The 72,089-nt window shown below is 41.0% G+C and overlaps 1 protein-coding gene across 1 annotated transcript; it reads right to left on the reverse strand.

The window, feature by feature from the left end:
• Nucleotides 1–8,287: 8,287 nt before the first annotated feature.
• CXADR (CXADR cell adhesion molecule) lies at nt 8,288–32,560 on the reverse strand. Its single transcript, XM_054654916.2, has 7 exons — nt 32,153–32,560; nt 16,055–16,224; nt 15,172–15,376; nt 14,678–14,833; nt 13,554–13,676; nt 13,129–13,267; nt 8,288–12,781 (listed from the first exon to the last, which is right to left on the reverse strand). The coding sequence occupies exons 1-7, from the start codon at nt 32,205–32,207 to the stop codon at nt 12,514–12,516; spliced, it is 1,116 nt and encodes a 371-aa protein (XP_054510891.1). The 5' UTR covers nt 32,208–32,560; the 3' UTR covers nt 8,288–12,513.
• Nucleotides 32,561–72,089: the final 39,529 nt, after the last annotated feature.

Genomic DNA, 72,089 nt, shown 5'->3' on the forward strand with positions numbered 1-72,089 from the left:
AAGAAAAAAATTTGGTACTTACAAAACTGAATACAGCCTACTTAAAAATCTTGAATCTAAAGTGAGATCAAGTAAAAAAAACAACCAGCACTTCATTTCATAATGTACTTCAGTTTCACCATACTGGAAAGTCATGCAAAAACTGATGCCTGTTTCTTCATGTTTATACCACTGTTATGTCACCAATCTTGTGTGCGATGTCATACTACAAAAAGAAAGAATATCATTAATCTATAGCAGCAAGAGGCTAGGTACTGTAACATTCAGTAATTAAATGCACTTTTATACCAGTTTATACCAGTGTCTGATAGCAAAAAGGTGAAGTGGAGCAGCAAATTAAAACTTCATTTATTAGTGGACTACAAATAACTGTATATTTAACCTGGAAATTTTCAGTATCTCATGGATTTCCCAGTGCATACCTACTGCATTGCACTTTTAAAGTACCTGTCAAAATCCACTAAATGCCTCTTGCCTAAGTTTCATACCAGTAACTTGCATTGTCAAAGAACCACACAGTTCTGTTGTTTACTGCTGTGAACACTCAGTTTTCTCAAAGTGCCTCATCCCTACCTGCACACCTGCTCATTTCACCATTTCTTTAGAAATCACTTCTAGTTCCTTGACTGTTATCAACTTTTCTGGGGTTAATGCTTTTGTACATTATTGTACAAAAAATAAATAATTCTTTGTTGCGGTTACAGTTCTCTATCAGCTCTATATTCTTTGAGTTCATATTCTAAGACTGTGGTATTGTAAGAAAAACGATAGCTTATAATTTTTGCCACATCTCCATGCTACAAAATGCACTTTCTACATGCTGCCTTTACCAATCCTGCTGACAGTCACCAATATTAATTTTGCAAACATGTTAATACACCAAAAAACAACTCTTCCTAACTAATAATCCACAAATGTATAAGGATGTATTTTGTTTACTGGAAACATCTCATTTTCTGACCAAATTTCAGCTTATTATAGGCCTTCGTATAATTACACCCATCCTCACAGATTTTTAGGACGTGCCTCAATGACACAATAATTTCTCCATAAGAGCAGTAATTAAAACAACTGACTCAGGCTATTTCTGCAACAGCTCACTTTCTTCCTTGCACACTGTCACACTGCAATTAGAATTACACATCAAATGGAATCTTCCAGTTGCATGTGACAGTAAAAGAAACTGAGTGCCTTCCCAAAACATTGCTTGGAAGAGTAACTCAAAGCAGCACCAAGTTCTGCTTGGCTGGAAATCACGACCTTTGCCTTCTTTCTATTTCAAGCTGTCACCTGGCATGAGAACCTGATGTTCTCTGAACTTCATTCTGACTATTGTTCACATAATTATTGTTGTAGGGAATATTAAGAGACTCATTAATTGGGACTGAACACTGAGGCCAGAAATGTCCTTTCTGTATTCCTGTCTTTGCACCATGGATTGCATAACACTTCTATTTCCTACCTCTTTCATTTATAGTTCTCAAGTTAATAATTAGCAAACATATGCCTTCTACACAAGGTTTAGCTGTTCCACCATAGTTCATCCTATCACATTCTACTGGAAGAGCTGAAGAAACAGTGCTCTTACACTCCAAAACATGTATAAATCCAGCTTTTCTCAGGGATGGTGTGCAAGCAGGGGTTCATGTAATGATGTCTCTCCATCAAACTCCTCTTTGCTCCATTTCATGAACAAATCAAGAGAAAATTAGCATGCCCTGCTTATGGACAAAATTCTGCTACATGGCACACTGAGACAAGCTGGGACAGGGGAATAGTTCTTGATACCCCTGTTGTTTGGAAAAGCAAATGTTTTCTAAATCTGATGCTTAAATGAGCTAAAAAGGCAAACACAATCTGTTCTCCCTTGCTGCACTGCCCTGATACTTTCAGTCTTGATTTTCTTTTCCTTTCCTTCTCATCCAAGCAAATCTCTAGCAATAAAACAAAATTATTAAAATAAAGAAAAATGCAGTCTGGCAAGTGAACCTTAGCATGCAGCTAGAGGCTGTTTGTGCAGCTGTGATAAAGAATAAATAAATAATAATAATAAAAAAATTTGAAAACATCCACCCCCCAGTGTTGTAGCTTATAAACAAGATGTGCTAAGTCCTTTGGATCATGCAAGGAAAACTGTCAGTTAATAAGAAACTACTGTCTGCCCAGGTACTTGCAATCATAACACCATTAAGTTTAAGCTGGAAAACCAGGGGCCAGTTTGAAATCCACTGTATAAATGTAGTTTAAAGTGCCTAATGCCTAAAGCAGAGAGAGACAAGCAAAACTGGCTGGGAACAGAAAATATGATAGAAAGTGACATTAAAAAGAACGACCCTCCACAAAAGCATGATCAAAAGCAACATACCATACTCAGAAAAAAAGAAAAACCTGCCTCAAACTCTGTTCTACTCCAGTAGTGAAATCCATACCACAGACAGGAATAAAAAGGCAGCATGTGACAGAAAGAGGAAGGCCAGGCTGTAGGCAAAGTGCATGAACAAACACCAGGGCGAGTGATGCCAAGGAGCTTTCCACCTCTCTGGTTGTATCTCAGCCTGTCACACACAGGGTTAGGTACCTCCAATGTCAGTAATGGTGAAGGAAGTACTCAAAACAACAAATACATCTGTATTTCCATTATCTCACTCTGAGAATACCTTCCAAGACACCTGCAGTGAGCAGCAGGGGAAAGGTGCTGAGGGAGTATCAAATGGAGCGATGAGGACACTTTCCCGTGCATTGGCAATGGCTTTGGGAGATCTTTCACCCTCAGGAAGCCCCATAATGGGATCTACTCAGCTATTATGTTTTTTACAACTGAAAATACTCAAGGAGTGGCAGAAGTACTGGAAGAGTGACTGCTGTCAGGACAGAATTAAAAAACAGGAAGCAGCAGGGGACAGAGACAACCGCAGATGGTCTCATCAAGATAACGATCTTTAAATATATCTATTTCAAAATTTCCTAAGATTATGAAAGAAATTGAAAGAAAGTACTAGATGGACATCTGGTGAAGACTGAAAAGGATAGCAGAAAGACTTGCCAAGGATAGCTTTAAAAACAAATGACAGTGTGATGGGAAACCCTAGTTCCAAAAGTCACAAAGAGTCAACAGAACGCTCCATTCTAACAGCTATTAGAGATGATGAACAAAGAAGATATGTCAATAGAAAATAAAAAAATAAACTAAAAAAAACGCCTCTCAGCTAAGTCATGACAGAGCCAGGACATCAACCCTGATTCTCCAGCTTGTTAATCAGAGTCCTCTGCCTTTGGATTATTTTGTTATTGTTTTTATTGCCAGTGAGTGAGCCTCTGTCAGCCATGTCAGGCACTAAGGATGTCCTCAGCCTCCTTGCATGTTCAGCAATGTTCCCCCCACGTACAATCCCTAAAGCCAGCAGCAAATGCAATAGCTCATATGGCTGGCCCAGACACGCGATGTTGACAGAATTAAATTCACATGTAGAATGCAACAACCCAATTGTCACTGTCAGTTGAAATCCCAGCTTGCTCAGGTAACACCAGGGGCAGGGAATTTATGTTAATTTCTAATAGGCAACAAAAGGGACTGTTGAGCATAAAGGCAGTAACCCTCCTTCCAGCCCTTTCATCTAGGAATAAAGGACTTTAGTGGGTTGGTTGAGATTCCTGCCTGCCCACCCAGTTCAGATGTGCAAAGATCATACTTAAAATAATAAACCTAAAATATTTCAAGTAGCAACACAACCTTGATTTTAAAAACATAAAATTGCTGTCTACAACTTTGATGCCTTTCACGTATGCAAATCTAGTAAGATCACAGCTGTAGGTTATCTGCACAAGAATCACAATTTTCATTGTGCTGCTGCTAAATGAAAACCAACAGACACATTGATGAGGATTTTTTTTTCCCTAAATGAGCTGCAAATGAAGAACCATCACAGGTGATCTTAACTTCAGTCTGAAAAATATTGACATTTTAATGAGTAGCTCTAAGGTCTGCTTCATACTAGGCAATTGGACAATAGTTGCACCTATTTTTTTGGCAAATAAAAGGGATGTACAAGTATGTACTTCAATTCTAGCAACAGTGTGTATACAGATGATATAAATATAGTGTTTCTTATCACAACTGTTAAAACCTATCAAAAATTGCACTAATAATTCAACTGTACATTTCTAGAGCTTTTTGTTAGAACTTACTAAAAAAAAAAGGTTTAACTGATGCAGACTGCTCAATTATTTTCCTGAGTAAACAATAAGAAAACAACCATCTGGCACCTTAGAATGTTTCTCAGCTTTCTGTTGGAAAACACTCTTGGAAAATCACTGCAGAGCACCAAACAATTGGTCACATTTAGGCACAGAGAGATGGGGAAAGAGGCTGCTAAACCATCAGCCATGGGGGACACTCATAGTTCCCAAACACAACATTTATTACTCTGTTTCCATACAAAGCACTTCTATTTAGCCATATTTTTTCCTAAATGGGCTGGAGACAGTATGGGAATCCACAACATTTTTTTGTTTTCTGAAGTTCTGTGTCTTAAACACAGTGAGTTTTCCCATCTTAAACAGGAATACAAGATCATTAAATTTAAAGAGGTTACCTAAAGAGGTCACCCAAACCACAACTCAAGTCCGAAGCAGAAGGTATTGTAATGCCTAAGCAACTTCATTCTGAATTACGGAGCACAAGGACGAAACCAGGGCAAGACCAAACAGTTCATTTCAAGCTGTGTCCTTTTAGTAATGCTGAATTTTTCTCATGTACCAACAAGAAAGAGGGAAGAATATGTGAAAATAAACTAATTGCAAGCTTTATTTTGTATTTTACAGATGAGATGAACGGTTTCTGCTCTTGACAGCTACAGGATTGGAAGTGACATGGAAGGGCATTTTATTTATGTGGAGAAGAAGTGCAGTGCTAGCAGCCACAACATAAGCTTTTTGACATGTTTCACAATCCACCAGCTGTGCCCCAGAATTGGCATCTTCTTTAGCAGGCAAAACAATTCAGTAGTGTGATGTATTCCCACCGTCGCCTTTATTCCTAGTCTAAGGTATCAGCTTCCCTCCCACCTGAGCTATTGTACTGGGAAACAGAAATCCTAAATTAATTTTATCTTGATCTCCTACAGCTAAGTAAGGCACAGCATAAGTGTTTTGACTCCAGCAAATAGTTTCTTTGAAACACCACCCACTCAGCTGCCTGTGAGTGGCTGGGACTGCCATCAGAGCCCTTAAACACTGGGAACAAATGCTCTGCTGCACAATTTAACTTCCTTGAAATCTGACTAATCCCAACTACTGTCTCACAGGTAAAATATTGCCTAGTGACACAAAATAGGGAGATTCAGATCCCTTGATGGGATAATAGTTTCAATTACAAATCGTTGACCAGGACAAGTCACAAGTTGCAGAGAGGTGTTGTTTCACTTGTACAGCAGTAACTGGCCACAAGAAACAAAAGCTCAAGTTGCTTTCCTACTCACACAGAACCTGACATAATTGGAAGCTATTTACTAATGGCACTAAATGACTTTTAGAGCTCTTTACCATCTGATTCAGTACTCCTTCATAGCAAATTCTAACCCAAGTGACCACCACATCCCTGGAGATGTTTGTGCTCAGAGCACCAAAAAGCTGAGCTGTCACCATTTGCCCTGTTTGGAGGGTTCAGGAGAATCTACTTTCTTCTGCTTCCTTACACAGTACTGATAGTAATAATATAACCAAGTCATCACCTGCAGAAATTATGGATGGTAGTCAGAGTACAAGGCTCTGCAATTTAACCAGTGAAGGTATGCTGGCTACATAAGGAACTCTGAATGCAAAAATGTTTTGCCTTAAGAGCCCTAAGACAGATGTTGCTACAAACCAGAGTAGGGAAAGGTTTCAAGAAGTTAGAAAGTTCATGCATGCTTCCAGAACTCCCATTTCACAGAAACTGATCAGACCCACTGCTTTGCTCTCCCCAGTTTGCAATTAGGAAAAATTCTCTGGGAAGCAGAGTACAATACCCTTCAGGTACAGCACTCAGCTTCTGCCCTGCCTGCAGCTCCCCAGAGCCACAGCATCCAGCCCTGGAAATGGGACAACTGTCAAGGCATCACGCAGCTCCCCGCGCTTCCCAGCGGACACACTGCCTCCAGAGGTTTTTCCCCTAAGAAAAAATTAGATTAACATCTGAAAGCACATCATTTTATCTTTGGTAATGTCTCTTCTAATATTGCCACTTTTTAAAACTGTTACATAATCAAGTTGTGTAATCAACAAGCTCAACTTCCTTACAAAGCTGTTCCCCTCCCTCCTTCTATCCATCCATCAGCCCCGGCATCATGCAGGGTTCCTGAATGAATTGCACTGCTTTGTTTCCCAAATAATATGGTACAATTGTCCTTCATCTGTTTTTCCAGACAGCATTGACCAAAAGAAACTTTACTAAAAATGAGGACCCAAATAGGAGCTGCTGCCACTAGATACTACTGATTTTGTATATCCAAAGCAGCCTGGCCAGTGCTTTGACAGCTGAAAGCTGAAGTCTTCAAAACACCAACTTACAAGGGTGACACTGACTTTGATTTCCAACAATCTAAAAATCAAGAGATACTTAAAGGCTTCCTATTTCCAGAAACTTGACTTTGAACAAACATCAGAAGCAGGGGCAACAGAATCCTCCAGGCCAGTTTTCTGCCAGAGTGGTTATTTTATAAAATTAAAGGTTCATACTCTTCTCCTGGTAGCTGCGCCTGCACCATTCCGTAAAAAGCCTAAAGCAAATTAGGAAGAGCAACAGAATCATCATAACTCAAGTACACACATTATTTTTATATTAAGATGCAAGTCTTCATGTCTTGAGAAATCACCTATGGTCATATACAAGCTAAAAGTAATTTTAGAATAAGCTGACATTTGGAAAGGTAGGCAACACTCATAGCTTTGTTTCATCCGATTCTTACTTCTGCTACTTAATCAGCTATTTTCTTTACAAACTATTCCGCTTTATGGATTTTACAGATAGGAAACCAGGCAAAGTTGCTGTCATTATCTGCTTTATAAAAGAGCCTAGCCATTAATTGCCTATCAGTATTATCACAGAGCTTTGAAACAACATCAGGGAAACAAATTAGAGGCAGCTCAAAAGACACAGCCAAGATGTTCAGAGAAACAAACCAACAGCCAGACATTTTCTGACACTTTATCCAAGGCATTGTCTAACACACATAGAAAGGACCACAGAGGTTCTGTAGAGCTACCAGGTGCTGAGTGCCCTCTGTTCTGTCAGGACACTCAGGAAAGTTCTAGCAGTTTTGCTGGAATTCCACAGAGCAGCTGGAGGTAGTACTCAGCTTCTGGTTCACGGTCACCTATTCTCCACATAAAAGACCCGAGGAGCAGCTGAGGCATGCAAGAGCCATCTGTGACTAAACTGCCACCCTAAGCTCAACACTTCCATCCTTTCCCAAGTCTTGACAAGAATGTTAAAAAGAGTGTAAGAAAGGTTTCTTAGAACTCTATAAATAGACACAAATCTGAACTTCCATTTCTATTAGGTTTCTTTTGGTATGTAAGCATGATGCTTAATTTTAAATTAAAAAAAAATCCTAGAGGTTTATCTACCAGTACTCCATTTAACTTCACATGCTTGTGCACACATATATAGGGTTTTTTATATATATAAAGAAGTCAGTGGAACTTCTGGCCTGGCCCAGAACACGTTAATATATCTTGATATATTATATATAGGCATGCATTATAACATAAGAACGTGCATATACTATGAGCAAATGTAAGTTAATTATGCCTCCAATTATATGAACTTAATGCATGCCATTATTGCAGATAAGAGCCCATGCCAGACTTTGGATCTCCACCCTGGAGATGACACTGGAGAAGTCACATTAATCTCAGGTAAAAGGACAAGGACAATAATCAGTTGGTTTGCAAGGCCAAGCAGGGCAGAGCATCCCGAGTCAGCTCCATCGAAATTGAAAGAGATGCAAGTTAACACATGAACAATAAAACCCCCTAGCATTTTATCAACATACTTTGAGTGCTGTCAACCAGCTTGTTTGAAATTTAAAGGACAAAGATTAATCAGTTTCAGGAATTTTTGGTTCTACCTAAAATAAAGAGGGATGAAATCTAATCTGAAGTTCATTTCCAGGCTTATGTTTCAGAATAACCATACCTACAGTTAAAAACCCCACCTAAAAGTGAGTATTTTAAAATATCTAAAGTTTTATTTGCCTTGGAAGGGGGCAGGGGGGAAAAACAATAAATAAAATTATTCATGCCAGCATGGTATACACAGCCATATTTATTAGTTCACGTCCAATTACATAAAGAAAAAGCTGAAGACATATACAAGTGCTGCTTTAAAATAAAGACAGACTACTGTTTTCTCCAACAGTTTTATTTCAAAAAGTACACAAGTCTGTCATGGAATTATAGCATTTTAAAATTTTGGATTTAGTTTTTTTTACAAATTCACTCACAATACCTGTATTTTAAAATACCATTCCCCCAAAAGTGTGAATATAAAAACCTCATACTGAAATTCATATCAATGTTCAAAGTCCATGCTTTGTGCATGAGAAATGTAATGTAACATTGTAACATTTTGGATCCCAGGAAGTTGTTATTGCTCTGATTTCAGCTGAGCTATGCCTCAGTGCTAGGGGATTATCCAATAAAGGGCCCCAAAAAGCACCTATCAAGTGTATAAAACAAGGTTTAAGTGACACAAATAGCATAATATCTTTAGACTGAACAAAGACCTAGAGTGATCCAGAATATATACACTGCTCAGAACAAAACTAAAAGCTTGTCATGGAAACCAGTAATATACAATATTCAGCATTACATAAAAACTTGCAATTCAGAAGTCTTACTTGCACTATTAAACAGGAAGCATACATCTAATATGAATGAGACTACCAAGAGCTGAGAAAGACGTATGCATTGTACATTTCTTTCAAAAGCCATGTTTTACCCCTCCAACAAGGCATTTCTGTGCACCACAGTTTTGGAAGAAGTATTTGTTCTTAGGGAAGGAAGTTTCACACAAGTATTTTTAAATACCCACTGCAGAAAGTTGATGAAAACCCTTGTAATGTATGGACAAGTGTTACGTAACCTCTACAGTATTACAAGTCTAACACTTTATTCACACCATGCTAAAATTGAGGGGTTTCTTTCTATATATAGTAGTCCTCAACAGGCAAGTTTACAGTCATGACATTAACTAGAGGTTTCTTGAGCTCACTTGGAGTATTTACACAATGGTACCACCCTCCCTCCCCTTTCCCCCCCCTTTTTTTTTTTAACAAAATGAGATTTTAAAAATGCCACCTCCTAACTGGTATATCAGCTGCCATTACTTCCTAAAACTGTTCTGTCAGCAGAGCTCTGTCACATCAGACACCTCACATGTTTAACCAGTTCATCTCCCACACAGCTAGAAATTATTGTTAAAATACAGTAGCTGCTTTTGAGAATCATAATCCAGTGTAAGTGAACAATCTAGCGACAAAAGAAATAACTTATAGTAGCAGTATTATGTTTTCATAGTAGTGTTGCATCCACCCAAAAAGGCATGATGATAGCAACTTGAGGCAGAGTTTACCCCAAGTCAGAGGTTCTATATTTCAGATAAGGACTGTGTCAGATTCCATTTCTTTCATTTTTCCATGCAATTACATAAATAGACAGACACTGTCAAGGCTGCTAAGCCTAACAGCCAGGCTCTGAGGGCACATCAGGCTGTCCTTCTGCCCATTTATTATTTTGCACAAGCTGACAGAGCATCAAGCATGTGTAAACTCTGCTCCGTGTGCTTTACTGAGACAGGTTTCTGAGTTTGAGTGTTCTAGGGCTTACCTGACTGTAAGTTACAGGGTCTCAGGCCAAACCAAAACCAAACCAAACCAAAAAATTAATTTAAAAAAACACATAGGTCCACAGATGGCTTAGAACCAAATGTAGTAGGTTTGCTGCCTGGTTCCTTAGGTTTATAGCTCTCTCTCAGTCTGTGATTCACTTTAGTCTTGCACTCAACTTGTATTTGTAGTAACTATACCCTTTTCATTAAGAAAGGCCTTAGTTTCAAGGTAAACAATCAGTGTATGATTAACATCTTGGAAGTCTCTTCTATCACAATAATTGGATGCAAAAACATGTCTCCTCATCTATAGTTCTTCAGAAGCTATGTTTGGCACATTTACTAAGTCTATTATTTACCACATAAATGAAAGTCAATTATCTCTCTCATTGGTACAAGAACTGAAGAGCTTACAGGAACACAAACATTTGAATCATAATTAGCAATTGAAGGACTTAAGTGACATTTTGAAATACAGAACAATACAGAGAGAGACACTGAAGTTCACATCCAAAAATAGGCATGAAGAGGTATAAATAGTACATAAGAATCAAGAAATCAGATCACAGTGTCATGTTTTAAGAACTGTACCATCATCTAAGCACCTGTTCATACAGTATGTTTAGGCACCAGAAATTTAATAAAAACTGAAGTTACAATCAGGCAAATTTTATTGACAAGGCACACATGAAAGATAAAAAATCTGATCTCTATCAGTATCAGCTTACAATCTAAAAAAGTCCCAAATGTGTAAAACTAACTCTATATTACTTAATAGCCATTCAAGTTTCTAAATTCAGTACGAAGGGTATGTTAAAATCATGAAATTGTTTGAGTTGTAAGGAGCTTAAAGATGACCTTGTACCAACCACTGCCATGGGCAGGGAAATTTCTTTACATTAATAGTGCCAGCCAAAAATTGTGCACCTATTTACAGATAGGACAAACATTTAGTAGTAAGCCAAAGAATTAATCACAGATTTATAGGCAGCTACAGATAAGCAGATACTAAACCTAGAAGTCTGGGTTAATGCTTTCTCTCACTGTTGCTACATACAAATAATACTAACATCTTTCAACAGCTATTCAGATATTTCCTTCATCAACATCAGTGCACATACTGTAATGAATTTACAGTTTCCCAAAATACCTTGCAGTTCAACATCCCTAGCTAGAGTCAGCTAAAAGAACTCTCTCCCATCTGCTCCCCAGCACAAGACAAAGAAGGTAGAAAACAGGAAGAAAGGAAGAATTCACAGATTCAAACTGTACAGAGTTTTAAATGGAGCTTTTGCAGGTATGTAACAACAGTCATTAGAAGCTACCAGAAGTCCTTAAATACATGTGAAAGTAAGACAAGGAATTGTTGTGTTTCTCCTGTATTGCTTTAAGTTTGCAAAATTGGGAAGAAGCGTTTTCAATCTTGCAACATGAGATTTGTATCAACAATTCTATTTTTTTGATAAAATTGTTATTGTTTTCTCTCAGTTACATGAAACGCTTGCCCTCCACAGTCTGAACATTGGTTCAGAATATTTAGGGCTGTTAAAGAGGCAAGAAAAAATGAGCTTTGAACTCCTTGCAAATTCATACAGCCAGACATTAGCATCTTGAACAAGGACTGACTACTGCTTAGGGGCATACAAGAAAAGTTGTTTCCACAGTGGCTAGAGCAAGAGGACAGACATCAAATACCAGTTACTTAAAACAGGTTTCATCAAATCCCCATAGAGCTTCTAGGAAATTGCTTTGGAAAAAAAACTATGAGCACTGCCATAGTACCTAACCAGGCATTGGAAAATGCAAGGTACAACTAATTCAAGACCTGTGTAAAGATACTGTCACAGTAAGAATGAGTTAATGTAACAGTTGGGCTATAGATTTTAGAGCTTAGATACCTCTACCAACAATTTGATAGGACCTCCTGCATCAGATAACATAAATATTAAGTTATCTGACAGGACCAGAACGAATTATTAAAAAATATTGTGTTTCAAAGAACTTGCAAGGTTTTCTGTCACACTTCCACTCATTGCCCTTTTAAATTTAGAACAGATTAATTAAATTAATTTAATCAATCAAATGACTGTCTGCCCCTGACAAATAAGAGCTCCAGTACTCCAAACAAACATCACCAGGTTGAAGAACCACATAAATACTCAATTTGAACAGAATTCAAAGTCATCCTTGGTATTTCAGCCCCCTGCAACTATACCAGACAGTGGCCAAGTTAAAATATTTCTGTTATTCCACAACTGAGAATAAAGTCTCAGGAACTCTGAGAAACTTCATGGTCTACACATGAAATGCTTTTGCTACTTCTCACCTGTGTCTCACTGTTACACATTCAGAACTGTACATTAGCTGACAGTGTCAGAACCTCCTCAGCAACCTACCAGAGGTCCAAATACCTTCAGTGTCCGATATTTATTTATGAACTTCAACATTTTTAGCAAATAGTTCAACTATCATATCCAAATAAATTTAAAATTAAACATGAGAATTGGTGGCTTTTCAAACTCACTTGTATACTTTCTTCAAGGAAAATTTCATGCCAGTGTTTAAATGAGGGATGGAACACAGTATTTTTCTCTAATACTTACAATGAACACTTTAAAAAAAACAGCTTTTAAATTAATAATATTTTATACTATCGACCCATCTTTGCTTTGTGCTGGAATCATCACAGGAACAGCTCCCATTCTACTTAAATTAGGTGCAGCTACCTTTGAAGGTGCAAAGGCTGGGGTTTGAGTAGGAGCACGTTCAAAGTCTTCACTTGGGACTTGGCTATATGGAGTTTTGGTATATCCTTCCATGTTGGAGGGAGACATTGAGCCCAGGGAAGAACGATTGCTGCCGATGTAGCTGCGAGCTGTAGAGCTGCGACTCTTTGGAGGTGGAACATCTTCTCTGAAATGAACAAAACACCAAAAAAAAATCAGTTGCAGAACAAGAGTCACCATTACTTTAAAACAAATATTCAGGTTTGGTATTTTCAATTCCAATATAGTTAAAAATATCTTTATATCTTCCTTTAAAGTAACAAAAGCTCCCCAAACCCTCAATATTCATTGCCTCTAAAATGTTTGCTGAAATTAGACAAACCACAAAAAGTTCTCCAACAAGCCATTAGTGGTATAATAAGCTTTCCAGATTAAGACAGAAATCTCAACTGTTAAGTAACTTATTTGCAGAAATACACATTTAAAAGTTAATCTTCCAATAATACTGCTCAGAAACTAGAGACACATTGTTACCTGATATCATGATGTACTTCTTTCTCGTATTTCTTCTCTCTGTGCTTCTTACAAAAACAGAAGATGATAGAACACAGTACAGAGAGACCCAGCAGAGTTCCTATAATAGCTCCAGTAATTATACCAGCTGTATTTACGGCTAGAATAGACAAATAACAACACTGTTTGTTAAATGTCAGACCATTATAAGACCATTCTTTAAACATTAAGTCCAGTATGTTTCACGTGAGGCAAGTCAGTGATACTGAATCACTGAATCAGAGGGGGAGTGCCCAATCACATGCATTTAAAACAGTAAGACTTGAAGCGGCACCCACAAGTTACATAAGAGCATTGGGGCTTTTAACCATTTAAGAGTTTAGAGAAAAAGACTGTTCAGCTTTAATACAAGAACCCTGTGTGACTATTGCACAGCAAACACTTACGAGGGGTGACATTCAGCTCAACAGAACATTCATCTGTGCCAACTCTGTTTGTGGCCACACAGCTGTATGTACCAGAATACTCTCGAGAGGCGTTCTTCAGAAGAAGTTCCCCTGTATTTTTATCTACAAACAACAGAAGGGAGAGGTTTACCATTTTCCTAAACATAATTCTATATATAATATCAAAAAATTACTAAACCAGCATATACATGAAATCTTAACTTAAAAAATGCCATATTAAAAAAACAGATTAAAACAGTTCTATCATGCTATTGTTTATAGAAGTCTTACTCCATCAGAAATTTATTCCACAGTATTTGACTTGCTCTATCTGCTGAACAAGTTAGATAGGGTCTAGATTCTATAGAACACACTCAGTGTCCCCAAAACTACAGTCACAAGCCCAAAACTAACATGGCTTTTGTGAGTTACAAGTCACTCTTGCACCATGTCCCACTCATTCTTGTCCAGCACTGATATTGCCAATTTCTCTTGTTGCTACCACTAGACAAATTTGGGATGTGGAGAAAGAAGGGGCATAAAAACAGCAGCCTAAAGTCTTGAGTGGTACAGAGAACATTAATGACCAACAGATTCACTGGCAAAACAATGAATAAGAGACATCAAATAGGAGACCAGGAGTCAAGTCCAAAATGAAGACCAGTATTAGGTTCTTCCTTTGTAGATGATTTTCAGGGATCTGTGTTTTAAGATATTACATACTCTAATAGAATGCAGAAGCTTACAAAAAAATGGAGATTTTTTTGCTTGTTTTAAATCATATTGAAGCCACATCTGAATTCCCTATGACCACTTAAGCACAAAAGCAAAACCATCAGCAAGCAGGAGAACTAACAACATCTGGGCACAGGTGAGCATGATACTGCAGCTCTTCATGATAAGAATCTCAACTTGAAGCTTGAAACATTTCCAAGCATGAATTAAAAACCAGAATCAACTCCAGCTTGTTTCAAAGCCAGTTTTGTTAGAGGGCAGAAGTGACATTTAATCTTGACAACTCTATAGTACTGCTAACCCAGAGATGCTTACAAGTCAGGATAAGCCAAAAATAATATTGCCATCTTTTTAATTATTTCAGAGTAATAAAAGAAATTTGACAGTACTCAGCACAGAAGTGGCAGGAAGATTCTGTGTGCCAGATATTCTCCTCCAGTCATAAGACAGAAGTGGGGATCCTTCTTGTGACACACATTTCAAGGTAACATCTTTTCCAATCTCCTGTGATCCTTCAATGGAACATTTAGTCCGTGCTGGCTTTACTAATAAACAAAACATCACTGAATTAATAACAGTCACAATCAAAATATTTCCTAGTTGTGTTCTAGCAGCCAGTCCATTTCTATGCACAGAAAGATTTTTCTACAAAATATGAATCAGGTGCAGAACTTCTAGAAATGCTTATTATTCTAAATATAATTCCCTTCATTTCCCAGAACAGAATTATGCCCATCCCTCCCAAGGCCTCAGTAATGACCATAATCACCACAGATTCAGTACAACACTGCCCAACAGAAGCTTTCATTTCAGACATTGAAAATAGGATGGAATAAGCACATAAAAAACATCACTGAAAATCTAAGAAAATAAATTATCTTACCAAGTACAGTCAACTGTATTTTCTTGCTTTGAACTCCAGGAGCCTTCTTCACTTTGCACTGATATGTGCCAGTGTCTGATGCTTTTAAATTCAGGATATCCAGTGAACCATCACCAGATCTGGGATCAAGGTTAGTAAACTGCATTCGCCCAGTCAAACCAGCATAATAATGATTATAAACCCTGTCTACAGCATACATAATTATCTATAAAAAAAAAAGAAATATGATTCAGAAATCCACTTAGTGTGCAAACATTTAAAACAACTTCATGTCTTTGAATTTTCAAGTTTCTTTCTATAGCTTTAACTCCAGAAATAAAACAGAGTGAGTCAAATATCTCCACCTTCAAAATACCACCACACACAGCATTATAGTGAATACTCCAACTAAACACCTGACCAAGTACCAATATGTCAGTATGGACTTCTGACTGAAAGAAAACTTCTTAGAATTGCTCCAATTTAAATCTGCAAAACCTGCTTACTAGTATGAATCATCTTACTTATAAGGCTTTCGAAGACAGGAAAGCATCAAGAACTAAAAGAGTTAATATATTTAAAATTAAGTCCTCACAAATCTATTTTCAATAAGGAAGATAATGCAGGTACAAAAGCAAAGTTTGCTTTTTGGAACTGAAGTGTATTTAATTTGGAAGTTCTTCATTAGAAGGCAAGTTTATAGTGAAAAATGTCTTAACATTTCATCCTTAATCCAGTATTTCAAAACTTCCACTAGATTTCATGTGACTGGTGCTTCAAAGCAATTTAAGATCACAATCATCCCAACCTGAAAAGGTGGAACTTAAAGAGTCAGTAAAAACCTCATACACTGACCTACTAAAACAACTGAATTAACACTGTACAACGAGAAGTCTCTACTTACTATTTGTTCCCTCTTTTGGTTATCTGCTGGTATCAATACCCACTCAATATCTAGTGGTCCTTCATCTTCCTCCGAGAGTTCAAAAGTACATGGCAACGTAACTTTCTCTCCTTGTGCTTTTTCAAACATTGACTGGTCAACCGAAGTTATAGTCAGGCTTCTTGTCAGACCTATAAAAATATAATTTTATGTTTTGAAAACAAGTGACATGCAGTTTTTCACTGTAAGTGCTCTATGACGTACTTTTCCTGTATAGAAATCATGCCATCAGTCACCTCTGAAGAGAGCCTGCACAGACCCTGTCACCCAACACAGTGCCCAGTCCTGTGATGCTCATTTGGAATTACACCCAACAGGCAGCTACATCTTTCAAGCCATACTTGTTGTTTTTTGGGGGGGTTTTTGCACAATTCACATCCCACACAATGCTAAGCTAAACATTTTCAGCAGCAGGTTTGAGTCACTATATAATCACCTTACCATATAACCACCTTACCACACCTCACTGTAAAATGAAAGTATGGAACAGCAATGAAGTCTGCCAGGACAGACAGAATTCTTGAGAAGTCCTGGGTTGGAAGTAACTTACTTTGCCTTTAGTCATAAGGTCTCCTCCATCTACAGGGAGATAGAAGGCAAATTAATCTTTTCCAAAAATCTCAATGAGTTTTTTGCATTTGTTTGTCTGTTCTGCTTGTCTTTCTCCTCTAAAAAGGCTGCATAATCCTTATCTGCATGCCTCTAGGCAAACATGCTTCCAAACAACAAATTTTCCTCAATTCAACCCTGAAAAAGAATTCATATAGTGACACAAAAAGAGCTACTCAAAAGGCCTACAGCAAGATTCCCTGTTTCACCACAAACACAGGCTTCCCTTATATCAAATGTACAGGCTTGCACATCACAGCCAGGATGTGGAAAGCATACCCTTTGCTCATGATGAAAATAAGTTTGGCACTGTTACATCCACTGTTTTGTCCACCTTGCTGGAAACCAAGCTCAGATTTTTGGTCAGTTTATGGTTGCTGGACACATACACACACACACAGATGTGACCACAGCCATGAGAGCTGCAAGGCCACCAGGAGGGTGGACAGCAGGAGGAAGATAGATGGCTCTGGTGCCTTTTACAGAGGTAAAGTAACAGCCTCAGATGAAAAAGTCTTTAAAATCATTTCACACAGTGCTTTTATGTTCTAACTTGCACTTCTCCATATAGTAGAGGAGCTCCAGTGAAGTAGAGGAGCTTCCTTCACTAGATCATTGAATATAGTGAGTTGGAAGGGACCCAACAGATATCCTTCTGCTTTTTTACAATTTTGCTCTCTACCAATGATTGCATTCTCTTCCTGATGACAAAGCAATGGGATCTTTAACAGCTATTTTAAAAAATCCTTCAGAAAGAGAAATAACTTGACAGACTACAGCCTTCAAGAAAAGCCTTCCACAGTAGTTGATTACTAACAAACTAGGTAGGGTTATTATGTTTCCTACCATTCATGGTATTACTTTTCATGACATTACCCTCTGTCTGGTGGAAGAAAAAAAAGATGCCAACCAAAAAAAATCCACATCAACTTGAGGTAGCAAAGAGATTTATGTGCAATGTCTCTTACCAACAATGTACACCTTTTCAAGGATAACTCTAATAGATTTGTCCTACCTCTTTTTTGACCCCAGTAAACCGATCTGAACAATTAATTCTCTGCTACTAGGCTGAATTAATATTGTTCTCTAAATAACAGTGATCTCCATGAATACCAGTTGACTTGTCACAATCCTATCCCCTCCTAAAGGATCTTTTCAGATTTTCAAACGAGCCATTCTAAACCTCTGAATAAGCAAAGACCACACCAGTACCACCTCTGTTTATGGGTAGATTTAAAGTACATTCATGTTTCCATAACACACAGTAACATTTACATCACTAATGTAAATTCCTGAACTATTTTTCCACACTCTTCTGTTTCCCTTTCCCCTATGGACTCGTTAGGGAACTTCAATACAATACTCTCAAGTTCATCTCCAAATTGCATCTTCAACGTTACTGTATTAAAGAAAAGGGATGTGAACTCAAGTGCAGTTTAAGTGACTGATAATGAAATACATTATGTTGTTACTGGCTTCCTTAAAAGCCTCAAATCTGTAACCTGGGAAATTAGAAGCTTTCATTCTAAGTAAATCACTGAAGCAGAGCTGCTGCTCTGTGGCAGCATCTCCAGTCACAGTCACTTTGCCATCTGAAGTTCCACAACAAAGGATCACAGCACACACATTTGATTTCCCCTCCCCACAAGACAGCCTGCTGAGAATTTCACAAATGGGACAATAATTCATGTAAGAGCAACATTCTGCCTTTTCACAGCAGATAGTGGGTATATAGAATTCATACTCTGAAGACAGTAGGACACATCCCTACTACTAAAAAGTTATCAACCCCTCTGATTTTCAGTTGGTACCTGCTGAAACACAACATGGCCAAAAAAATGAACAGATGAGTATCCATGTGCTGATTTTCTGGACTACTCTTCTAAACAAATGGGACTTCTATGATCAATGTTTTATTTCTCTCCCTCTCCAGCTGTTACTTGTTCATCTCTTTGACAATTTCAAAACAAATATAAAAGGAGAAATAACAGTCCAGTACAACCAGAAGTCCCCCAAGTACTCATTTGTACTGACATAGCTAATAAGCATTAAATTCTTCAACTATCCCTTGCCTCTCCGTTGCCATTGTGTGAGTAAAATTTCAAAGTGGACATTACACAGTTTCATGGCAAAACACTGAGGAAGTGGCAACTGGGAAGAAAAAATATGCTAAAAGCTGGAAGTACTACACTTCAGAGACACACTCCTAGGAAACTAGACTCCAGCAGTCCCACCTATCACTGCCTGGCAGCTTGGTCCAAGTGCTTTAAAAGCCAGGAACAGCAAATGTTTCAGTTTCTACTACAACACTCATTTCTCTGATCCAAACATATAAATCAATATAGTAATCACATGCCAAATAAAAGCAGAACCCAACAGCCTGAAGAACCTTGCCCAACATAGAAGATTGCCATAAAAATACTTTTAAAGTTTAATTTTTTGTTACTTTTGAAGACCAAGTAGTATTTTCATGCACACTGACTGCATGCAAACACGTCAATGGAAGCTAAAGCACACAATCCTCAGCACAACACCCAACAATCATTGCTGCATGAGAAGCTTCCAGCACACACTAGCTGCTAAGAGAGGTACTCAAACATCAGTCTGAGCCTTCTAATTATCAGAGCTTTTCCATAAATCTCAATTCCTTTCTTACTGCACATCTCCCAAAACCACTTTTTCATAATACCAGTGTTCCACAGTCTTTTCCTTACAGTAAGGCTGCAAACACAAACCTTTTTTCCACTTTTTTTTTTTTTTTTGGGTCAACATCAGCATGCAGAAGCAGCAAGCACCTCAATTAAGGTACATGTCAGAACTAGCTGGGCTTGGACTAAGCATTAGCAACACAAGGGAGGGGCAGGTAATACTAGTTGGAGATTCCCTTCTGCAGGGAAGACACACCATCTGCTGCCAGATATGCTAGAAAAGGAGGCTTGGCCAATTTGACATGTCACAGATTGTCAAGGGTCCTATGATCTTTATTATCATCACCAATAGTGCCTTTTTCTTCTCTTTTTTGTTCCTTTCCCACTTAATTATTACCTGCTATTAACAGAGACCTGGATGGGGCAAATCAAGTGTGGCTAGAAAACTCCAGGGGCAAAGAAGGACATGGGACCCCAGGCCCTCCTTGCTCTTTTCCTGTGGGGGGGTGAAAGGCTTGTAGAGACACATCCTTCAAGTTAAGAACTCCCCACAGGAATGGCACTGCAAGGAACACTTTAACTTTTATGGCCACAAGTACCCCTGAGAAACAAGGGCTGCTAAGCTAGAAATAGGATCCAGTCAAAGAAGTGGGATATGAACAATGTCATCAGAGCTGGTGAGGAGCCCTGTAAATGAGAGATCTGCCAGGGAATGGTTCCTGAACTTAGCAGTCAGGGAGGGAATAGAGACTGAGCCATGGAAGTACTTGGTCAGGCTGGTGGAAGGACGACATACCCTGGTGAGGATAAATCATGTTAAAAGGGAAGCCACCCAGAGCACCTGTACACAGAGCTGACACCAGAGTGAGGTGTGTGGGACAGCTTGCATGACTGGCACTTTGTCATCAGTGGACACAAGCTTTTAAACAAAGCCAGGAAGGGAAGAACAGCAGGTGACCTGCCCTCTACCTGCAGGAGTAGCTGGAACACAAAAAGCTGCTCTACAGGACAGACAACAGGCTGGCTAAGAGCTTGTGGGTCAGGGTTAGAGGGAACATCACAGTCAAAGTTTGTTACAAACCACATAGTCAGGATAAGAACCTGATGAAAACTATTTCAGCAGTTCCAGACAGTTTCTAAAAATGACAGAGACGGGTTACTACTTCACCTCTGTGACATCTACTAGAACGGTGACACAGCAGGAGACAAAATCTAAGAGGTTTCTGAAATATTTCAGAGGGAAACAGCACTAAATGAGTCAATCCCCATTTGATACTTCCTTGAGATTGCTTTCAAGGAAAAGACCCCAAGAACTTGTCAGGGATGGGATCAACAGCAGCCTTGGCCATGACCATTTGGCCATGAAAGAGTGACATTTAAAATCCTGAGAGGAGGAAGGCAAATCCAACACAGACCCTGCACTTCATATGAGCAGATTGATTTACCCAGTAGCTGGAGTTCTGTGGAATCTAGTTCTAAAAAGTAAAAGAGCTCAAGAAAACGGAGGAGTATTTAAGAACAATTACTAACCACACACAAGGAGTACATCCCAAACCCCAGCAAAATAAACAGATTAATCAGCAGCTTGTCCTAAGGAGGAAGAAGCAAGAACAGCCTATCAAGGGAAGAATACACAAATATTGCCCAGGCACGCAGCACGCCTGCAGGGAAGTCAAAACACAACTAAAGCTGAAAGCAGCATGGGACTCCAGTGCCACATGAAAACCTTCTACTATTACATGAGCAGTAAAGAATCAGAGAGAAAAATTGGACAGGTGATAGCTGATACAGAGAAGACCAAAGTATACTCAGAGTTGCTGCTGTTTGGAGCAGAAGGTTGGACGTGACCGAGTTCATGTCCTACACAAACAATTCTGCAACTGCATTAAAGATCTACGTGAAGCAAGCACTGTGACAGGACAACATTTTCCCCATTTTCCCCAAGATTTACCCCATCAGTTTCCACTCAAATCAGGGAGATTCTATTTATTTACATATGCTCCTCAAAACATAGGAGGATCCACTGTGGTATCCAACTGCTAGTACATGACAGGCAGACATTTCATCACAAGCTGAAGGAAGGTCTGTATTTGTTTTGGTTAGCATGGTTTAATGGATAAAATTTCAGACCCTTTTCAGACAACTTTTCTGGTTTAGACACAGATAAGTGACTCAAGTCATTCATCCTACTCAAAGTGCACCTGATCCAAATGACTGTATATTGTTTTCAAAGTATTTTGCAAGGAGAACATGTGCCATATTCAGCTGTATCAAACAAATGAATATTTGTGACTGGCTGAGAAAAGCACCCTTCCCTTGATGAAGAATAGTAAGTATTATCCCTTACAAAAGTTTGCATTAGAAGAAGTAAAAGGCCAATACACTATTTGGATTCTGAACATTCAGATTTAAGTTTCTTAAGGTGGAATGAAATACTCTTTTTCTGGGGAACTGACCCTAAAAAGCATTGCAAACTATATGTGTATGACTGAAGAAGCTTTTCATTTGATTTCTGAAGGGGTGCAAAGCCACAGCAAGTCTTTAGAAAAACTCCTTCCTTCTGAATATCTGAGCTTACTTTTAAGTATCACTCAAGTAGAACACAGTTTAGCAAACTACATTATTATTAAGAATAATCTAGGGAAAATTAAATATTTTATAGAATCTGATAGAAGTTGCTTTCTAGTATAAAAGAATCTTCAAAACAGAAAGCAGACAAAAAATTAAAATGGAGCAAAGCTTTCTTCATTCCAGCACAGACATAAGCAGAGCTGTGATATATACTAATAAATAACAGAAAGGAAATTACTCTATTAACTACTTGTGCATTTAGTGTTTTCTTATTTAATCGGGGCGCATTGAAATTCTGCATTGCTGGCTTACACAAATATAAGTGTGCATCTAAATTTGGCATGAATGTTTGTGGCATCAGATAGGGCAGTGCCACAGAAGGGTTATGTAACCTGGCAGAGACACTCCCTCCCTACATGGGGAACGGGACAGCCTCTACACAGAGTAAGAGTTGAGCTCAGAGATGCTGTTCTACTCAGCATCTGCATCCTGTGATCCAGGATGTGATCCACCTGCAACTGCATCTTCAGAGTGCTTTACTACCAAGCTTTCCAAAACCAGCCTCGTTTGCCAATACCTGACTGCAAAAAAAGCAGAGGCTCTAAATATAAAAATGCTTTTTCCTACAGAATGTGGCCTTGAGTAGCAAGCAAAGATCACAACCAGAAATGCACATTAGTGCTTTGAAAGCCATAAGCTATAAAATTCACTTGAGAGACTTCAGCTTAGACTTTTATTTGAAATGCAGATTAGAGATGTACCTGTGATCAAATCTTTTCACCAGGCAGATTTCAGTCTTAAAAGCTACCTCCCCAACAACCCCACTTGAATATGCCTCTTCTCCACAGTTCATCTCCCACTCTTCTCAGCTAGCTGTAATGCCTTCACAGAACAAAGCTGCCCAACTCTCCCCTTTCCCACCTTCACTCAAGACAGCTCTACAACATCTCATCTCAATCCTGCACTTCTGAACTCAGTCCCTGTAGGAGTGAGTGAGTCAAGTTTACACCCTTAGCAAGCAGGGAGTGTGCAGGGAGGAAGGTACACACGGAGGAGTGCCTGGCTGAGGAGACTCCCTGGTGTTTAGTGGCACAATCTAACACAAACAAAGTCTCCAAGGCTGATATCCCCACAAGCAGCCACCATCCCACACTCATCTCCTGCTTCCTCACAATGCCAAACATCAGCATTCTCAGCAGCCAAAGGGAATGCCTGCAAGGCAGGTTCCTGCTGATCAAGTAACTGGATTAAAAGCTGCCTTCACAAAGGAATAGAGGGGAACAAATATTTGGCAATACTTATTTTAGTGGTTTTTGCAGCACCCAGGAGCTAAGTCACACCAGCACAGCTGAGATGGCCAAAAAGCTGCAGTTATGCTGTTTTGCCACAAGTGAGAAACAAAACCACATCCCAAATCTATCAGTGAGACCCCTCCCCAAAAGGTAAAAAAAACCCAAAAAGTTTAAAAAGAAAGGTCCAGCTTCAGATTTGGATTCTCACTTTCTACATCTTACCTCCAAAAAGACCCAACACAGTTACAGCTTTCAGAAGCTTGGGCCCAAAACACCATGGAGCTTTGGTGAATCTAACTCGTCACATGTCATAAACTCTGCAACACAGAGACAGTCCCTAAACAGTATCCTTTAGCTTAGTAAACATTAGAGGAACAATGTCAATAAAAAGGTAGTTTAATAGAAGGATAAAAAAAATTAAGTCTTCTCTTCAGAAAGCAAATACAAAATAGACTTGGGGATTTTTGAGATGAGAATGTAACTCAAAATGTTATGTGACAGATTCCAACACACATATTAGTTCACTACACATCCTATTAATTTAGCCAGGTATCTAGGAATCAAAGAATATTCAGGCTTCACAGTAACCTCAATGGAGGCAAAACAAGCAAGAGATGAAGGACAGGAACAAGCAAGCAATTGGTCAGGAACCAAAAAAAGCTAGGTAATAATGCAGCAATAAATAAAACGAGAGAAGAAAAAGTCCCACAGCATTACTGCGTCTGAATCCACGTGTGCAAAGAGGTTTGGTTCTAGTACATTCCCATTTTAGAACTCCACAAAGAATTCAGTTTTTAGGATAATCCCATGCTGATAAAGGCAAATCACAAAGCCCTTCCTGACAAAGAAAGTACTGTCCCGCTAATAATATCAAGTGTTAAACAGTTACTATTTAACAAGCTCCACAGACCACATTTTTTCCATGCTTCACACCCTAAGTGTTATCATACAATGCAGTGATACAAATTTCAGAGATAAGCACAGTTCACTGTAGTGGTAAAAACACCCAAAAACACATTTTAGCAAAAGGAACAAAAAGAACAAGCCTACTTAAACCTAACATTTCCAAGGCTAGTGACACTACTGTACCAAGTATTCTTCTACTTAAACCTCAAAAAGGCCCAATGCAAAATGGTGAGAGAGAAGATAAAGACTTACCTTTCTACACTAGCCTAGGTCCACTAGGCAGAGCACTGGTTAATCCTCAAAGGCAGTAAAATTAAGACAAAAGATGCTCACACCTGCATTTCAGACTTCCCAGGTCAGTGCTCTCTAAACTGGAGTCACAGATCTTAGTGAAACTCTCCTACTGTGCAGAAAAGACACAGTTTATGGAGCCAGGGAAAGTAAAGGCAGCCCAGGAATAAAAGCACTCACCTAGGAGAGACTTGGCTCCACACAGCTTCCTCCTTCCTACTTTAGTCCCAAACTAAATATAAAAACAGTTCAGGAAACTACATCCACACAGCAATTTTTGTAGAAAAGAATTATAGAGTTTTACACACTTAATGTTAGTAGGGGCAAGATTTTAAAACCCTCTCTTGCACATTTCATCTCAGCTACCTCACCAATAGCTCAAAGAGGCTTAGTGCCCAAACTCCCAATTTTCAGAACACTTTTTCCACTGATGGTAAAGATACAAGATGGCAGATAAAAGACTTATTTGCATGAAGTAAGTTTTTCCCATAAGCTACAACAAGAAGGCTGATGAAACAGCAGGGCACTGAAAAAAAGCCCAAGCAAACAAAAAAAAAAAAAACCCAACAACAAACAAAAAATAAAACACAACAATAACAAAAACCCAAACAAGAAACAACACCAAAAAATGAAACACACCCCAAAAAAATTCCCCTACATATAAGAATAAGCCTGGGAAACTATCTACTATCCTGGATAGTCAACTCTGCTGCTGGGTCTCAAAACAGTGGGCTTGTATTTCCAGATTTTACTTCCTCTGAGCAGGGTGGGGGAGAAGCACCCCTCTTCTGAGGCTCATTTACTTGAATCCACAAATCCTCTGTCAAATCACACCAGTTAAAAAAAGGAAAAAAAAACTAGACAGGAAACTGACTATGCACATTTCTTCAAATGTGCATTCTTCAAAGACATTAAAAAAAAATCTCTATAATTCTGGATGTCTTCAGATTCTTAATGTTGTAGCATTAAATTAATAAATAGCTCCAATTCGTGTAGTGTGACATACCACTGCCCCAGTTTAAAAGGTACTGAACACTTAAGCTACAAGTTACACATTCTCCCAATCTAATAAAAAATTCTTAACTTAAAGGGTCATATAAACAAAACTACCAACAATCCCAACTCTGCAAACACACAGCATGAGCTTGATTTCACTTTCCACCACAGTTCACTGGGGTCAGCTGAAACAGCTATGCAACAATTAAAACTTAAAAACCACAGGCTAAAACCTGAATTATCTTTTTTTTTTTCCCTCTTCTCACAACTTCGTTTTTTCCTCAACACACCCTTTTGCCTTCAGATCCCCTCCAACATCCCCTTCTTTTGCAGCTGTCCTTGTGCTCCTTACTTGTTCAGCACATTCCTGAAGCTTTTGGGTTGCTAAACCCAAAGGCACCAGCTCGTCTCCTAGCAACTGCTGGCTGATGACCTTCCTGAGAGGGACGTGCTTATCAAGTGGAGAGAGGGGGCATTCAGATCTCCTTACTGAAGGGAAGGATAAGCTTTCGGGAGGCAAATGAAAGGGGGAGGGGACAGTGTAACACAAACTGGGACTAAGATTCATCTTGAGCAGAGGAGTAGTGTTTAGCCCAGTATCTCCAGAAGACCACAATGAGTTCCAAGTTTTCTGTGGTATCAGCTGGATGGACTTTGGGAGCAGCTGCACGAGGCTGCTCTGACACAAGGGAGGGGAGAAGGAATCCAGTGCCGTGGCTGGAAGGGACAAGAAGCACAGCAGACATGAAGCTACACATCAGATGTAACCACATCACATCTGTAATGGGGAGAGGTGTAATGTGACACTGCACTTTCAGAGTCACTTTCACTGTACTTTCAGACTGCACTTCAGAGTCTTTAAGGAACCATCTAGAAACAGTACTGAGAAGTGTAAAATGAAATGAAGGCCAACCTTCCAAAGACTTTCTTCAGTGAACACAAAAAATAAAAAGATCAGAGCCGAAATCCTGATATGACTCACAAAATCCTGCCCCCTCTCTCTCAAGTCTAGGCCAGCTGCACAGGTTGTTTTGCCTTTAGCTCTGCAAGTCACTTTCCCATTACAGAGGGATATTGGAGGCTTACACAGTCACTAAGCAATCAAGGCACATGATTCGATCTTTTTCCTGCCAATTTGATGGCATTTAAAAGGGAGCTGAATGAAGCAGCTCGCTGGCAGTGTGAATGCATTGGGCACATCTGTCAGTCGATGCATCAGGGAGTTCACAACAATCCAACACTTAACTAGCAGCCATATTATTTTCACTTGAGTAAAGAGGCTTTGGCTCTTCCGAGCTACTGAACACACAATGGTTTTTTCCCAGTACATGCAAGTTTTGCTTTAAGATTGACAACTACTTGATTCAGTAGCACAGAGTTGATTTTGGGGCTCTTTTCTTGTTACTGTTTCAGTTTTTTTAAATATAAAGGTGAAGCATCATAAAGTCAGAAAAACATCTTGTCTGCCCACTCTTGTTTCCCTCCCTGCCCCACTCCCACCATCTAACAGACTGAAAGGAATAAGCTCAAAGAATTAACCACAAAGTTAACTAATCATTTAAAAATGTAGGGAGACTAAAATATATATTTTTTTACATGCCTTAAAACTGAGATTAAATATTCTTTGTAGCTTATACTGTTAATATATCTAAAACGAAGAACTGAAGATGCAGGATAAGTGAATACAGGAAACTTCCTTATGCAAACTAATTCTGTACAAGTTCAAACAGTTGGGAATGTATCAAATCCTCATCTTTCCCTCCAACACACCAAATAGTTCTTGTTGACTAATCATTTTTCAGCGTACTAAGCATATAGGCTTTAGCTGTAGGGCATGAAAAACAAATCTGTTAAAAAAATGTAGCAGCAAGTGCAACTGCACAACTTGCAAGCATCAAGTACCTCAAATGCATCCTGACAGCAGCTAAAGGACATCAGAGCACCAGTGAATGGCTCCAGTGTAAAACAAATAAAGCTCCAAATCTTGCCTCTTTCTCAGGTTTTGTACACATGACCCAGTAAGTAGGTGACATTTAAGGAAATTAATAAATAAACAATAGCAATAATATATTCCACCCATGTGCATTTGAGGTTCCAGCTGACACCCCCTTGCTATAATTCAGACTTGATCTTGCTGAGTTGGATCAGGAAAATGAACAGGCAGAAAACTGACCTCACAAAAATTTATTCTTTTTATAACTTTAAACTCCCTGAACTAGCTCACTATGGAGCCAGATGAATGCCAGGTAGAACTTTCAATGGGGTGCAAAAATAATCTTCGAGGTTACATCTGGACATTTGACTGATTGCCTGATTAAGCCATGTAGTCTTACTCCTAGACTAAGCTCTTTCCAGGCCAAGGTTTTACAGGTACCTCCCTACTTTGGGAAAATACTCATCAAACAGAAGAAGTTTTCCTCCTAATGCTCTTCTGCCATCCTTCCTGTCACTCATTCCTGCCCTGCACCAGGGCAAATTGGTGGCAAAACACTTTTTCTTTCAAATCATGTGATTTAACCAGTTAAAAATTAAAGTTTTCAGCAAATGAGACCCATTTACAACTGCAGCAAAGGAAAGCACCAGCTAGGATGCAGGGGCTGCTTATATTGCAGCTGCTACTGAAACAGGTTTACACAGAACTGTGACTTCCTGCCACTTACTCCGTGGCAACTGGCCAAAGAGACTTTTCTCTGAGCCATCTCCTGAAAGGTGCATAGGAGTAAAAGAGGAATTCCCTAAAAAGGGAGGGGGAAAAAGAAAGAAACAGAAAAAAAGAAAGTGGAACTAAATTGCTGTAGTAGAGGGGGTGGGGACGCATACATTCTTCCAGTGAGCCACACAGTTGTTAAAATTTCTCCATATTTATTGTGTTTCACACAGTATCTAAAAGTTTCAAGAAATCTATCAGAATTTGCAACAAGACCAAATAGGATCCCTGTCATTAAAAACTTACAAGACATGCAAACAACAATTGATGAAATTGTTGTGGAAGCATGTTGAAACAATACCCAAAACCAAGCTTCCTAGTCTGTATAAATTTCTGCAGGCACTGTGGCAAAGGAGTTTTAATATGCTCCAACACTGAGGCAGATTTAAGGACATTCAAGATTACTTTCCTGAAGTGTGAATGGAATTATAGCAAAGCATACATGTGCTCATATAAAAACACGAGCACAAATATTTTTCGTAAAGCAGCAACAAAAGTTAAACCAGACACTCAGGAGGGGTAGTTTCACCTGTCTGTAAGTGGGCTTGGCTGTGCAAGAGGCAAGAACTGGAAGGGAAGACAGAGAAGCAGCTGAAGCTTGATGCAACACAGGGGGGCAGTCAGAGGAGACCAAAGTGATGAGTTATAATAATCTCTGCAGCAGCATTCTCAACACATAAAATACCTTCTGGGAAACACAGATTAGCCAAAGCAAAATCACTAATTCACGTGTCATGGTTGATGCCACAGCATTTGATTAACAGTTGATTAAGTAGTCTCTGGTTAAAGACTTTCATACTTCTTAAAACTCCAAGATCCAGGAAACAGGTCCCAAATTTCGGGTAACTTCTCACATCAATGAACACTTTAGAAGAACCTGAACCCTGCACCTTGTTCAATTACTGCCCAACAGATGGAGTGTCCCACGTTTAGCAATTAAAAGACTGGGAGTCATCATTAAACTCCTGTGGTAGTCACACTTCTAATTTAAGGTTCTGCAATATCCTATTGCATGCATAAAAACATGAACAAGCTTAAGTTCCTTATTATACTTATTTGGCAAAGTGTATTAACCACCTAATGCTGACTTACCATGCCTGCATTAGCTTCTACTCCTGCATGCACAATATTGGAATTACTTTTGCAAGTTTAACAACAGGACAATAACTACAGATTTTCCTAAGGTTTACCAGAACTTTTACCTTATTTAAAAGCTTATAATCCTATTAATAAAGGATCACACATTACAGAATTTCAACAGAGTACAAAATTACCTTACCACTGCAAACAAAAAAACAAAATGCACATAAAACCCATTACAAGAGTAGCAAGAAAAGATATCACTACAGACTAAAGAAGTTCCTACCCAATTATTTACCTTAACACTCTACTTAAACTCATCCTCAGTTGGGGCATCTATATGCACAGCCATTACTGTTTTGTAAAACCTTCCTCCAAAGGTTAAATGGGTCAGTATGCATGCAGTATCTTTTTTCAGCATGTCTTTGTATAGGCATAATGTGACTATGTTAACATTTTCAATTCTTGAAAATTTGTGTTCTGACATTACACATTTTCAGAAGCTTAAAAGCCGTAAATTATTTATTTGTTAAATTGGGATCACGAGTTCAGCACCTGTATTTATTCTCAGTCACTGAAAACCCCACACAAACATGAATTTGCACCAAATGGAATGAGATTACTTTCCCAACACTGTGTACCCAGGGAGACAGTGCCACACCACAAGATGTCAGGATCACCGAGCACAGCTGGGTGAGGAAGGAAGTGGGGATGTTCAGAGTGACAATGTTTCTCTTGCCAAGCCACCCTTAGGTGTGACAGAGCCCATCCTTCCTGGGGACAGCTGAGCATCTCCCTGCCCATGGGAGGTGGTGAATTCATTCCTTCTTCTGCTTTGCTTGTGTGCATGGATTTTGCTTTCCCCATTAAACTGTCTTCATCTCCACCCACAAGTTTTCTCATTTTTACCCTCCCAATTCAATTCTCTCCCTCATCTCAACACAAGGAGAACAAGTGACCATGTAGGTGGTCCTTAGTTTCTTACTAGGGTTAAACCCCAACCAGCACATAACTTCAGCACCTAGGCAATGCTTCACTGACAACAGCTCTCACTCAACTGCACAAAAAATAGCTTCCTCTAAGTTTGGTCCATATGGAGAACAGCAACTTACTGACATCTGCTCCTTCAGTGAAGGAAGCAATGTCTATCTGCAGCACAGACCCAGAAACTGTAACTCAGACTGATGGGGAAAAACACAGGCTAGCTCAGAGGACACATCAATTCCTACCACACACAGATTATTCAATCATTTCCTTCAGAGGACTGTGAAATATACATGTTTTAGAGTACAGTCACTCAAATAACTGCATGAAAGGGTAAGTGTTTTTTTATTAGGAATATTTCTTCATTTACAAAGTCAATTTCACACTGAGATCTGAAGACACCTGTATCCTTCAGCAGAACTAAAGAGTAAAATTCTGTTATGGATTGACATTTCCTCATACATTAATTATTCCTAATTTTTATAATCATAGCCTTTGATAACCTAGCAGCACATACAATTCTACTCACAATAAGTTCCTTTCAGTTTTTGTTACATGAAGCTTTTCAATATAAATCTTGATGACTAACCTTGCCAACTAAATACTAGTAACTCACAGCTCTTACACAGCACCCACCTTGTTTCTAACTCTGCTTCAGGAAACACATTTAATGCAGAACTACCTCGCTCCTTTCATTCAGGAGATCAGAGTTCACCATTCCATTACAGACACACAGTTTTGATCCCATGAGTAATTTCCCAAAACAGCAGTGACATCAACACAGGCATTAACATTTCAATAGGAAATAAAACCTGACCTCCTGACACAACTGATATACATTTTACTGTGAAGCTGAGCCTCCATGGGTGTTTTGTCACCTTTTATAATTTCATTTAAGTTTGGGTCAACTTTAGTGAAAACTTGCTTTTATTTTAGAGATATGTTTAGGAAACACCGATATGGCAGCCAAGTTCATTACAGGAACCCAATAACATCTAGGATTTGAGATGAAAAACATCTGCCTGCTTTTTAGCAGCCTAGGCACGTTTGATTTGGTATGTGTGGGTTCTGGGTATGGTTGATTGCTTTTTTTGTTTGAGACTATCTACTCCTTTGTTTTCTTTCATCACGAAAAACAAACGCGTTCAGGTCCATCCAATTCAACTCCTTTCCTCCCACCCTCAAATCCTCTCCCGTTTCCCCCGCAGGGCTCCATCGTGTCCATCGGGTTTGGACAACCGCGTTCCCGAGGGCTCTCCGGGAGCCACCCGGCCCCTTCCACCCCCTCAACAGCAGAGCCAGCCTGGATGCTGGAGGTGCTACACACGCTGGGCTGCGGTTTGAATGCAACACAGGGCGAATTTCTTTTTTTCTTTTTTTTTTTTTTTTCCTTCTTGCTCTTTCCACGTCGGTTTTCCCCGGCTCCGCCGCTCGGGCCGGGAGACACCGGGCGGGCACGGCGGCCGCACCGGAGGCTGCCCGGGAGGGCGGCGGGGGAAGGGGAGGGGGAGGCGGCAGATAAAGCTCGGCAGCCGCGCTGAGGGCGAACAAAGCCCAGGTCGGCTCCGCGGCGCGGCCCCACCGCCAGCGCCCGCCCGGGCACCGCACCCTGGGCTGAGGGCGGGCAGGGCAGAGGGGCTGGCGGGGACGGGGAATACACGGGCGATGGAGACCCGCAGCCGGCCGAGACCCGCACACGGCCGAGACCCGCACACACCGTCTCACACACACACAGGGCGGAGACCTCCTCACGCCCACACACACGGCAGGGACCCCACACACGCAGGGGCGGAGGTGCAGTGCGGCGCACCGCAGCCTCCGGGACGGACACCGTGCGGGCAGCAGCCCCCTCAGCCCCGCCGCGCTTCCTCCCAGCCCTACACAGCCGTCGCCTCCCGCCCTCCCCTCTTCTCCCTCCTTTTCCCTTCTCTTTCCCTCCCGTCGGACCCGTCCCGTCCCTTCCACCTGCGCCCACCTGCGGAGCAGAGCAGCACGAGGGACACGCCGAGCAGCGGCAGCGGCGGCTCCATGGCGCGGCGGGCACCCGGCGGCGGCTCCGTGCCCGGGCTGCGCCCCGCGCACCGCCCAGCAGGTGAATCAGCCCGGCCCGGCCCCGTCACTTCCGGCCGCTCCCCGCCCCGCCGCGGCTCCGCAGCGCCCGCCCCGCCCGCGGCACCTGCGCCCGCCAACGCCGGCCCGGGGCCGCCCGCAGCGCCGGCCCGCTGCGCCTCCGGGGCCCGCCGGGGCTGCCCCCGCTGCCCGCCCGGCCGGCAGCGCGGACGGGGCGAAACACGCGGTGCGAGCGGCGGGAGGCTGCCCGCGGTAGCCGGAGGGGTGCCCGCGGTAGCCGGAGGGGTGCCCGCCGTGCGGCGAGCAGCGCTCCGGTGCCGTCGGGAGCGCCGGTCCCTTGCGATCCCTGCGAGCGCCGGGCAGACGTGTCTCGGTCCCCATGGCAACGCGGCTGTAGCGCCTTGTGCGCTCCTTGTGCAGCGCACACGTCTTGCCGGTGAAAGATCTGGAATTGTGGAAAGCTCGCTCAGGAGACAAAAGGGAGGCGAGAGCGTGTGAGGAAGGGCACAAAGCAGACTTTGGTTCAATAGCAGCCCTCGCCGGTTCCAGAAAGAGCCGCATCGTGCTTCACGTACAGCAAAATCAGATAGGTTTATCAGAAGAGAATGTGTACTTCATGAGGTTTATTTTCCATTTATTCCCCTGTGTGTGTTACAACATACTGCAATAGCAAAGCTGTTTGATCTAAATGTGCTTCTGACACTTGTAAAGGGTTAAGTAGTTTTGGTACCCTTCATTATGTCCACAGCTCTGTCTCTATTGGGAAAATGCTGCCATAACCAAATATTTACATGAAGGTTGTGCAATCCAGATTTTCATTCCTAACAAATTTTGAAAGTGTTACCATTCGTTATTTTTCTGTGATAAATACATTTGAAATACATTTTCTATGATTACATTCTGTATGTATGAGGTGTGAGTTTAAAAAACAAATTTTTCCACCCTTGTCAAAAGCATTGGATTAAGTGGGCATCATGTAGGGTTTGTTTCAGATGCACTTAGCTAAAAAGGAGGTGCTACACCTTTCATTCAATAAAGGGTTCCTAGTGCTGATATTGGCAGTGTCTCCATTTCTGCTGGAATTTTGATTATGTGAACATGCACTTAAGTCTTTTAAAATGGTTGGTTACTCTGAGTAAAGCAGCAGCTTTTACCTGCCAGCTCAGAATTAGTTTTTTGATAAGTAGGGCAAATGCATTGTCATTTTCCATGAAGGTTCAGATAAGCAGTGCTTACATCTTGTAAGGACATGACAACTCACAGTGTCTGTTAGATCTCCTTTTAAAAACAAATCCACACAATAAGATGCTGGATACTATACATAAAGCATAGAATTTCTATTTTGGAGGTTTCAAGCATTTTATTTAATGATAGAACAGAACTGTCTTTTCTTGCTGTGAGGGAAAGGAAATATTCATGTAATCTGAAGCTAAAGGAACCATAACCTCAAAGTAGGGGTATTAAGATTTTGCACTCTTCTGGTTTTTTATATGTGCTGCAGACTTTAAAGGGTAATCTGAGTCGAGTCTCCCAGGCTGACTGGATGAGTGAGGTTTTTTGCTGTACATCCACTTGTGTCAACACAGAAATTATATACCAAGGAAAGTATAAGGAGGCAATCACAGTCATTACAGAAAGAGAAAATGATTCGTCATTAGGATGGAGATGCTCACCCTCCTGTGAAAGAAATCCTAGCTAGTAATTAAAAGTAATACTGTACTGCACCTAGAAAACATGAGCTCCACATTTTGACTAGCCTAGACAGATGTATTCCTGGTATTCTTTAAATCAAAAGCAACACTGATGCAGTCAAGTTCACGCTCCTGAAAATTTTTCACACTCCAGCAAATGAACAAGGTTTAATAATTATTTTTAAATAGAAAAAAAAAAAAAAACCAACCAAAACCTGTTTCCTCATTGGTCCAGCTGAAAAGGCATAAAACTAGCAGGTTTATTAGAGGATGTGACATTCTGTAGATTTTTAGTGACCTATACTTCCTGGAACAGTGAACACAATGGGAGAAAGAGATAACTGTGAAAATGACCACTCACAAAAGAAAAGGTCAGGTTCAAAACTTTTTAAACAGATTTCTACTAGTGCCAGTATTTTGGATCAAGCCCAAAAAAAGGCTTCAGGATGAGGGCAGAATCCAGTCAACAAGGAAAATGTATCTTCCAGAGCAGAGGTCTGCAGTCCAGACCCACACACGATTTGCAAATGGAAAATTATTTCTCATCTCTCTTATGGAGAATGCTGTCCCATGCTCAATAATCTTGTTTTATGTTAAATATAAAAAATCCATCTCATGTGTTTAATGATAAAAAAACCCTTCAGTACTACTTCTACATCAGTCTTAGCCTGAACTTATAGATAACTTGAAATAAAATGTAAAGTCAATCTTCTCTAAATTTTATATAATTACTTACCTGCCTATCCTTCCATGAAGGGAGGTTACTATGTGTTTAGTTTCTTGAGGGGATGGGTAAAAGAGCACCAAATGAAGTTACTCACTGCTTTGACTTACAGGAGCAGTGAAATGGAAATCATCCATGCTTGTGTTACACAGGTCACACAGGACATGTCTGTGCCACACAAGGAAAACAGGGCTTGTTTTCTGTTTCAGTTTCTGTCCTGTACAGGAGGAGCTGCTGTCATCAGCCATTGCAATACCTGTGATAAAATTCCCTGAAGGACCATATAGTTCCTAAAGTGGATACCAGCATCTCTCAAGAAGGGCAAGAGGGAAAAAAATAGGGAAGAAAAATAAAGAGGAGGAGAAAACAGTACCCTTGGGACTTTGGGTAGTTGTAGGAGGGAGTCACGTATGGGACTCATATTCTTCTGGAAAAGGGATGGATCAACAAACTCCATCACTTTACTCTGTAAACCAGGCCAGAGTAGGCATGAGGGAGTGTTTGGCCAGGATTGGGGAGTTGAGGTAGGAGGACAGGGCCATTTCTGTTGCAGGCTGTTGGTGTTCAGTGTGAACCCACCTGGAGGTTGGCTGTTTAAATTGCAGGTGCCACAGTCCTGCTGTCCTCCAAGCCCCAAACTCCCATGTGTGCACTTGTGCTGGCACTGGAGCTCAGGACACCAGTGGATAAGATAGTTTGGGAAGCCAGGCTGCCCAAAGATGGAGACCTTTTATTTTCAGCCAGCTGAGCTCCCTGAAGTGTTTTCCTGGTTATTTGCCTGCCTGGCAGCTAGCATAAAAAAAGGGAGTGGCAGGAGGGGAAAGGGGAGGACTGAGAATCAACTGGGCTCAGTTTCAATCAGCACCATATCTAGAGCTGTGTGAACAGGAAGGTCTAAGTTGTGCAGACATTTTTTTCCAAAATGAATTTTGTCATTGCTTATGCTGGCATCTGTGCCCGATGTGAGGAACGGGCACTTGTCCTGCTAAGCTTTTTGGCACTAACTGCCCTTATCAGCATTAGTTAAACCAGCCCAGAGCCAAGTCAGGCTGATATGCTGAAAATAGCTGCCAGAGCCAAGAGATAGTCTACATTGAGTTCTCATCAACTCGGGATGGTTACAGCAAAGGATTTGGGAAGGCAAAGGTACAGAGTGATGAGTATTTGATCAAAAAGCTTAGAGTGCAGCTCTCATGTTCAGTCCCAGCCAGCAGAGCCTGGAGCTGTGTCCCAAGAGCAGCCTTCCAACCTCCCTACTGGGACAGGTCCAGTGAGGGATCACTACCCCCTTCCTCAGCTTCCCCAGAGAGTGCTGCACCCTGTGACCAGGGTTTGCCTTTTCTTTAACAACCTTGGGCTGGGTCCAACTAAGCCTTCATGCACTTACAGCCTTTTTACGATGATAACTAAACACAATCCATTACTGGGGAAAATTGGGAGTAAAGGAAAAATTATCCATCAGTAGGTAAGGTTTAATTGTCTTTAATTTGACTTAATGTTTTTGAGAGCCAGTCTAGTTTCTAGTTCAAATAACAGCTTTCCCATTTAGCACCTCAGTCAAGTGACAGTTGCACTCAGGGTGAAATTCACACCTTGCTGTGCTTCTCTTTTTGGAGAGACAGTTTTTAGAAAAGACGTTTTAAGAGGGCAGCAATTTACACCTTTGTCTCTATGTAATACTAAAGCTTAGAAAAATCATTTGCCTCGAATAATTTTCTCTCAGCAGTTACTTGGATGTTTGCATCATTTTGAAACAGAGAAAAGAGAAAGGAGAAAGGAGAAAAGAGAAAAGAGAAAGGAGAAAGGAGAAAGGAGAAAAGAGAAAAGAGAAAGGAGAAAGGAGAAAGAAGAAGAGCAGTCCACTACCAGTGGTGGTTAGAGTTAACCCAGGCATAAAGCTTTATATTTTTGCTGTGAAAAGGAAGCAAAATCCATGTAATATAAAATAGATTTGCTTTGTTTGAAGTCCAGAAGAGGAGTACATAATGTGATTCATCTTTGTAGAAATATGAGTGTTATCTTTTCTCAGTTATATATTTGTATTCAAATTTATTTATGTTCACATTTTCATTATCCATGCATGGCAGTAGAAGTGCAATGTCTGTTGGCTGGAACATTAATACAATAGACAATACAGACCCGTACTCTTGCAAACTGTTTTTTTCTGAGCTTATATTCACCACAGTGATGATTGAAGAACACTTTTCTTCAAAGGACAAAAAGATGTGATTTGCAGAAGTGATGAGGAAATTCAGTTTATCAGAATAGAAGTCTTATCTTAAATGCACCATTAGCAGCTGAGCTGAAGGTTTTCAGGTTGAACGCATTACTCTTTGTCTTATCATTATATTTCTTGATGAAAAGTCCTTCTCCATCTTCCTTGTAGTCCCCTTCAGATACTGGAAGGAACTCTTTGGAGAGTACAATTGAACGGGAAGTTAATCAAGGTATGCCAGAGGCAATGGGCTTTTGTACCTAATCCTACTCAGGTCAGTTTTAATAGTGCAGAACTAGTAGCTGATGGTGGCTTGGACTGCATTATGAACTTCCAGGTTATTTTATTTGTGCAAGGCATTTATAAAGGGTACTTCAGCACTCACCGGTCTCCTTGGTGTCTGTACCTACCACTTAAGACTTTCCTGAATTGCTGCTCAGCTGCCACTGTCCTGATAGGCAGCCAAGTTTCTCCTGGTTGGCACTGCTGGCATTGCCTGGTCACTAGCAAGCTACTCAAAGCCCTTTCCTGGGATGAAATCCCAGAACCCCTGAAGCAAGGCTCTCTGTAATGTGTGGAAACTACCCCTTCTTAGCAAGCATGAGGCCTGAAGCATGTGTGTGAGGAGAGCTCAAGAACAGGCAGCAGGGTGCCATTTCAGGTCTGTCAGCTCTCCTGTGGAGTCAGTGGCTGAGATGCCTTCACTCCTTGTCTCACACTTCACCTCTCACTCTTGACCAGTGTGAGACACTCTGTGCTCAGCTGGCTGCTCTCTGGTTCTGACATTTTCTGTGCGTAGGTGTCTGGCACTCCCCTTTCCTGGGAAAGCCTCGATGGATAGCTCAGGGCTGTGAAATCTGCTCCTCCCAGGAGCTTAGGTGTTTTAGAGTAACTACAGCACTTCTTACAGCCAAGCTCCTTAAAGGTAGCTCAGAGTTAACTGCTGTTTTTCCAACAAAATTTTTAAATAACATGGAGGATCTGTGTGTTGGGGCCCACAGAAATTCTGACAGTGCTTCCACTGAATTCCTGTTAACACTACTCATGAGGTTGTTGCAGAATGATAATTTTCTCCAATTAGACTGAAACTTTGTGCTGCTCAGTCTTTGAAAGTATCAGCTTCTACTGTCACAAAAAACAGAACTTTTATTAAAAATGAAAAAAATATCAGAACCTGTTTGCAGCTGATAGACTGGGAAGAAGACCTGCAGAAATCGTAATAATGACCCAAATAAAGATACTCTTAACTTCATTTGTTTCAATAAGACTTTTTTGTTTGTTTTAATTCAGCCTAAGTATTTGGAGGTATGTGGAGAAGGATTTTACTCATAAGTTTTTGGTTGGCTGTGACTATAGGACACAAAATAAGATGACATGGACACGCTGCTCTTTCAAGGTAAAAAGAGAGTTTTTAATTTCTGACTCTAATAGATTTCTTTTTAGAGTTCCAAAAGTGACAGTGGATTGGAGGGTGAAAGTGCCATCTCTCCAATGACACTGGACAAACTAACAGTCTATCAAATTTCTCCTTTTCCATAAAAGAATACAAAACAATAAGTTATTTACATAAAATGTGTGAGAAAGTTCGTATGAAAAAATGTAAACATCAGAAGGCTCGGAAAACCTTTAAAAAATCAGGGTGACAGGCTGTACTATATAATTTTCCTAGCTCATTCTGAGATGGATGCCACTTCCTCCTCCATTTCCTGTACCCTGGGTACTGATCATGTACCCTGGGAGCAGGTCTCCTTTACTGCTGCAGGGACAAGGGTGACACAAACCACCCTTTGCCCTTCATTGCTTCCTCCACAGCAACCACACCCCGCTGGGTATGGCAGGGACCTTGGCACAGGGAGCCCACACGTTTTTTTCAGGGTGATGTTTCTGGTTGTCTGAGTTGGGTGTTCTGAAGGAGGTAAAAGTAAAGGTGGAACAGCTTTCAGTGCAGAACTTCACTCGTTTCTGGAAGGGAGTGGATGATGTGGCTGCTTGAGACAGCAGTGGGTGTTGCTCGCTGACTTAAAGACAACCCCTCCCCTCTCATACACACAGTTGTCCTCTGTGGAGATTTTCCTTCCCTGTCCAGTGCATTTAAACAGTGTCCTGTTGTAAGGGTGAGCTCTAGTTTGTGTTTCAGATCTACTTGGATGAATTTTTAGTTGCTCTTTTAGCAACTTTTAGTTTGCTCTTTTAGTTGATCTTTTAGCATCACATCATTCCGAAATCTCACTTGGTTTTTTGGTTTTTTTTTTAGTTGGCTGGTTGGTTTTTGTGGTTTGTTTCGGTTTTTTTAGGTAGGGGTTATGTAATTTCCCTTCCTCGTGCATAAACAGGTTAGGTTGGTTTCAATAGTGCTTTGTAATTACATTAGCCCAGGAAAAAAAAATGCTGACAGTGTAGGGAATACATATTTTTACAGCTAATGACCTTTGTGAAGTCTTGCGTAACTGTTTGCCGTGAAACCTGTTTAGGATGGCTCTCCAGGGAGCCTGTGCAAAGGGTTTGCCCAGGGGAAGTAGCACCTAGCTGGAAGTCTGGCACTGTTAACCTCATGGCAAACTAGAACAATGTCACTGCTTATTGTGTGTGGCAAGTATTGCAGAATTCTGGTGTATCTGGGGACATTCTGTGAGTAGTCCTCTACCAAAAACTGCTTTTCAAATTATGTACTTCAGGGTTTTTTTTCTGAAAGCATTTTTCCCCTTTTTTCATGCTTTCAGCTTATTGCCTCTTGTTAAGTCAGATTTCAGTGATGAATGTCATCCTGAATTATACTTTAATGTTTCATCAATTAGTGAAATGCTCCAGAAAGATGAGCAAAATGTATTCAGGAGTTCAAAGCTAAATGGCCTGACATGGAGAGGGGATGGAGAGGCAGGACAGCCAGAGTCTTGGTTTTGCTGTTTGTTGAAATCCCTGGATGATTTGCCTCATCTCTCTGTTCTCAATTTGCTTCATCTGAATAATTGTATGATTAAATATTTGCTTGTCTGAAAGGGACAGTATGAAAAACTAAAATCAATAGCTTATAATTATCAAAACACTTTATTTAACGCTCATCATAGAGAAAACACTGAAGTGCAAGAAAAGTTATAGGAGATTGTAAGGTCCATTTTGTAGGACAATTTAGTGCATTTTATGACCTCTCCCTGGCAGTTCAGAGATGTGTTTACAGTACAGGCTAGCACAGGCTGATGCTGTGTCTGCAGAGAATGAAAAGCTGCAGTCCTGGCCCTGTGCTTTCACTGCTCCCTGCTACTCTATTGTTCTCCTGCAGTGTTCAATGCCTTGCAGCCACTGGGGAGATGAGATTTCCTAAACTGTGGGATTTTGCCCAGAGAAAAAGAATCATCAGGACAGATGAGGGTTGGGATCTTCCCCCCTCAGGCACGTGAGCAAACTTTTATGTCATCAGTTTTGATGGTGGCTTCTTGATATTTCACCTCAGCAATACTTCACCTAAGCGCAGGCTGCAGGAGAAGTCCTGGCACCTCTGGAATGAAGGGCTGAGATCCCACAGGGCTCAGATAGGTCAGAGGGGCCCCTTGCAAGGTTTAGCTTCCTGTCATCCCCCAGGCAGCAACCTGTAGTGGCTCAGGAAGCTGTGACACAACCCCAAAAAAGGGCAGGCAGGCAGTGTGGTTGTGATTATTATATCAGGTAAAGTGAACAGCATCATCCCCCTGTGCTGGGCACTGGTGAGGCCACACCTCAAATCCTGTGTTCAGTTTTGGGCCTCTCATCACAGGAAGGACATTGAGGGGCTGGAACATGTCCAGGGAAGGCAGCTGGGGAAGGCTCTGGAGCACAAGTGTGATGAGGACAGCTGGGGGTTTATCCTGGAGAAAAGGAGGCCCAGGAGAGACCCTGTCACTCTGTACAGCTCTCACAGGAGGGTGCACCAGGTGGGGATCAACCTCTTCTCCCAGGTAAAACAGGAGACAGAACAAGAGGAACTGGCCTCAAGTTGCACCAGGGGAGGATTAGATTGGACATTAGGAAACATTTCTTCACAGAGCACCAGAACAGGCTGCCCAGGGAAGTGGTGAAGTGACCACCCCTGCAAGTATTCAAAAGATGTGGTTATGACCCTTGAGGACACTTGAATGTTTAGTGGTAATGGTGCTAGGTTGGCAGCTGGACTTGATCTTAGAGGTCTTTTCCAACTTAACAATTCTATTATTTTAGCTAAACCTGTTATTAAAAGACTGTCAGAATTATGAATACTATTGCCTACTTGTGCTGTCTGAAAGGTTCCAGTTATGAGTCATGGCTCTGTTTCATCCAGTCCATGTGCATAACAAAATATTGATCTATGTCCTGAGTAACATCTACTCTGTTCTCAGAAGCAAGTATTTCCTTTTAGCACTCTAAAAGGTGTGCAATTCATCAGTCATCATGAACCCAACTAGATAAAAAGCAAACTATTTGAGATAAAGGGTCCTAGTGGAGATACAGCATTTTTATTTTAAGACAAAGTAACATTACTCCAGTGATAATTGACCTGGCATTGCAATCTCATAGCAGGTCAAACACAATTCATTTTTAGTGTGACTTTATAGTGTGACAATAGGCCATTCTTTGGGGTGTAGCTGCCTGGTATGTTTTTTGTCTGTCATTCAAGATGGTACTACCCTGAATGCCTTTCTTTTCTCTCTGTTGGAGGTTACTACCACAATAGCAGAAAAAAGCAAAACAGGATGTGTGCCCACAGCTCAGCTTCTCTAGTTTACACCTTGAAATCTGCAATATCAAAGTGTGCTTATCTTATCAGCTTTAGGATGAACAGAAATGACCAAAAAAGGGAAGGAAGGAGAACAGCCCTTCTTTTTATTCCTGCTTTTTCTCTGTGTTGTAACTTTTGGTGGCTAAGGCTGGGGCAGTGGCATCTTAGTGGGGTGAGATAGGCAGGGTGCTCTATAAACTATCCCTCTTATTTGTGAGCAAATTTTTATAATTTGCTTTAGCTGGTATGAAGCATTTTATTTCTATTATCCTTTAGCAGCACAGACAAATCAGAACTAAACCAAAACATTTATAAATCTTGACCAGATATATAGAGACCCCACTTCTCCCTGCAAATAGAGAATATAATTTTTTGGGAAAAAAAACAACGAACAAAAACAACCAAAGGTTGTCAGTTAGACAATGCATGCAAAGAATTAAACAATGTAAGTAAGGGAAAATAATTAGTGCCTCTAAGGTGGGTATGAAGCAGATGGAAGGAGATGATTACAATACAAGTAATAACATGTAACTGCCTACTTACTAGCAAACTGACATGTTTCCTGGGAGAGACAGCCTTTAAGCAAGGATGTAGAATAAATTAACTTAGTGGCCTTACCTTTTTTTTTTTTTTTTGGGTGGTAGTGGTAGGTGTTCTTTGATGCTACTTTGACAACCAAATAATGTCCTTTGGTAATCAAAGGAGAAAGCAAAAAGGTGTTATGTGCAATAAAAGATGGTGCCATCTGAAAAGGCAGAGACCAAGAAGGTGAATTAATTGAAAGGATGTAAGAAAATATAGATAAAGTCTTGACCAATGCAGAACTAAAACATGTATAGTATTTATGACATGCTGGGAAAAGGAAGTAATGGAAAGACACAAAAGGAAATGTGCTGTAGTCAAATTGATGAAGCTGGAAGTAAGATGTGTTAATAATCAGAGAACAAGATTGTTTCTGCTGAACTGGGGAAAAAATGATGGCAGCAGCTTGTCCACAAGATTTTCCTGTAATACAGGAAGCAAACACTTCACAATTTAAAACCCTACCATGAAGCTCCACAACAATTATTTAAAATAAAATAAATAAATATAATAATAAAATGAATCCAATAGAATCAGTTGCCTTTCTTTGTGGGTGTAAGTCTCTCAGAGCAGTTTGGAAATGTTAGTGTCTCTTCAAACAGTCAAAACAACCCTAATGTTTTGTTTTGTATAATGGATTTAAAGTGAAGACCACAAAATCTTCTCCTCACCAATTCATGTTCAGGTGTCTCTGCCCCTGTCACGTTCTGCTGTGTCTTTGCTCTCATACAGATGGGAACTGGATGGCCTATTTTGAATATTACGATATTTATGTACATTCCAAGCATGGCAGTTCCTCTCACCAAACTTCAGTTCCTCCTCTGACACCAGTAACAGTCTGTTGCTGCCACAGGGAGTGTTGTTACCTTTAGGAAATAGAAAGATTTTTTTCTCAGGATCTAGTTCTAGACTCATCTCAGAAATACCTCAACCCTGCCCACACTGGCACAAATATTACCCTCTTATTTTTTTCCTTTTTTTCCCAATTGTGTCTTCAAGATCACAGGTGAGATATACATATACTAAAAAAACTCACATGCTGTTCTTTCTTTCCAGAGAGGGAAAAGATCGACCCAGATGCTGACTCCTATGTTTCCACTGCTTGTCTCTTATATTTGCTATCTCTTAAGATTTGTTAATGGTTATAAAACTATCAAATAATTGATGCTGAGTAGAACACACCATAAATCTATCAAATGCTTCAATGCTGAGCAGAACACAGCATATAAACATCAAAGGCTGGTCAGGCTGGAAACACAGAGTAGGAAATTATGGCACTTGTTTTATGTGCTTTAGAAGTGCACCATGACCCTGTGGAACTTCCTGGATGGAGAAAGCTGCCCGTGTGGCTGCTGTGCCACCAGCTGAGAGCAGCCCTGGGAGAGGGCAGGCTCAAGAGCCAGAGCAAAGCTCATCCTGGGATTTCCAACATCCCCAGGGGTGGTTTTCTCACCCATTCTCCCTCTCTGGCCATTGTGACTTCAGGCAGAGAATTCAGGAAGGTATTTTAGAAGAGGCAGGCTTTGCTGTCTGGAGGTTGTTCTCTGTGGGTGTGACAGGGGAAGGTGCAGTGCAGCGATGCTGAGCAAACACTCAGGGACTCTGGACCACATCTCCCTCTTCTTTAGCTCAGGTCTTCTCAGGGAATTCTGTTCCCATGGAAACCTCTCAAAAACCCGCTGGCAGCACCATGGGGACAGTGCTGGATTCCCACAGCCTGGGAGATGAGTTTGTACACTCAAACAGTGTCAGTAACATGTTGTAGTGGATGTGGAGGTCTGTCAGAACCCAGGACATTCCTCTGACCACCCTGGAGGACTCAAGACCCTGGCAGGGGGCTCAGAGACCTTGGCACAGAGTCAAAGACACCTGTGCCTTCGATTTTAGCCCATGGAAAAAATTACCAACTCTGTGTGAAGATTTACAAGCCACAAGAGCTTGAGTAGAGTAATAGTTAATTTGTCACAGGGTGAAAAAGTAGAATTTTGGGGTTTTTAGAATGGGAGTTCAAGAGGCAAGATGGAGGAATCTGGGCTTGTCCTGTCCTCCTCCTCCTCCTCCTCCTTTTTCTTCTTGTTCTTGTTCTTGTTCTTGTTCTTGTTCTTGTTCTTGTTCTTGTTCTTCTTCTTCTTCTTCTTCTTCTTCTCCTTCTCCTTCTCCTTCTCCTTCTTCTCCTTCTTCTTCTTCTTCTGCTGTGATGGTGGCACTTCTGGATTGGTTTAGGGTAGAGACAGACTGTCTAACATAGGTGATAAGTGTTGGAAAATTATTGTAAATAAAGTACACATAGTTCTTAGTATAAAAAACTAACACCACCCCAAGGGTGGTCACTGTGCCACAAACTGTGCTGCTGGACAGATCTCAGCAGGTCAGAGAAAAGAATGTGTTAGATAAGAGAAAATAAACAACCTTGAAAAGCAGAACCAACAAATCTTGACTTCTTCTGGGAGAAAAAAAGGCTTTCTAATACCTCGGGAGCCATTTCAACCACAGAAACCCGAGAGAGGTCGGGCACCCAGTTAGAATCCCTTGTACTTGGAAATGCTGAGAATGCTGAGGGCAGGCAGCACAAATGAGGGCTATATTAATAGGAGCAAATAAGCCAGACAAATAATGTTTGACACTTCCCTGCATCCTCTGCTCAGCTCACTGGGTGCATTTCCTCATTCAGAGAGCTTATTGTTAGGGATACACGGGGAACAATCGCAGCACAAAGTGCTCCAGGTAAAATTCAGCGATAAAGGCAAACTGTTAGAGGATTGGAGTGCATTTTTTAAGCACTAACAAATTCGTAAGCACTGGTGAAGACATAATCTTTTAACAAAGCAAGGCAAGTAAACAAATACAAGAGCTAGGTTTGTAGTTACCCTCCAGGAAGAAATGAGAAACAACCAAATGAATAAAATAACCCTTTAAGTTAAAGAGCCTGCAGGGACCATTTAAATTCAAGCCAACACAGATGCCAGCTTCAGTTTTGAAAGACCAGGAGGGATGCTTAGAAATGCAAACCTTTTTTTTTTTTTTTTTTTTAATATACATGATAATATTCAGAATAATTCATTTAAAAAGCTCCTTTTCTGAAGGTCTTCAGATTCTTAATTGTCTCTAAAGCAAGCGAGGCTGTTTAAGGAAAAATCAAGAGGCAAAAGCAGAGAAAAAGAGGACAATAAAAATGCAGCATTTAAAAATGTAAAAGAAGCCCATCCTTCCAAGAAAAACTACCAAAACAAACCAACAAACAGCTAACACAAATGTTATATTGCATGCAAAACAAAGAGATTCTCTGATATATGAATCAAAATATAGTTCTACTTATTTAATAAATGTAACTTTCAAAACAGAAGGATGCTCTAATGTTTTGGGATTTTTTTGTTGTTATTATCACTACTGACATGGGCAGAAGGATTTTTTTTTTTTATTAAAAATGTTTCTGGTTTTTACATTAAGAATTGGCAGTCTACAAAAAAGACTCCTTCAGATTTTCAAATGTATGTCAAGAGTTCACGGCAAATACTGTTTTAAAGTCCTTTTTCTTCTAAGAATTAGTCAACACTTTTGTCACTTCATAGTGACACCCTAATTATACTATCTTGTGCCCGTGTAACTGCATTCAGACAAAAAGCTACAGTGATGCAAATGCTCCTCCTCCCCCTCGAGTGCCTTCAAAAAAAGACAATTATAGGAAAGACTAAAGGCGGGGGGAAAGCAGCATTTAAAATAAAAGATATATGTAAAAATGCGGGCTTTAGGTACGTGCTATAAAAGGTTCGTAAATAAATAAATACATAAAAATCCAGAGTGTTTTTATGATTCTCAAATGATTCAAACAGCGTTTCTAGCATGAGCTACTTCTGTCATAAACAGCAAAACATAAAAGGTGAAAGTTACAACTGTCTTCCAGAGTAACTTTTTTATATATACTGGAAAAAAAAAAAAAAAACCAAAAACAAACGGGGGGGGGAGATTTCTGGTTTTTCAGAGACGTAGAGAGGGGCTTTTTTCAGCTAAAACCAGAAGTCAGAAAGTAGAATCAAACCTGAAGTAAATCAAAGGTTAAAAAAAAATATATAGGGCACCAACAGTAAAAGAAAATTAATATAATGGATGGAAAGGTGGAATCAAGCATGCAAAAAAACCAACCAAACAAAAAAGCTGAAGTGATTTCATTTCCCCCCCCCCCCCTTTTTTTTTCGCCTTTTGTTTCTCTTCCCTTCTGATGGGATTAGTCTTTCTAGTGTATTCCATTTATTTTACCAGGCAAAATCAAACACAAAGAGAGTGCAGGGCAGTCAGGAATGTAACACTTTCACACTGAAATCTGATACCACCAAGCTGGATGAAGGAGGCTCCGTAAAGCACTTTTTGCTCAAAGGAGGACTGATTAGCAAAATGAACTCTGAATCACATCTCATTGTGCAGGGTTCAGGGACAAAAAAAAAAAAAAAGAAAAAAAAGAAAACCCATCACAAGGGCTGGTAACTATAACTAACAGCTTGGCGGAGAAGAAGAACAGAATGAAGATAAAATATCCATGTTGACCATGTGAATTCATCAAGCAAGTTTCCACATTTTCCCACTATTTTAATTTTTTTTTTTCCGCATACACAAAACCTCGTGGCGAGCTCAATGTGCTGCACGGGGCTCAATACACAGAGAGAGAGCCGGTCAGACAAAAAACTTCCCCAGCCCTGCCAAAGCACTCTCAGCCTCCAGGAAAACAAATGGAACCGCCTGAAACCAAAGGACTGGAGGCAAATCCTTCCCCCCACCCCTGCGCACCCAGACACCGCCTCGGGCTGGCAATCCAGCCATGGAAAAGGTGCAATCCATGGAATAACAATGCCGCTATCTGCCTCTGGTGCTGATAATGAGATGGGAGCCTTTCTGGGAATCCTGATTTCCGATCCGTGCAAACAGTGATATTCCCACCTCAGCGAGTCATTTACGAGCTGCTGACCTATAAGAAAACGAGCGTCTCTGCCGTGTTTTTTAGAAATCTACACCGGCTAAAAATAACCTGCTGAAAACGCAGGGAGTGGTTTCACCACCACGTGTCGCAGCAAAGCGGACCAGAATAAGGACATGGGGGTAACCCAGCACCTCATTTCCACCCACCAGCTCCCTGTCCCTCCTCCCGACCCCGAGGAAAAGGAGCTTCAACGATGGGGTCAAGGATGCAGCAAGGGGAACACGCGAGTGCCTGCCGCGCATGGATTTCCATCTGTTAACGGGGATCGCCGTGCTCTCAGGCTGCCACTCGAGGTTTGTCTCCAGGAACACACCCTCCAGCCCCTCGCCCTCATTGGCAGCAGCTACACCGGCTTTGCCACTCCGGTACCCGCGATCCGGCTAAAATAAGCATCACCAGAAAAGGGGCTGCTCCCATCAGCCTCCTCCACGCAGCTGGGCTGCTGGCAACAGCAGGAACTCCAGGCATTTGCTCTTTACAGCATCATTAGCACCAGACAACAGGAGCAGAGGCAGGGCTGGGTTGTTTTTTTGTGTTTTCCCGCCCCTCCTTTTTTTCCCCATTCTTTCTGGCGGTGCTGCCCAGAACATCAGGAGAAGACAGAATCAAAACGTGAAAAACTAAAGAGAGGTCGGCGGTCAAAACGTACAGGAAGAAAACAAAAGAAGGAAGAGACAGAGGAGGAGGTGCCATAAAGAATTAAAATTATTAAAAAAATGTCACTTCATTCCTGCTGTGTGGAGTGTTTCTCTAGAAAGATTTAGTATATTGCCTACATGCACCCCTGTCTCCCAGTGGAAAACTGCTGCACTGAAACATACTCGTGTCTCAAAAAAAATTATGAAGTAGTCTTATTAGTTAGATTCATATTTCATAGTGCAATAAACCGATTTAATCCATTTAGGTTATGTATGATCATGTAAATGCTGAAAGTAACCCAGGCTGGGTGTATGCTTTGATTTCATTTGCCTGCTTCATCACATGCTGCTGCTTATTCGCTGTCTTGGCCTGGGTGGAGTCCTGTGAGAACTGGTTCTTTCACCAACTTTTCAGTTTTGCTGCTTGTGAAATGTATGTAACTCATCATACATACACATTTACTTTCTAAATATACCTCTGTGTCCTTGTTATTCATCCTCACCCGGCAAGAACTTCCTTGATTTGTCAGGCTGGCAATGTGATCCTTATGTCTAATGGCTATTTCTCATGTTTACAAACTTTCCCAGACAGCTTTTGTGAGTCAGAGCCGGGTACGAAACACAGCCCAGTGCAGCTCTGCTGAGCTACTGCTGCTAGACCTGGCCAAAGGTTCTGATGGGGCAGAGAAAACACAAAGCAGATCAAGAGGAATGCGGGCTTTTATTGGGTAGTGGGGTTATCTATTAAGAGAGTGCTCCAGCAGGTTTTGCATAAATGCATCTTATTAAGCACAGAATCTTACAGGCTTGTTTGCTTTCTCACGAAACAGTCTTTTCATGTTGGGGAAAAATGCTGGAGGAGAGATAGCCGCTGGTGGTGTTTCACAGCTCCTTGTTTGTTGTGGTTTATCGGGTCACTAGAACAACAAGGAACCTTTCTGTCCTTTGTCAAAGTAACTTCAATTACAAAAGGACTTGCTATGAGGAAATGAGCCCTAGTGTTTGGGCAGAGATTGCTGAAACGAACAACTAAACTCATCTTTGCTCAAAATCGCTTGTTTTTCATGAGTTCCAGGACCTGGATAATTCCCACTCAGCAGAAGGATAAGAATTCAGCTTGTATTAGGAAAATATACAAACTTACTTGCAAAGAAAAAAAATGTGTCTCACTGAGGTGACAGTACAACGTGTTTTGTTTATTCAATATATTCATCAGTGGGTAGGAAAGGGATGGATATATTCATCAGTGGGTAGGAAAGCACCTCTCCTGTTAGAAAAGGCTGAGAGAATTGGGACTGTTTAGCCTGGAAAAGAGAAGGCTTTGGGGTGACCTGATTGTGGACTTCCAGAGCCTGAAGGGAACCCCCAAGGACTACTTACAAGGGCCTGGAGTGACAGGGCAAGGGGCAATGGCTTCAAACTGACAGAGAGTAGGTTTAGAGAGTAGGAAGAAATTTTTTGCTTGGTGTAAAAAATTGGTGGGGCTCTGAATAGGAAACCTCTTACTTGGAAAAACTGCTCCATGAAACTTAACTTCTTCGATAATCTCAGTTAAATGCTTTTATCATTCATCTGTTGAAACATAGTTTTACTTCAGTCATCAAAACATCTGAGTAATTAATGATTATATGGTAATTGTTTCAGATTTCTTTTTTGGATTTGACCAGTCTGATATTATTTTGTCATTAATTTGCTCATTATTCTGACTAAGATTTCGTGGTTATCTGTGATCACCCATACTTCCTCCTCTCATGTTGCACTGAAGTGATATTGCAGTATTTGTGACCACACCCATGCTTTTGAGCAGTTTCATTTCTTGCATCAGGTCCATGATGATTTTCCAACAGAGTTCAGCTGTAGGCCATGATTTGCTATAATAATAATAATATATTTCAGGGTCAGAGAGTTAGATGAGTGTGGAGTACAGGACTCAATGTTTTGAGTGCTCAACACCAGAGAACAAAGCTAGGGGAGGAGATCTGTGATGGATCTGAAACCTGACATATTGTGAAAGAGCAGGAGTGCAAATGAACTTTTTCTAGCAGCAGAGCTTCCATTCCTGGATGTAGGTGTAGATGCCTGTGGACCTGAAGTCCTGACATTAATATATTCTGATTTTCATATTTTCTTTTGTTTCCCAGTTATTAGAAAGGTTGAGTCTCTGGTTAGAGCAGTAAATGTTGGTGAGGGCAGTTCATGAGAGGGAGCAGGTTAAATTAACCATGCAGTAAAATGTGTAACAGTGCAGAAGTCAATGGAGGCACTTTGCATGTACAGCTGTGCTGCTGACAGCACATCTCTCACCATTATTTATAAATGATGTGGAAGATTCCCCTCCAGCAGCTTATTGATTTAACAGCCTATAAACACACACAATGTAATGCATTCTGTTGTTCTCAGCCCACCATCAGACAAAGTTCAAGGACATAAATCCCAGGTATTACCAGATAGGTTACACCAGTAAATTTATACTATTGCCACTAGTAAACTTCATTCTGCTCAACTTTGTGCAAGACCAAAGAGTCACTTGGAGAAGTCACATGGAAAGTGCCATGGCAGAGCTATGGCCTGGGTACCCCACCACTGCCCATAGCCACCAAACAGCAGATGAGCAAATCAGACCAGTCTTTAATCCTGGTTTCTAGGCAGTGTACTGAGACCAGAAAGAGCATCATGTGCACCTACAGGCCACCCAAGGAGCACCAGAACTAGGACAACTTGTATTCCTGCATGTTTGTCCTGTGCATGACTGGTGTGGGTGCTTTTCCTGCTGCTGGAGAGTCCTGCCCTTTGTCTCTCCTCTTTCCCAGGTCAACTCAAGTGTATTGTAAGGCCTGAGCTCACACAGCACTCTCAGAAGTTCATTATTAGAGTCTCTATATGTTGCAATGACACTTAAACTACTTGCTTTGTCTTGGACACCTCTACATCTATCTATGAAATTAAACTGGCTGGCATGTTCTGAGCTACTGAGGAGCAGGGAGGACTCACAGGTAGAGGTATACAGAAATTTAAAGTATGATAATAAAGGGCTTGTTTCTGTGGAAGAACAGCAAAAAATGGGCAAATTAGGTCAGTAAGTCCCTGAATTCAAGTCTCTTTTTATGGTAAAAAGGTGCCAAAATCACCAAGCTGTCCCAATGTACATATTGGTGAAGTCAAATGGAGGGAAGGATGTTTCTGGCAATTTGAGAATTTCCCATGACATTGAAACAACAGACAATATATTTTCATTCTGAAATTACACGAGAGAAAAAACCCCACACAAATGCATGTGAAATAATATTATATATAATAATATATAATATATGTAATAAAAATATAGATATAAATATATAAATATATAAATACAGAATAATATTATATAATAAATATATAATATATAATATATAATATATAATATATATAATACGTATAAATATATAAAATTATAAATAAATAAATAAAAATAATATTTTATATTTTATGCACACATGCCTGCAGATAGATGTATTACAAGGAGTGTCATTCTTTTGTGATAAGTTTGGAGGAGTTAATTTATCTTTGCTTACAGATGGGATCAAGATTATCAAGTTAAAAGTATGGGAAATTCAAAATTTTTTAGTATAATTCAGTTTAACAAAACTAACTTTTAGATTTATAAAATATTTCACTTCAAAACCATTCTTATAGGTGATCCTGTCTCTTGATTAAGATAGTGTGTCTCATTTTTCAGGGTTTCTTTTACAATAATTGAATTTTAAAGGGTAAGGATGGTGTTAGTTCAGCTGTTAAAACTTTAGAGTCTGTATTTCTAAACGTGTGAGTGTTTTAATGGAGGTCAGAAACAGGAATTGGGAAAAACCTGAACTATCAGCAGGTAGATTGAGTTTGAGAATCTAGTTTATAAGCTCTTGGAATTGCCACAGTAGTAAATGAGATGGCAAATGCAGTCCCAATCCCAAATTCTTGAAAAAAAATTCCCAGCAATGACCTTTGATTGCTTGTTCTGCAGTCATTGTTCCCTGCTGACAAGGTCCAGGTCTCTTTTGCAAACAACTTTTCCTCAGCCCATACCAATCCCCAGCCAACTGAGGGAGGAAAAGCAGGAATAAGGGAGACCAACTTATCCTAGAAAGTCAGTCTCCCAAACCAGCTGCAGCAGCACGAATGCTATATTCATTTTGTTATGTCACAGATCTCACAAGCTCTCACAAAATCACTCAGAACTGATTGCATAAGTAAATCAAACTTTGCTAGTTGCAACACAGAGGCAGAAAGGCCTGAGATTTCAGAAGGCAAATTTCATTTATACAAGTTAAAAAAAAAACAAAAAAAACCACAATGTGGATATAAATATGGCCCTTGGGGAAGCACCTGGTCACACTTGTAGTTTCTGAAAGCACATGAGGCTTTGTGGAAGGTTTCACATCAGGCTAAATTGTATCTTTTCGAGGAGTGAGGTGCTGTGGTTGCATAGAAATGGCATTTTGGCTCCTGAGGATCCTCACCTCACCCAGGGTGGCACTGCTGACTAATAGCTGAATAAAATTCCTAAATCAAAGTTTTAGTCCTCAGGTTTCAGGTTTGGGTGCCTGATGATGCTGCCTGAGAGTGTTTGTCACATATGTGACAGCTCTGTTTTAGCAGTTACTATTTATGCACAGATACATTTTTTAAAGACAAAAACCTCAGCGTATACACATGAATGGTTGCCAAAATGAACTGGGCACAATTCTGCTGCTGTCAATTGCATTATCTGGATCTTTTCCCTTAGCCTGTACCCCTTGGCACACTCTGCACAGGCTTCTAACAGAACACTATTAAATGTAATTAATAAGAGCCTGCTGGCAAATCTATCCAGCTGTAAAATACTGGAAAATAATTCAGTTCACTCACAAAAGGACATGATTGTAAATTGAGAATTTGGAGTTAAATTCCCATCTGGGAATTTAAAAGCATATACTCCATTTCTTTTTTTCACTACTCTTATTTTTTGTTGTCCACAGTAAGAACTGGTCCATTGCTAAAGGCAGATAGCAGATGGTAAACCTCCTCTGCCATATGACTCTGCTATTATTCCATTCCTCTGCATACCTAATCTAATAAATTGAGTGCAATTGACTGTAAGTGTTCACCCTACATGTGAACATATCCCAGTATGTTTCAGCTTCAACAGGAAGACTGAGCATGCAGTTCAGTCTTCCTGGAGCTGATGATGCTCTTCCCATGTCTATTTATTTACACATCTAGAGTAGCCAGGATAGTTTACATGTGAGATTCAATGGGGAAAGTAAACTTCTCAGCACTGGGAAGACCTCGCTTCCATCAGTTCTTCCAATCCCAATTTAAACAATTTATCAGATATACCCAGTTCTCAGGTTAAAAAACCCAACAAGCAAGCAAATTGTATCATTGAAAAAGGCCTTGGGATTAATTCATACAACTCCTTTATTTTCATTGGGATGCTGCAGATCTCTGTGATATCACTTTGTTGGCACTCATAGAGGGGTAAGGTCTGTTCACAGAGTGCAGGGGCCAACGAAAAAATTGGAATTGAGATCCACGTTCCAGCCTCTAATGCTGCTCTGCACAGAGAGGGGTGCTAGGCCAAAGTTCCCAAAGCTAGCATCCCTCTTTGGAGGGCTTGCAGCTGCACAATAATCTGTTCATTACTCAACCTGCAGTTATATAACCAATGCACTTCTGTATGTGCTCTGGTTGGTGACTAGTCCATCATACAAAAGCAGTCTGACACCATAGGGTCCCTTCCAAACCCTGGGATTTCTGCCATGCTAATCAGTACTAGGTTACCCTGGAGCAATTATACTCCTTTCTCCCCCACCTCCTGGCCCAGAGGTGATTCATCTTTGTTGACATTAGCAAGTTTCTGCCATTCCTGTGTTATCTCCCCGTGATTCTCCACTTTGAGGTCCACAATTTTCAACTTGAAACATAATGACCCGAAAACTTCCTTGGTTTTGAAGTTTTAATTTTATTTCATTCTTCAGCACTGCCTGGCTGGTTTCAAACAAGGTTAACTTGCATGGTTTGCAGCCTTTAAATCAGTGTCCCCCATGCAGGAAAACATGTATGCTTATGTTTAATTTTAAGCTCAAACTTGAATTCAAGTGCTTTTAGTGAAATTCAAGTAGATGCTGAAGTGCATTTCTGAGTGAGGGCATTTTCCTCAACCAAAACTCATTTTTCTCAAGGTTAAAGTGTGCAGTTCCAGGCTGATCATCAGCTGTATCCTAACCAGCACTGATTCTCTTTACAGTCCTGATTTATTTGAGCAATATTTAGAACTCATTGTTTAATTCTCTTGCAGGCCTAGTTTAGATGATGGTGCTATTTTGTTAGGGTTTGTGTTACTGTAAAACCTATCCTTGTATTCTTACAGCTGCAGCACCATTATTAGAGTACTCTGAAACATTTCCCTTAAAACAAATTGATAAATACCTTGACAAATATATTGACAAATATAGCTCTCCTGAGAACAATATTAGAAGAAAATAAACTTTATTTTCTTTATGTAAGAACATAACAGATTTGTTGAAAATTCCTGGTTTTTCTGTTTGCCCAGATAGCTGAATACTCTCTTCATCTCTCCCACCTCTCAACCCACAGTTCTACAGTGGGACCTGTGGGCCTGGGATTTTATTTAAAGGGTTTTGCCTTGGCACTGCTTTTCTCCTCCAGCAGTTTGCAGACATTTCTATTGCAGATTTGGCTGTCCCTGCTCCAGTGGTGGCACAAGCCCAACCTTGGAATATTCTGTATTTGCTTATTATTTGGGAGCCTGCCAGTGTGTTTCTCTGGCATGTAAGCTGCACAAGCAAAACCAGAATGCAGCTTTATGAAATTGAGTTAATTAAATTGTATGCATTTAATCCAAGTTTATTAGCAGTGAGGAGGCACTTTTCTAGCCCATGGGCTTTCCCTTTGTTAAATTGCAAAGAGCTGTTGTGACAATGGCAATAGAACTTTGTGGAATGGTTATAGATTATTTTGAATTCAGAGTGTTTTATACAGGTCACTACCAGCACACACTTGGCATAGGAAGCAGAAGGCACCAACAGCCACCTCTGTCATATTGAATACACTGACTTTTTTTTGTAAGTTGTCACAAACAGATAATGCATAGTTTCTTTTCACAGCAATTCATTTTACAGAGGTATGTTAGGAAAGGCAGGTCCTGAGGAATGATCTTAATGGACATAAGAATCCTGTCAGGAAGGATTTTCTCTATGTGTCAGCAGCCTTTCCTGGGTTAAATTATGTAATTGGTGAGGGCAGCCACTCCAAAAGCACTACAGGAGTTACCGTGTCAGCACTTGCTGGGATTTCTGGGGATATATCCCATGGCTATTTCACTCCATTAAGGTGAATTACATTGGGATCACAGTGAACTGTGGGAAGAGGTTTCCTTCTGAACAATTCCAGAAGACTGTCTGCACTGAAGTTGTTTTGCGCTCTTCCAAATCCCAAAGGGGCACCTTGTTCTGCTGATTGGGGTTTGTTGTTTTTGGCCTGGGCCTTGGGGCAGGTTAGTGAGCTGTGGCTGAGAGCAGCATCATTGAGAATACTGTCTGGGAAAAGTGTTCAGGGAAAACACCTGAGAAAGCCTCATGCTCTTTCAGAGTAATTCATCCAGCTAATTCTTGCATTTGTGTTTCTGCAAGGAAGGACGTTGAGATGCTTGGGCGCGTCCAGAGGAGGCAACGAGGCTGATGAGGGGCTGGGAACACAAACCCTTTGAAGGCACAAACGTTTGAAGGCACTGGGGTTGTTTATCCTGGAGAACAGGGGGCTTAGAGTGACCTTATTGCTCTCTACAACTTCCTGAAGGGAGGTTGTAGTCAGGTGGGGTCAGTCTCTTCCACCAGGCAGCAACTGACAGAACAAGGGGACACAGTCTCAAGCTACGTCAGGGAAAGTATAGGTTGGATATTATGAAAAAAAAAATTACTGAAAGGATATAAAAGTATTGGAATGCTCTTCCCAGGGAGGTGGTAGAATCACCATCTCTGGATGTGTTTAAACAAAGACTGGACATGGCACTTGGTGCTATAGTCTAGTTGAGGTGTTAGGGCATTGGTTGGACTCGATGATCTTAGAGGTCTCTTCCAACCTCATTATTCTGTGATTCTGTGATATATTCTGGTAGGCCTTGCCACTGGGGAATGAACAGGAATGAGCATCCCCTACAGGAGCACAGAGGCTGTGGGGCACAGCATGGAAGTAAGCAGGCAAGGAAGAACAAAAGGAGGGAAATACAGCTGTTGAAAATGCATGCCAGTATTGGGCAGGGTGATAGCTGACCCACCAAACCATGCTCAGCAAAGTGTTTGGGTTAACCTCTCCTTGAAAATCAGGGAATCATGGTTTCATTTGCACCAATGCATGCCTTTGATATCAGAGGAATGTATACATAAGCCCAGTTCTGACCTGAGTGTTAACAGACACTGCATTCCAAGGAGAAATGCAGGGCTAAGATCAGGCCTAGTGTTGCTTAGTAACCTCTGATCAGGAGCCCAGACACAAATCAGAAACCCTTCTGCCTGTTTCTCTTTTTGCCTTACATGATACTAAGTGAACAGACCTTTTTTTGTAATAAAATGTAGCCATTCCTCACATTTTTTTATCTAGGATTTTGTAGTAACAGCACTTTGCAAGGAGGCCAGAACAATTGATCTAATTCACTAAAAATTTACTTCTTACACATTCCTTGATTAGAGAGGGAGGGATAAAGGAATTCTCATATCACCAGTTTCATGAAAGACAGAGACAACTCTGACTTTTACCCACAAGGGAAATGATTCTGCCTCTCATTCCCATCTAGGGTTCTCCTAATCTGTTTCCCATACCTGTGCATGGCACTGTACTGTATCTGTGCTGGGATGAGTGTCAGCTGGTCTGGTAGATTTCAACTAAACTCTAAGTCTCACTGTTTTTTTTTTTTTTTCAAAATTAATGTTTTGAGGGTTTTTTTTGTTGTTGTTTTGTTTTTGTTTTTGTTTTTGTTTTTTTCTTTCCCATTTAAGGGTTCTGACTTGTCTGCAAAGAGGATATGAAGAACACTCTTTGTGAATCTCATAGCAGTGTGAATTTCCAGAGCAGTAAAATGTAAGAGTTTTGCAATGGAAAATTGCAAAATTAAATCTTGGTCACCTCGGGAAACTGCCTAATTTCTTACTTGCAAGTAAGTGCAGGAATTGGAAGGAGAAGAGCCTCTCTTTTCATTACAGCAGTGCCAGGATCTTATGTCAGTGTCAGACAAAGTTTTGAAGCATACAGATAAGGATTAATCTACCTAATCCCTGCCTAACCAACTTCCATACAGAAGAACTCAAGAAAAATGGTCAAAAAATGAGCAACTGTGACCCCAAACCTGTCATGCTGCAGTTGTGCTGCATTTCAACTCAGTTCCATGTAATAGATCTCTGCTCTACAGCTTTCCCATCATCCTACCTTGCTCAAGAGGTAGCCAGGGAAAATTATTTACAGCAGTGGGCATCCCTTCTAGAAGAAAAAGGAATGACACAGGCTTTATTTTGTAAAATTATGTCCCAATCTCTTTGTATTCTTTGGAATGTATGTATTGTGCAAGTGTTGGGGACAAAAAGGAAGATTTGGGGGTTGTTCTTACCTTTCAGATTCAGATCTTTCAAAATGAATGTGTAAACACACACCTCAGCTGCACATAATGAGGAATTGCCACTAACACCCAGATAGATGAAGTATTCCACTAACTTGTCCAGGAGATAAACTGCCTGAATACTTAAGAAAGTTTAAACCTTAACAGACACTTATCTAAGCAAGAAAGAAAAGAAAACAAAACAAAACACAAAGCTTCATTGCTGTCTCGATTTAGGGCAAATTTGGGAGAAAACTTCAAAAGGGTTTCTCTAGAAAGCAAATGCAAGCGGTTTTTCTCCCAACTGGTTTGGGAAAAGATTTTCTTGAAGAAAAGTGGAAAAAATTATTTTTTTAACGGGCAAAGCATTCACCAGCACACACAAAAAGATCAATATTAAGCTATAAAACTTCTTGCTCCTCAGAAGAGATGACAAACTCAGAAAGTCCCTTTTGTGGGCTGTAGCTCAGCTCACTCAGTCTCTTATCAATCCCTCTGATGCTGGAAATGTCACAGCCCAGGCAGAGCTGTCAGTGCTTTGCTGGGTGTTCAGTCCAGAGAAGGTTTAAACAGGTCCAAAGAAAAAGAAAAAGCACAGTCCAGGGAACTCCTCTGGCTCAGCTAGCTAAAACTAACTAAAACGCAAAGGAGAGCTCTGTCCCTCTGTCTGTCTGTTCTGCAGACAGCACAGTGCAGGAGCAGGATGTGGGGGAGTGAGTGCAGTGTCTGAAGACAGTGCCTTTCTTCCTCCTCTTTTGCTTTTGGAACCAGTCTTAAAGTGCAGAACTTAACATCCAGCATAAAGAGAACAGATGACTGGGGATATAAGCATCATAAAGCCACCCCAGCACAATTGTTTAAAACTATTCTTGCTGTCAGTAGATCCTGAGGTATGAAACTCAGGGTTTATGGCTGATCAATGGATGATAAAAACAGGCCAGGAAGGATTGTAAGATGGTCTGTTGCCCTCTTGCTAACCAAAGCAGGATCAACTGTGTCACAACCATTTGTTTTTTCCAGGTTGAGCACACCCCAACACATCTCCTTGTTTTCCACGGAAAACTTTTTCTAGTTCTCAACTTTGACTTTCAGTTCAAGCCTGTTACTGAGTCCATGCAGAAGAAAAGTCTCATTTCCTCCTTTGCAGCAGTGTTTCTCCTCACACAGCTCCTCTGTGGGCTAAACAGCCTGAATCTTCCAGCCTTTCTCTTCTTGGCCATGCTTCATCCAGCTGCTGCCATTCATTTCCCTCTGCTCTGGGCTCTCCATGTGCTTGTGAGAGTTTGTGTGTCTCCAATGCAGCTGTCCCCAGCCAGGCAGCCAAACTCTGCTGGCATTACCTTTACATATTTCAGTACCCTGCTGTGTACCTTTGAAGGGACAGCCTGCACTTGTAGTGTGTGCAGGGAACTTTTCTCCCTTTCACTCAAAGTCCATGTGAAACTGAAAGTCCAGCTCTCCTGGCACCCCTGATACTGCAGGCACAAGCACATGCAAATACTAACAGGCATTTAGCAAGCTGGATAAAACAACAGCTAGGTTTTAACCATGTGGTTCCCCTGCTATTTAAAGGTCTGGGTTTCTGGCTTGGTTTCATTGTTACAGCATGTCCTCTGTAAAATTGGACTGGATTTTGGTGGAATCTTAAAACCACACAGTCTTTGCCTAAAGAATACCATGAGAAGGGGCAGATATTCATTGCATTCACACAGGATGAGAGGCATACAGTTAACCTGAAACAGCCACATCCATGAGCTGCCTGACTCTGGAGGTGCCTGAGACCTGCATTCCATCCCAAAAGCTCAGGAAGGTTTTGGTGATGTTATAGATGGATAATGAGATGATTTGGTCTCACAATTAAAAGATAACTATTGTGTGAATATTAAGAGAAGCTTTAGTGATGTATAGTTACGTTATTGTGGTTTAGATGTCCTCTGTTCTCCCCACAGTTCCCTTTCCCCCCTGTATTGCTGCCATCAGACAGCCTGGGCTGTCTAGGACAGGTACAAAGAAGGCTGCACATGTGTCCCTGGCATGGGGCAGTGGGGAATGGAAAAGCTCAGGGGGTTGCTCAGGGGGTGCAGCACGGCAACACCTGACCCCCAATCAAGTCACAAGAAAGCAATCTCCACTGATAAATGGCAAAGAAGAGCTGAGTGACAGACTTTGGGAGGGCTGGGCTGGCTGATGCAACCCCCAGGGGTATAAAAGACTGAGCATCCATCCTGAAGACGAACTGGACACTTGGTATCCATGAGGGGCAGTTCCCAGCGCTGCAGCTTTTTCCTTAGGTAGTCCTTTGTTGTATTTTTGTTAAGGTTTAATAAACCCGTTTAAATTTTCAAAGTGAGCAGTTGTTTCTCACAGTCAGATCCAGCAGCACTCCTGTCGTGACAAGGCTGAATATCAAGGGTTGATATCAAGGCTGAATGAACAGCTCGTGCTGACGTCCCTGAAATGATGGGGAGAAAGGAAATGAAGTTTATCGGGGGCTATGAAGTTAGGATAAATGAAGTCTATCGGGGGTAGAACCGCACACACTGGGCCCCTGTGAGCGGGGCAGGGAAGGGCAGCGATGGGCAGCGATGGGCGCTCGGGGACCGGAGAGCCTGTCCCGGGGACACACTGACCTCCACCGGTGCCTTTCCCAACTACATCCTGCATTGCCACACTCCTGCCCAGAGTTGCAGCAATCATTTCATCGCGGCCGGGGTTCCTAATTCTCTCCCGGAGTTTCACTTGAAATGCCGGGAGAACCCGGGATTCAGCAGGGCAGCGGTTGACGTGTCCTTAGGTTTGCCACAGCGCCTTTGGCTTGCTGTCGCCTAAGCAGCCTCGGGAAAAAAACATTAATCAAAAATTCTTACAAGCCCAAATGCAAAAACACCTTTGCCTTTAATAAGCAGCTCCTTTGCCTTTAATAATTAAATTAATAGTAAAAAAGCCCCACGATATTAATAGTAAAAAAAAATCATGGCCACATCAAACAAGCATTTGGACAATGCTCTCATGTGTGTGGTGTGATTCTTGGGGCTGTCCTGTGCAGGGCGAGGAGCTGGACTCATGATCCTTGTGGGTTCCTTCCAGCTCAGCATATTCTATAATTATATGATCTTATGCCTTACTCATTAGGCAGAAAACATATTTGTATTTCATAAGAAACTTGCATTTCTTAATAGTTACATGTAAGAAATATGTTTTTCTGCACTATGGTGATTCATGTTGAGGAGTGCAATGCTTTTGAGAATTTCAGAGCACTGTAAGAACCTATAAAACCATTATGCAAAGCCCTTTTCTACCTTCCTCACAACCTTACTCAGCTGAACCCCTTTGTCAGCACGTGTGATCAAGATGGGCAAATAAAAGTGTGTGTGCTTTCACTGCTGCCACTTACACAGGAGAAGCCACAGGCTGCCAAGACTGGGACTGTTGTGCAATGGGAAGCCCTCAGGTACCAGCTTGTCCCATTACCCTCACACGAACTCCTGAACTGTGTGGGATTTACTGGCACATCACCAATGAAAGAAGCCAAGCGATACTGCTCCTCCTCCTGTGCTCCCCTTTGCCAGCATTTGGTGGTCAGAGCAAAGGGCAACTGAGCCATTTGATATTGGGGAGGCCAAAAGAGGGTTCCTACCAGAAGGCTTCTGTGGGACACTGGAATCACTGGACTCTGTCCTTGTATTCTGATGTTCCTCAAGCAGAACAGCGTTTCTTTCTGCAGTGACTGTCACAGTAAAGCTGGCAATTTTAGCAAAAAAGGAAAAGGAAGTAGATCACCTGCATAAAAACCATAGCAACCAAATATCTATTAATACTTCATTTACACATGTGAGCATTGTCTATTCCTATCATCCACGTACACTCCCATTCTCCTGAGATGAACTTGATTTTCTTTACAGGATTTAACTGTCTGTTCTTTGGTGCTTGATCAGCTATTCCCACATTTGTTGTAAGTGCCCCACTGATCCTCTGTTAAGGGGGATCTGCACAAGATAGTTCTGTGAGTAGCAAGACCTAAAAAGCCTTCCTTTGTGGTATTTTCTGGGGTCCCCCGTGGCAGGAAGGAATGAATCTGACTCCATGTTCTTAGAAGGCCATTATATTGTATTATATTGTATTATGCTATACTAAAACTATACTAAAGAATAGAGAAAGGGTACTTACAGAAGGCTTAACAAGAAACTAACAAATAACTTGTGACTCTCTCCTCAGAGTCTGACACAGCTGGACCATGATTGGTCATTAAGTTAAAACAATTCACATGAAACCAATCAAACCATTTCTTGGAAGAACAATCTCCAAACCACATTCCAAAGCAGCAAAACACAGGAGAAGCAAGAGATAAGCTTCCCAGGAGAAAAATCCTGGGCAAGGGGATTTTTCCAGAAAATATGACAGTGACATTCCCTCTCCCACTTTTTCCCCCCATGTTTTATGGGTCTTCTACATTTTCTGTATTGGTTTCCTTGTCTTATCCCAAAAAGCTGCAGTGTTCCCAGGTTCTCTTTCTTCCCTCCTGCTAACCATCCCTATACTCCATTTTCTCCTGTGCTCTCCTAAGTCAACTGAGACACGTAGCTCCCTCCTGTATTGCCTGAGGCCTCCTGCTACACTCATCTCAGCTTTCATACCTCCTGTACCTCTCTTGTAACGTTCCTATTCTGAGTGTTTTACATGAAAGCTGGGCAAGATACCTCATATATCATGTCTGATTCAAACTCTAGGCATACTACTCACTCAGCAGCCTGGCATGTCTACCAGAAAGAGGAACAGCTTTGTGTCACTGAGCAATAAAGCAATATCTGCTCGCCAGCTTCCAGGAAACCTGTGGGACACAAGATTTTTTATGATGTAACTCTGTCTCTGACATGTCTCTGTTAGGGCTTTGAAAGGGTGGTGATGACAGTGAGGCTGCACAAGCCTTGTCTCTGTGTGGAATCTGACTGGAAACCAAAGGCTGCTCTGCGGCAGCAGCGATAATGGGCACATCAAATCACAGCTGGTGTAAGGCAGGCTCTGTGGCTGTCACTGCTGCTCCCTAGGTATGGGTATTCCACTGCAGCAAAGCCTCAAGTTATGAGGCTACTGGAAAGTTCTAGCTTGCAAACCCTACTAATAACAGAGTGGGAATGTTAAGTAATAAAAATAAAAACAATAAAAAAAAGTTGCTAGGAATTAGTCCACCATGCCTGAAGAGCCTCAGAAAACTTGGTGTGACCCTTCCCAGCATGACAGATCATTCCCCAGCCTGGAGAATGGGATCTGCCTTCTCCCTGAGACCTGAAGAAAGGGATTTTCCCTCTGCTCTACAGCAGGGTAGAGCCGGTTCCTTTCTTCTGAGAATCCACGTGATGTAAGAGCCTGAATTCTCAAAGGATAAGCATTGCTGACATACACTTAACCATGGGCTCAGAAAGACCAAAGTTGTGTTTAAAAAAGAAATTCCAGCTCATTTAACTCTTGACAAAATTATCTTTATGCCTAGCTCTGTTTTGCCCAAATGCATCTAGTCTTGAAAAACAATTTGGTTGTGTTGAGAGCTTCTATATTTTTCTCCTGTATTTTAATATATGCTTTACAATAAATTTTATTTAACAGTAAATTATTTAATCTTTAACATCTTTAATCTTACATATTTAATTTTCTAAATCTTCCAAATTGTTATCACTTAGGACTCAAGAAGGAGGATTTCTGCAGCTGTACATAATTCCTCCACACAGAAATGTGTAACAAGAGTCAATCTAGCTCTACTTTACAGCCACAGAGAGCATTTTTACCATAGGACCCATCTCAGTGAGAGACTTTTTCAATGACCAGCTCTCTGAGCTCTATCATTTTTCCAAACTCAGACATAGCTGTCTTTGGCAACTGGCAAGATATGATATATTTTCCTCTTGTTAGTTCCTGCTGTGTTTCTGAGCTAACCTCTCTCCTTCCTTGATGAGTTCAGGTTGTGTCTGGAGTCAGATAGCACCTCCTGATCTGCAGGCAACCAGAAGAGTCATAGTCCTCTTGCTTCTGATGTGTTTCTTCTCTCAAGTATTTGAGTTCTGAGTTTCTAAGCTCTGTCATAGATGGGAAGTAGGAAAAACAACCAAATAATAATGATGACAGCAGCAGGACCAATGCAGCCTGGTTTTCTATGGATTAATGTTGCAAGGTGTGGGTTCTCTGCTGTGTAATAAGGCAGTAACAGGGATGCCAGCTGCAGGCTTTTCCTGAGCTGTAGACTGCTGCAGCATCTTTCTATATTAGACTATCTCCACAAAACATGCTTAAAATGATTAACATTGACTCCTCTGACCAATTACCTGAATTGGTCAGAATTGGACAGACAGGTGTTTATAGATATACACACACATAAGGACACAGCCTTATCACTTAATCCTAACTTGCTTAGACAGTCAAGCTAAGAGCTGCAAGGGCTGAGTTCCACCAAAGGCACAAACCATTTGGCTGTGATTATCAAAGTCAGCTGCATACACATAATTTTTTGTGATCTTGTCTAAGTGAGGAGTTTGCACTTGCCTGGCTCAACGAGCTAGTTCAAATGCTGCAGATCCCAAACTGAAATTATCCACTGAAGACAGAATAGCTTTTAATTTAAATTGAGGCAGATATGAACTCTGAGACACTGCCCAAGGATGCAACAGCTCAGTTCCCAAGGTGGGCAGGCAACCTGCTCTCCCTTGAGGGCAGGGTGGCTACAATCTCATCCCCAATATCTGTCCTTACAGTGCATGCTCTTTACCCCAGGAGCCAGCTGGGCTCAGGTCTATCTCTCTGGGAAAAGTAGAAGCAAGTCTGTAGGCAGAGGTGCCTTCAGAGCAGTTAGTGGCCTCAAGAAAAGCCAAAACTCTCTGTAGCCGAATGCCTTTCCAGCTTGGAACCAAAAGCACCGAAGCCTCAGAGCTAAATTCAGGTTAGATCGAGGGTAACCAGGGCGCACCGGCGCAGCCAGCAGGGAGGGCAGCGCCCGCGGAACGAGTGCGGGCCGGCACCGGGGCTGCTCCTGCCAGCATCGCCCGCAGCAGCAGCCGCAGCAGCAGCAGCGAGGAGGAGCGGGGAGAGGGAGCGGAGCCGCCTCCCGGGCGAGCTCGCAGCGCTCCCCGGCGGCCGAGGGACGGAATGGGAGCCGCGGTGCGGAGCGGCGTGCGGGGCATGGCCGGCACCGGGACGGTGCGCTGGGGGATGGCGTGGGCGGGGATGGGGGAGTGTCGGGCATGGCCAGGATGGGGACGGAGCGCCGGAGGATGGCGTGGGTGGGGATGGAGTGTCGGGCATGGCCAGGATGGGGATGGTGCGCCGGGAGGTGGCGTGGGTGGGCACACAGTGCTGGAGGATGGCGTGCGTGGGGGTCAGTGTGCCGGGATGGTGTGTGCCGGAGGATGGCGCGGCAGAGGCTGGCGTGGCTGGGGATGGAGTGGCTGGGGATGGAGGAGTGTCGGAGGATGGCGTGGGTGAGGATGGCGTGGGAGAGGATGGAGGAGTGCCGGAGGATGGCGTGTGTCACGCCGTGGGGCGGCGGTGCCGGTGTGCGGAGGCTTGGCGGGACAGGGTGCGGGGGATGATGATGTCCCGTGGGGCCGTGTGGATGGAGGCGGTGCCGGGGCGAGATCCGCAGGGGACAGGCGGAGGAGCCGTCGCAGAGTGCCGGGAAAAGCACTCGGGAATGATCCGCAGCGCTGCTGGGCGCTGGATGCAGCGCCCGAAGAACCACCCGGGAATGCGGAGGAGCCCGGTCAGGCGTGAGAGGAATAGCAGATTTGTCTTTACAAGCAAGCTGGTAGATAAAACTAGCTCTGGAAGATAAAAGAAACAATGGGAAGGATTCTACTGATTGATGAATGGAAAAAGATATTTGCTTTAGGTTTGCTGATAAACGAAATTAGACATTGAGAGATGAAAGAAACCATGGGGAAGAAAACTCCTTAAATTCCGCAAGAATTAAAATTAAAAGGGAGAGTTATACATTAGAGGGAAATCTTTGGGAAATCTTCAGGATCAGGCGTATGGGGGAGTCTGTACCTCTCACGTACGTCAGCAAATGGGAAAAGAGAGAAGGGAAATGCGGCCGGGAAATTAGAATAAAAAGGAGGCTGCGTCCTCCAAAAATTTGAGAGATCCCAGGGGAATGTCCCATAGCCTCTCCCTTTATTCGAATAAAGCCAGAAAGAGCTCCTCTGTCTCCTTTTTGGACATAAACCTCTGGTGTTTGTAGATTAATTTTCCTAACAGGCGGCTCGGGTTCGGCGGGGCCGGGTTCGGGGGGCGGCGCTCGCTGCCAGTGCCGCTTATCCCTTGGGAAAAACACGGCGACATCGCACTCCTCGGCACTCCTCTTCGGCATCCTTGAAAGGATATTTCACAGAATCGTTTAGCTTGGAAAGCACCTCTGGGATCACCGAATCCAAGCTTGTCGAACAGACCAAGGCAGCGAGTGTCACGCTCAGTCATTTCTTGAGCGCCTCCAGGGGTGGTGGCTCCATCACCTCCCTGGGCAGTCCCTTCCCATATTTAACAGCTTTCTGTGAAGAAATTCCTCACGATATCCAAAATCTTCCCTGGTGCATCCTGAGGCCATGTCCTCTTGTCCTGTCGCTACTTGCCCCACCTGGCTCCAACCAAGAAGGAAGATGAGGAGTTACTGACTGGCGTGTAGGCAGCCCTGGATTGCTGCCCCCAGTTCACATATCTCTCTCACCAATGTCAGAATTTTTTATCAGTTTTTAGGGGAGCAAATTCTAACCCAGCACGCTTAAAGAACACAAAGTATTGCCCCCAAATTTGTCTATGTTCGTGCGTAATTTCTGTGCCCAAAAAGCCTCGAGTGCAGAGAAAATACAAAAAGAGGGGAATTAATAGGGCTGAGGAAAGGTCATTAAAGTAAAACAAAAGGACAGAAAGAAATGCTTATTAAAAATCATACATGTGAAACCTATAAAACATAGTCAATATTTTTTAAAAAATCAATTTCTTGAAATAGGCAGAAAAATAACCATTTATGAACAAAAATGTCAGTTACACAAAAACCAGTGGAATAATTTGGTAAACAAAAATGTCTAATTTCCCTCTTCTTACATTAGATTATTTCAATTGGTACTTTAAAACATTTTAATTAATGTGAATTCGTTCAAGTAGAGCAATCTCCCCCAATAATAGTGGAATTGAAGCTATTTTTGTTCCTGAAATGACATATTTGAGGTTCTACCAGTCATACAAGTCTCTGCAGTGGCACATTCACTGTTAGACCATTGGGCTTCCACCTGAAAAAAAAATGTTCTGTGTGATCCAAAGGCAATAAGATCAATGGCAGGAAAGCCAAAACTAAGGCACAGTGCAGATTAGATTGATGAAACCAAAATCCAACTCGACTCCATCAGTATTGAACAGAACAGGAATGGAAGGCAGGCAGGATGCTGCTCCAGTGGCAATCTATACAGCGTGCTGCATAACCTAATTATGCAAGAGCTTTTCATCAAAATCTGGTGGCATTTCCTCATAGATTTGCCCTGTAGTATCTTTTGGTTTAATATTTCACAATCCACTAGTCCATTATCTGTTGCTGTCTTTGGTTCAGTCACAATCTGTGGACCAAAGTAGCCCCTCAGACCTTGGCTCTGCTGTCTCTGCTTTGTTGACTTTTGGTGCCAGGCTTTCCTTTACTTCAGCTATTACTCTGACTCCTGAATTAGATTAAATGGCCCTGGGAATACTCTTCAATGTTCATATTGCTGTTCTCTGCAGCTTTCCATGGTCCTAATCTATCATCAACTAATTACTAGAATTAACCTTTTGTATTCAGTACCTTCCACCCAACAAAATCCCCGACACTGCAGCAACATCCCCTGACTGCAGAAACCGGTCATGAATGCTGATATTAATGAATGTATGGCAAGGGCAGGGAACTCTCTGTGCTATTCAAGTTGTCCAGCATGTCCTGTTATATGAGTTTGCACCCAGGCATTTGAGTGGAAAGGTTTTATTTTGGGGAAGTTCAGAAAATGGAAAATTATTTTAAGTAATATTTTTTTTTTTGCCTAATATTTTCAGTTTTTCACACTAGTTGTGTTTTTCTTGTTTCTTGTCTGACATCTTGAAATCTAACCTGCAGAAGCAAAGAGCACATAGCATCAAAATGAATTTGGAGAAAGCTGAATTTAGTGTTAACTCTAAGTCTAGGTATAATGCTTAACATAATGTTAAATAATCCACAAAATAAAGCCTTACAGGCATCAAAATTGGGTGGAAACTCTCAGTGACTCAGCTGACCATCTGTAGAGTGGACATAAGCTCCCTCTGCCTGTCAGCTCAGAGAGGTCTCGTAAAAACAGAATTAAAATTATTGTGAACACTAACAGATGGAAGAGCTAGTGCATTGAAACAAGACCCTAGGTTAATTAATATATTAATTAAATTAATAAAAATGAACACTGCTTTGTGTTTTAGGAGAGGGTTTGCAAAGAGCATATAATGAAGATCTCATCTTGTAAACTTAGTAAGAAAACACAAAACCTCCCAGAGTAGTGAATTTGACCTGTGAACTGAACAAGGAAGGCCAAGTACAAAAACAAACAAACAAATCCCCAGTGATTGCACAAATGGACATCACACAGCTTTCCTGGTATCAAAATCCTGTAGATAATTTTCCAAATGAAGTCTCCCCTGACATGTGTAAATACACTTTTTGTTTGTACAGTGTTTTGGTATATTTTTCCTTCACATACACCACTCTTCTTTTCTTACTCTCTAATACCTATAGACACAAACATCTGTTGTTGGTGATGGTCCTCTACCACATTACATTTTACATAATTTCAGTGTTTTTTCTCCACACCTTTGTTTTAAAGAGCTTTGCACCAAAGTGCTGACTAAATTGCAGGTAACTGATTAAACCTATCAGTGAGCAATGGCAAAACAAATCTTATCAGTTATTAAAACAAATAATAAAACTAAGCATGATTTTATAATTCTATATCAGTAAATGATCAATTACAAACACACTATTATTACATTTAAAGAAAGTTCCAACTCACATCTAAAATCAGTACTATAGAAGTAAATAGAAGGAAAATAAGAGATCAATTAAAGTGACTTTTGGTGTTATTAAATTAAAACCTTTGTGAAACAGAATAAAAAGAAAGTACATTTTTATTTAACTTGTAATTTTGTTTTAGAAGCAAAGTTGTCCTTTTCAAAAACTTTTGAAATCCTTAGATTTGACACTTTTTAGAACCCAACTGTCTAGCCATACTGTAAGATCTTGTGATGGATTGTATCTACATCAGTGTTAATAAGCTTCCAGGATTCTGCTAAACTCTACCTCTCAGTAGCATCCCACCAACTAAGGCATTTAAGCTGTATTTTTTAATACAGTTTAATGCAAAAGCCTGAATGTAGACATATAAACTGTACTGTTTATGTGCACTAATTGAAGAAGGGCTTTTGTATCTTTCCCTATGTTGTATTGGAATTAACTCATATGCATTAAGTAAAATAATTAAAAATAATGATATTTCAGAATTGTACAGTCAAAGGGTGATATTTTACAGATATTCTCAGTGTTTCTGCTATCCAGTATCCATTACTAATTCTACAGTTCTTCCTCTGAATAAATCAATTAATATTTTGTGGATCTTCATTAGCTCGTGTCATTTTACTTTTGAACACATAAATGCACATAGGAATGGAATTCTTTCTCTTTGTAACTTATTTGCTCAGTTCATGTTACCAAAGTCCTTTGGTTACACTTGTGAAAACTCTGCAAAAACAAAAGTGACAACATTTCCTACATAGGCCTGCCAAAGAAACAATCAGTCCCATAGGGAATATTTGAGTCTTCTTTCAAAAATTTAGTCTCATTCTTCAGTTTAAGAAGAAATGGAGAGAGAGATTCAAATTTGCCTCCAGAAATTATTTTGCAATGGCATGTCTTCCGTGCTCAGCCTTGTGACATTATTTAAAGTTACTTTCAATACATAGATGCTGAGCAGTGGTATTGGCAGCAGCTGGGAAGAATTTATCTGAGCTGGCAGAAATACAGTGAAGTTGGTAAAATCTGGAGATTTGGTTTTTTACTCTCAATGACAGGATTTGTTCAGGAGTTCTGGATCCAAGAATTTATTCCTCTGGTCAGAAAGTAGCTCAAGAAGCCCACAGCAGTAATCACAGTCAAGAATAAGATTCAGAACTAGCTCATTCTGATTAGCCTCTAACACAAGCTTTTGGTTTTTAGGTTCTCTCATCATTGAGATTATATACATATTGTGAAAAATGCATGTATTTTATGATTGGCTTTTCACAAATATTAAAATTAATATTATGTGTGTTGTGTTAGAAAGTAATGCTGTATTAATTCTCTTAAGTAGTGTGTTAAATATAGTTTTAGGTTATAACAAAATGTTAAAATAGAAACTATGCTATGTAAGATACTTTTTTTAAAGAAAGGACTCACAGCCAGATAGCAGCCACAGAACACCTAAATCTTTCAGAGAAAGAGAATTTATTGCTCCGTTATCAGAAGAAATGAACTTCTTCCCTCCTTGAAGATGCCATTAGGATTCAGAGGAAGAAGTTGACACTGACCAGACAGAATCCTGTGTTTGAATGGAATTTATGCATCATGTATGACGTGTATGAATATGCAAAAGGCTATTTTTTTCAGGGTTAATCCTCTGTTAACATGGGTCCTTTCTTGGGCTTATGTTGCCCAGAAAGAGGTACCCGGACTGTCCATAACTCTTTGTTTCTGTTGTCTCATATTGTCCTAATCCAAATTGTCCAAATTACTATTACTCTAATTGTATTACTATTTTTATAGCCATTTTATTAGTATTAAACTTTTAAAATTTAAAAACCAAGTGATTGGTGTTTTTCACACATGTTTTCCATTCAGTCCATGGTCAGTACTGCTGGAAAAGTTCTGCATTCCTGAAATTTGAGATTGTTTCACAGTCTTTCCAGCCAAGGTAGATTTTAAGGCAGTAGAGGTTAGCATGTAGCCCCTCTGGGAGACTGTTCACCATCTTACTTTGGCTTATTTTTTCTACTTTCTGCAGGACAGAATTGAGTTCATGTCCTCTTCCTCTTCCTCAGCCTCCTGCAAAACAAAGCCTTGTGCTCCTGTGTGACCCCTCTGCTCCTGTCCTGCCTTTTCCTTCAGCTGAATTTTGCGTCAAGTGGACCTCCTGCTGCACTCTTCTCCCCCAAAGCATGGAGACAATTATCAGACACAGGGAAAAATCCCATGCCAAAAAGAGCAGAAAGGACTGGGCCCTTCTGCTCTGGAAAGGTAAAAAGGGAATGAGTGAGAGAAATGAACACAAAGCAATGCCTGGAGTAGAAAGGGTGAGAGAGAGTCCATCTGTTTTAAGACATTCAATGATGCAGTGAGACACTGACTAACTATCAGTTAATGAAAATAGAAGGCACAAATGTAAAATTAAGAAAGAAAGTACTTTTCCCAGTATTGTTTGGCTGCTAAACATACTGACAACAGAAGCCAATTCTGGAAGCCATTTAGAAGGACGTGAAAGGACTGATCATTTTCAGCAACAATAAAGATGTCCAGAGTTATTTAATGCAGACAAATTATTTTAAGGGTTTAAAAAATCCTTTTACTATGCCCTGCCTATTAGGGAAAGCTTGAAACGCCCTCTGTCAACTGTGTGGTTTTTGCACCTTCTTCTGACATGTCTGGTACTATTTGCTATTGTAGACAGACTACCAGACCAGATGGATCACAAATCTGATCCAATATGGTAACTCCTTATGTTCTGAAGTGAAAATTTTACCAAAAGCATATCGGGAAAGCTTTTGGAAAATCTCAGAAAACTGACACAAAAAATATCTAAGAAATTGCCACCTTCTGTCTGCTAAAAAAAATGTCAAAGAGTAATCATTTTATTGCTGTCTAATCCAGCATGCTCTCTGCTTTTCAGGGCAAATACAGTCTTCAAATGGAACACTTCCTGAACTCTTGTGTTTTTTTAGGAATTACTTCCATCTGTCTTTGAATAAACTAGCTCTGCTCTGTGTTCTGCATGTTAGGTTCTATCTCCAAATGATTTCCCTGGTGACATTCTGAAGCCTGGACAAAATGTTTTCAAGGTAGCTATAATTCAATGCTTAAACAAAGGATAAGAAATTTTTTGACCCTTCAGGTGCTAGATTAATATTAAAAAAAAATCCAGAAAGCCAGAACAAGGAATATTTATCTGTCATAGGAGGAAAACAGGTATATTTTCCAAGATTAATTTCCATTCCCCTTATCACATCTCTTCTTTCAAGATGGTGATGTTGATCAAAAAACATTTCTCCAGGTAAAACTGATAACAGTTTCCCTTCAATCTCCAATTGCTGTAAGACCCTCATCTAAGACACTTCATCCTGTTTCAATGGTAGCTGGATTATTGAGCCCCTGTAGAAGTGCTGAGTTTGTTACATGTGAACAAAACGTGGTTTATGCATTTCACATGGCTGCAGTTCTGCTTTGTGGCCATATCTTTACCAATACACCTAAAGAATTGTGGCATGTCCTGTCTGTGATTTAATGTAGAGGCTGCAGCCCCATTCTACCATCTGATAAAGGAACTGCACCCTGAATTATTTCTCCTGGTTATATATCACACCCTTACCCTTTGTTAAGGTCTTGAAGTTTTGTTTCTCTAGGTGCA

The sequence above is a fragment of the Agelaius phoeniceus genome, chromosome 2 (assembly GCF_051311805.1).
Source record: "Agelaius phoeniceus isolate bAgePho1 chromosome 2, bAgePho1.hap1, whole genome shotgun sequence".
Taxonomy (NCBI): Eukaryota; Metazoa; Chordata; class Aves; order Passeriformes; family Icteridae; genus Agelaius; species Agelaius phoeniceus.

Bases quoted from the DNA above. Each gene is read 5' to 3' on its own strand.
- CXADR (XM_054654916.2), bottom strand. From the start codon at position 32,207: ATGGAGCCGCCGCTGCCGCTGCTCGGCGTGTCCCTCGTGCTGCTCTGC. The intron at 16,225-32,152 runs GTGGGCGCAGGT...ATATTTTTATAG, and splicing joins CGTGCTGCTCTGCTCCGCAG to GTCTGACAAGAAGCCTGACT. The intron at 13,268-13,553 runs GTAAGTGTTTGC...TGTCTATTCTAG, and splicing joins TGAGCTGAATGTCACCCCTC to CCGTAAATACAGCTGGTATA.